The sequence below is a fragment of the Pollachius pollachius genome (assembly GCF_949987615.1).
Source record: "Pollachius pollachius genome assembly, chromosome: 3".
Classification (NCBI taxonomy): domain Eukaryota; kingdom Metazoa; phylum Chordata; class Actinopteri; order Gadiformes; family Gadidae; genus Pollachius; species Pollachius pollachius.
In genome coordinates, this window is record NC_136936.1 from 18221051 (window position 1) to 18293139 (window position 72089).

The window sequence follows — 72089 nt, forward strand, 5'->3', positions numbered from 1 at the left end:
TGAAAGTTCTTCCGGGTCGATTTGTTCAGTGGGTTCCCTCCGTCAGGTTCTGTTACGCCACTGCCTACCTGCTGTCAGTTTGTTGTGGTTGAGGTAATAATGAGTCAGAGGCAGTCGTTTGAAGGTCGTCCACCATTAGGTGTTAAAGCAATACACCCGGCTTTCAGATATAATCATAGGGGCTGCTGGAAGAGCTAATGTGTTTTCAAGAATCAATCATGTGGAGGCTTGCAGCTGCAGATACATCGAGGTTTGGTCTTGAATGAATAAAAACCATAGTGTTTAAAGATAATTTATATTATTTATAAGTTGACGAATATATTACTCGTAATATCTTCGACGCATTCATATTATATTGGAACCAATGTTATGACGAGCTACCCTGATTGTATGAAGTCAGTTTACAGAAAGCGCAAAGGCATAGAGCAAATATATTAGTCGCGTATATCTTCATACATCTAAAAATATTAACTAGTATTTTGACCATTTATCCGATTCTTTCCTCCAAAGCGAATCCACTTTTATCCAAAGGTTCTACCAAATGATAAACAATAAAATTATGCATTTAATGTGCAATGAGAAAGATTCATCATCATTACCGCGGGGGCCGCCTAGCGGGCGTGATGTTCTGCAGCGCCAGGGTTTTTTAAACCCCTTTCTTTACATGGGCATATATATATATAAATACCTTTTATCTATAATTAAATGGTCATGATTATGCACAGTGATACGAAGGAATAATTACAAATTAACGTTAGAAAGAGAAAGCATAATGTGGCAAATGAATGCAGAGTGGGAAGACAGCGTTATCTCGAAGAAGGCGGTGTGGCGGTAAATGAGGAACACGAATTGGAATAGGATTCCAAGTCTGGAGCCCCGTCCCTCAGGCGGTCTCCTGTACTCATCTCCGAGCCCCACAGCTGCACTCCAAGATGCTGCTGCAACACACTGCTTTGCATTATGGGCGATGGTGACTCAGAGACGTGGGTTTCTACGTGCATCTGCTAGTGAACAGTGTATAGCGTGCCAGGAACAAGGCCTTTCTCTTTCTGTCTTTGCCAATCATCACTTATATCAAACTATCATTTCTCCATCCATCATCTTCTCCAACCTCCCCCACCTCCTCCCTCCCCTCTCCCTACTCCTCCCTCGCTCTTCCTCTAGAAAGGAAGTGCTTTCAATCCAGCTGCCGAGAGATTTTAAACAAGGAGCATGCGAGGGATGCTATAGCATAGGACTGAATGAAGGGTAGTTTTGTATTGTTATTATTATTGCGGAAAAAAACATGACACAATGACGAGGGAATATTGACAATGAATCTTCAATATGTCGCTCCATAAATAATGAAAGTCACATTTATGGAGACTAATTTCAGCCGGGTACCCACTGTAGAGCGATGCTGTGTGTGTGTGTGTGTGTGTGTGTGTGTGTGTGTGTGTGTGTGTGTGTGTGTGTGTGTGTGTGTGTGTGTGTGTGTGTGTGTGTGTGTGTGTGTGTGTGTGTGTGTGTGTGTACGAGGGACAAGAGGGGGGTTTGTGATGATCTGAAAGAAGATGGAGCCAGCGAATTAGTTGGAAACGCTAGATGGCAGTACAAAGGGCTTTCTGACCGTTTTTCGCTCTCGAAACATGGGGGAAAGATGCCCTTAAAAAAATTCTCTAATGACATTTGACATTGATATATGCATTTAATTTGGAGAGGGCCTATAGGATGAAACTAATTGGGAAAATCTCAAATTGTAAAGGGTATCTCACGATCATTAATAACGTTGATAATGCATATCACAATAACACGATTGGTTTTGTGTTAATACGATAACAAGGGAAAGACAATGGATTGAATTAGCCGCCTGGCCGGACACCTTCTTAATTCAAGCTAAAAGCCAGCACAGCCGTCTGATTCCCCTTGGGATATTAGGAAGCAGAGTTTGTCTGGCAAAAAAAATAAAAAGGCTTGCGACTGTAATCGGAAGCCAAACATCCTTGCCATCGTGCCCTCGAGCAAGGTGTATCCTAATGGCATTGGGGGATATCTAGCTGAGGGAATGGATCACCTCGTTCAGATTTTAAATTCAAACAGCAGCAGCGGTAGGTAAGGACATCTGTGTTAGTGCAACACGGGCGGCAACAGAGGTTCGCTAGGGGTGACCAGCCGCAGGCAGCTCAGATGATTAAAACACAAAACATATTAGCTTTTTGACATATTCTCCTGGAAACACATGCGTGTTTCTGTGGAACACTGACCCAGTTGAACTGAAAACTTGAGCTGCTTCGTTTAACGGTAGGAAACGTCAATATAAAACACTGCGGGTTTACTTCTGTTATCTATAATTAACTGTGGCAAGCTAATACGCCCATCTCTCCAGAAACGTATTTGATCTGGAGCATGGGTTAATGAAATGGCATGGCATTTATACATTACTTGAGAGATTGAAAAGACATGCACGTTAATATTTGTTGAAAGCCTGCAATTGTAATTTGCATTTCTGTGTTGTCCTATTTATATTGACTGTTAACTTCATTCATTAATTATAATTGTTTTATTCAAATGACTACAATAACATTAGTTTCTAGGTCAACTGTTAGATTGCTGCATGTCAACTTGACATATGTCCCCATTAGTTTTGTTATTTAATTTTGCTACCCTTGCAACAGCCAGGAACATGAATTGATGACACATTCATACATACATACACATACAAATATACATACATACAAATATACATACATGTATAAACATGTATATAAATATATATGTATAAATATAAAATAAAAAAGGAAAATAAATATTATGTAGCAAAAACAATGTTTTATTCAACATATGCAACGTCTACAACTGCATTTCTCCCCTTTGAGATTCTTTATAAAACCACACACACACACACACACACACACACACACACACACACACACACACCTATCCAAACGTAATGGCGTCTGCTAGATAGATAAGGTCAGGCTGACCCTTTTCAAGTATGCATAAAATATTATATAATATACAAATATTTCCTCCACACTGCCAGGTCATTATAGTTGGCTGGCTCTTCACATAAATTATTCCTTTTTTGTATTTATGTGAAAAGGTTCCAAGGGTGTGTCACTGTTGCCTAGGTGGCATTCTATAAATGGTACATTTATAAGTTGAATAAATGAATCAAGTTTATTTTAACAGTCTGTATAACAGGCTTTAATATTAATTGGGCGAGCCAGCAAGACATTTGGCAGTAGGCCTATGCTATGATACAATATGCCAGACACGGGTTGCAATTATTATAATTATTATTAATAAATGAACAAAACAGACCAAAGCGGCCACGTTAACTGTGACTAGCAGGCCGTTTCCTCATCAGATGAGGCAATGCTTCGGCAGCTGGAGGCATATCATCGCCACGTCGACAGCCCAGCAAAGCATAAATGCATTCTTGAATTAAAAAAACGCTGGCCAAGCAAAAATGTATGGGTATGTTATCTTCATTGATTCCAAGAGGAAGCCCTTAGTTGTTGTCATATGGGAATTTAATGAATATCTGGTACTTATGGGGGATGCTACAGTGATTTAAGTATATATTCGCATCTTAAACCCCATTGTACTACTACAGCCAGGTCTCTGTGTGAAGTAATGGTGTCGACAGAAATCGAGTTAAGCCATGGAAAATGAAATACCAAACATAACAGAAAAATAGGACCTGGGGTGGGTTGTACAACAGAAATATCTTAACAATGTCAAGGTGTTTCAGGCCATAATTGATCTTTAAATAAAGGCTTCGCTGTTTGTGCTTGAGCACTTGCTGCTTGTTAGTCGAGGCACATTGTGTGTGGAAATTAAATGGCATAAAGTTATAACCTCACGTTCAAATGAATGAACAGCCTTTAACTCCTATATTGTTGAATAGACCTATCTATTGACCTGGAAATCCTGGTTACACAAAGGAAGGAATTAACCCCCTCCAGTTTAGTGTGTTTTATGTAAATTACTAAGTTTGAACGTCTGACTTTTGGCAAATGTATCATTGTGACAGTGCATCGTTTTACAGCTTAGTGCAAAAAGGCTGACGAAAGATTAAGGCAACTTTAGTTTGAGTCTACTTCAGTGTTGTCATTTGTAATACTTAGTTACACACTACTGCACTCTACTGCAACACACACACACACACACACACAGGTTGGTCTTTTAATTTATGCAAGACAAGACACTGAGTTGTAAGACAATCAAGGAAATAACTAAATCAGAGATTGTTTTAGGAAATCAAGATCTGATGAGCAGAGAAGGCAAAGTGGATATACAACACGCCCAGTGTTCGTCACTTGTCTCCGTGTCCTGGTTAAATTGATTGGATGGGTTTTAGGGCTCCTTCAACAGCCTGACTCACTTAACGCCCAGGTCTTTTGCGTGCCCTGTGGTCGTGCATCTATATGGCCTCTTTGGTATTTTCCCCCTTTCGCGGTGAGTTCATTCTGCTGACCATACAGATGCGGGTATGAATATGACAGAACCTGCTTTTACAGCATCTTAAATGTTACAGTGTGATATATTGATGTCGGCTAGAGCTTGATTTGCGCTGGGCGTCCAGCCAACTTTGATGATGGATGTGCTAACCATAAAAAACTATACATCTAGTAGTTGACGTGATGAAGAATCACAGGCCCTGCAGAAGTCGCAGTAGTATAATAGCTGTAGAAGTAGTAGTCGTATTAGTAGTTGTAGTCGTAGTAGTATTAGCTGTAGCAGTAGCAGCAGAAGCAGTAACAGCAGCAGTAGTAGTAGTAGCATCAGCAGTAGCATTAGCAGTAGCAGTAGCAGTAGCAGTAGCAGCAGCAGTACTAGTAGCAGTAGTCTAGACTGTTGGAGTTCTATAATGCCTAAGCATAGGAGCAGAAGACCAGCTGTTTACAGCTAAGAGCCACAGCTGGTAGCAGCTGCAGGGATCCACGTCTCCATTGTCTAGTAGCAGTGAGTCACCTGCTCTAATAGAGACATGGCCGTTTAGCACAAGGGCCATCGCCAAGATGGACAAATTACTTCCTGGGGATTGTTGTTTGTGAATTGAAGAAAATAGGTTAACTTCCAAGCAAAGCAGAAGACATACTGGGAAAGCCAAGTATATCCAGAAGCACAGTTAATCATCCTAATGTATGATTATGCACAGACACACATTGTCCTTCTGCTGAGCCGTGCGCCCTGCTCCGCTTTATTTGTGTGCTGTTTTTGTGTCTTAATTAAAAAGCGCCCAAATCTCCCCACATATACTTTGATGAAACGATCAAAGGATATAATCTCATATCTTCTCCTCAATTACTGTATTTTTTTGTTGTTTTTGGCGGGAAGGGGATTTGCTGTGGCCACCAGTCCCACTAGTGTTTTTGGCGAGCTCTGCAATTTTTTTCAGCTTGAAATTAAAACAACCTTAAAATCCAGCAGAGCAAGGACCTGTAAAAGTGGTCACACGCTTTTCAGTCGTGTGCACAAGAAAAAGCCTCAAACCCCGAGGCACGATACCCTTACAAGACAAGGGCCTCCGGGCCATAACCCTAATGGGAATCAAATCACTGAAATCGTTCCGAGTTTCCCATAAAGATATCTTGTAAAAAAAAAAACGTAAGTGTGTCTGCCTGTAAATACTATCGAATCCCAAAGTCGAGCAACCGTAAAACACTGTAAAGCTGTTACTTTCCGCATGGTGTGTGTTTTCCCTGAAGTCCATTTAAATGGGTCTCAATAAACAGTATCTGCTGACATGTTTATCCCTGGGTTCGGGTGCAAGGTCATATTTCCAAAACAACTTCATTTTGGGCACTTCCTCACAGCTATGCCCTAATCCTCACCATAAGTGTCTTTTGCAGATGGCGAAACAAGAAATACACAATTGGCATCTTCCATCCGTGGCCCCGTTGTTCTGCACGCAAATTTTGGATGCACACAGACAATAATACTCTGGACAGCTGCACACTTTACAGTTTAAATTCGCCCATTATCTTTTCAGTGAGCATGGGTTAATCGATTAGGAAACCATGATAAATAATATTTCACGATGCATTAAAATGCGCCTCGCCCTTAACTGGAATGAAGCCATCCTTATCGTAGATCATCCGGTGATATAACCCCAGCCATACCTTGCCTACCTTCTGTTTTACATAATACCCGGCTACTTCAGTACGCCTCTTTCGGAACATCAGGAAGAATCTAGACGCCTCACAGGACCACAGGCGTGTTTGTTTTTGCGCAGGTAAAGTGCAGGTGATACGGAGGAAAGGTAAATATTATGTTTGTTATCTGACTAACACACACCCTCCAAACATCCATTTATATGCACCGCATGTCATGGCTGTACCCTACGGGTACAGTCTTTGATCCTGTGTCCCTTCTGGGTTAGAATAACATGATGAGTATTTGCTCTCCTTCTCCATCTCTCATCATTCCCTTATTTTCCCCCGATGCATCCCTCTATCCTAACAACATACCGTACCAAACATGCCCTCAGTAATCTATTAATAATCTAATTCGAAAGCGCTGCCTACTCAACCTGTCAATTATTTTTCCCTCTGCTTACATTCTCCTCACCAGCGCTATCTTACCCACTTTATCCTCTCTCTCTCCCTCCATCATCTAGGCTCTCTAGAAGTGCTCTGAAGGCTCTGAGAGATCCACAGCCTCCCTGTGCTCTGAGACCGGCCTTAAACTCTGTCCCACTCGAGAAACGACTCCTGTTAGTGGGGGTTGAAACTCTGTAGGTACACGTTTCTGTGTGTGTGTGTGTTTTTTTTGTGGGGGGGGGGAGGAATCTTTGACCACTATAGGTTATCAGTGTGCTGTTAGCACATTCTTTTTAATTGCATTTTTATAATGCCTGTCAGAAGATCATAAGGCATTCTAGGTATCTAATGTTAATTGCATACAATCAATTTGTATCTATTTTTAAGCAGGTAGTGCAATACAAAAGATTAAAAGGACCTCGATAAGAGGCCTTAAATCGCATGTCATTCGTAGTCATATGTGCTTTGTGATGTTACAACTGAACCAGGTTAGATGCACTCTGCAGGTAGCACTCATTGGAAGACAGGTTAACATAATTTATTCCACAACTCCTGCTCTCCATAACAGGGAAATTCAGCTGACCAATGACAATTTTATAGTCTCCTATTTTTCCAGCCATTAGGGTTATTGTTGGTGCATTGTCAGTTGTAGCTGCTGAACCCTGAGGTTGTAAAGTTCCTCATTGCAGAATGAAGTAACACAAAAGAGAGGGAACCGACAAATGAGCTCTTAACTTAATGTCTCGTTCATTATACCGTTTTTTAACCATATCAATTGCGCTTTTTTCCAGTGTGGCTAATGGTGTTGGAGTACGTGTGCTTTGATTGTGTGTATTTTTGTGCACGCGTGCGTCTGTGTGTGAATGTGTGAGTGTGGTCTGTGTTTGACTATGTGGGTGTGAGAGTGTCTTTGAACAAAATAAAGAGAAAGAAAGAAAGAGAGATGGAGAGAGCGAGAGAGTGTGTGTGTGTGTGCACGTGCGAGGGCATGTGTGTGTGCATATGTTTCGCCTGTCTTATCCCTCCAGCTGTCGATCTTCCTTCCACTTGACATGTAAGTGTTATGTTTATCTCCATGCAAAAGAAAAGCTCCCTTTCAGCTATTTACCCTGCGATGTCCATCTCAGATGGCCCTCCGCGGCTAGGATGAGCTTCAAACCGCTTTCTACCTACTTGTGGACCACCGGGACGCTGCTTCCCCCCCCCCCACAGCCTCAGCAGGAGACTGTCTCTTTCTTCAAGCCTCCAGATCTGTATGTCGGCCTTGCTGACGGCTCGCACGGCCTCCCGCCCAGAGCCTACGAAGGTCATCGGATTCTTGGTTGAAAATTATATAAAAGAAAATCCCCTCCCCTTAGAAACCGAGAGCGGGACTTTGAAGTCGCTCTCCAGTTCATTTAGCCGGCAATCCCAGAGCCTGCTCCTTGCCTCAGCACCGGCAGCCAAGGCGCAGGAAGATCTTGGGAGAGTGTTTTGGGTTGAGATTTATTTATTGCTATTCCAATTTATCTCCCGCAGGATCGCAAACGTGGTCCCATCGGTCATTCGCGGGGCTGTCAAGATCAGATCCCCGGCTGGAATTGATTGAGCGCTTGCGTTGCCACCCGGCTCTGCTCTCGATTTCCAGCGGGGGCATCTCCTTCAGGCTACAGCTGGCTCCGTCGGCGGTTCACCCCTAAGCGTCCGCCACTTGCCTCAAAACATCCCCCATCCTGAGGTTTCGCTGTTGACAATATAGAAATAAGACTCTGGCTGGTTGTCTCGTGGTCCGGGTTGGATTCCCATTCTCTATACCTCTGCTGAACAGGTGATTTCTTTTTGGTTTTCTTCTTTTACCCGGGATGAGAATCGCTCTCCCTGACGGAGGAGGCTGCTGGTTAAGGGTGAAAGATCGACTGCAGATATCATCTCTCTCTATCAGGGAAGCCTGGATCAAGAGCCCCCATGTTGATGAAGGGGCCTTCGCCTGTTGCTTTTTTCCCACTGCTGGGAGAGCGATATATATACACACACCTCTATATATATATATATATATGTTTTCTTTTTTTTATTATTATTATTATTATTTTTTTTTTTTAAATATCATGGTTGGCTTAAAAAGGTAATCCTACTGTATGCAGCCACTGCCTTGAATTTGATCCTTTGGGCTGGTATTTGCATTTGGGAGAATGTGACTGTCTATGCTGTTAAGACAGTTGATTTATGTGTTTTGGTGCTGGGTTAGACCACATGAGTGAGACACACACACACACTTATGAGAGGCCTGGCTCTGGCTCCAGCACTCTCTCCCTCACCCTTCAGTGCAGTCTTTTCATTTCCAGCTTCTCTTGTCGAGGCATAACAGTTCTGCAAGAGATGAGATCCTGGATGCTTGGCGACCTGAGGCCTCGCTGTGCAGGCCATCACGCTCAGCTGGCGTTTTCTTGTTTCTCCTTCAGTCTTTTCCCTCTCCTGGATGTCATCATCCAGCAGCTAACTTTACCCCTGCAGTTGTCCCTCATTAGCTGCACGCAATCCTTCCCCCGATCCACCTTGGCCTGTCAGAGTCAGATGTGTGCTTATCCCCCTCCTCCACGTTCATATAATTGCCGTTCCTTATCAGGCTGTCTATTTGAGTTCATATTCCCTTTCAAGTGGGGGCTTTTTCCTGTTCCTCTTCAAACACGCCCCTCCGCGTGCGGCTCAGTGTGATGAAGCGCTTGCCTTCTTAGGCGTGTCAAATTCCCTCTGATCCTCAGCCATCATGTTCAGCTTTTCTAGCCGGCTTTTCCTTTTTTCTGGCTGTTTCTCTTCTCAGCGCTGCGCTCCATAAACACTTCCCAGGAGCCAGACGGGGGGAACAACTCCCAGGTGAATTCAACGTCTGCCAAAAAGACTTGTGTGGTTGAGAAGATCTCAGTTTCACTTTTTCATGGAGTATGCCCTTTTGTCTTAAGGGGGCCTATGTGTGTTCCTTTACCATCGGGTAATCATCAGATGTCCTTGTGTATTCAGTCTGCCATATCATCAGAGGGATAATCACATCTGTTCATATTTGAATAATGGGAAGAAAGGGTGTTCAAGCAAAAACAAAATCACATCATGCATTGGTCTGAATTGAGCGGGGGGGGGGGGGGGGTTTGTGTGCACGAGTGCCTTAGAGTACATCGGAAAAACTGCTTAGGAAATATCCACAGGCACATGCCATGCAAAACTGTATTTGGTAATTTAACTAATCAGCGAAAACATTGGCAGAGAGATGACTAACACATGCATGAAACAAAACGCTCTCCCCAGACTCTTGAGGTACTAGAAACGGATTCACCAAGAGCCAAATAACACGTCATCAATTTTCAGCTGCCACATGTAAAACAAGGACTATGTCTATATTTCTCCCCCAAAAACCTACTAGAATCATTCAATTAGTACTGAGGGAGTTCATTAATTCACTATAGGAAGGTTTCATAGCACTTTAGAGGAAAACACAGGGCTTATGGGTAATTAATCTCTCCCCTCACTTTATAGCTTTTCGCTGTTTCCCTTTTTATGTCTCTCCCTCTTACCATTGAAGTAAGAAGCAGAGAAGCCACTAATTAAAATTACAAAGTGTAATTTCTCCTAAGTAAATCAATAGAGCCTCCAGAGAAGGATGCTCTGGCACCCTCACACACATCCTCCACCCCCTACCACACACACACACACACACACACACACACACACACACACACACACACACACACACACACACACACACGCCGAGCTTTCTGCACTTCCCAGAAAGCTAGCAGGTCGCATAAATTAAGAGGCTGGCCAAATAGGCCAGCACAGGAAGACATTTGAAAAGTTGTTCTTTGATTGGCTTGCGTATTATCTCTGTTCATTGTCTGGAAAAAAAATACTAAAACAAAATAAATATTTGGCTGTACTGGCACACTGACCTAACACGTGGTTGGATAAATGTTGCCCATTGGAAATAAAGACAAAGCCAAGAAAGGGCAATAATAACCTTGATGACGGCCGCAAAACTAAAAATTAAATTTTCACACATGCGGTTCAACGCAAGCGATATAGAGCTTTTCCCAGTCCCAGTGTGGAAGCTGCTTTCCTTATGATGTATTCTCTCCTCATTGTCAGATTAAAACCCACATCTCCAACTGCAACAACAACAGAACAAAGCCAGCCATAATGTTCACACTCCCAAGTACACAAACGGCACTCTTGTGTATATGAGGCTTATGCACGATGTGTGCTGAAAAGAGTCGCTACTCTCAAAAAGAAAAGATTATCATAAAAAGAATAATAATCACTGACGACAAAAGGCATGGGTGGGATTGGGTGGATGCTCTTTTAATCGACAGAGAGAGAGAGAGAGAGAAAGAGAGACGGAGACAGGGACAGAGAGACCGATAGAGAGAGTGAGAGAGTCCTAAGTCAATTGAAAGGCTTTCTGCAATGGGGTGCGTCTATCCAGGGTTGTCATGTCATGTTTACACAGAGGCTGACAGGCAGTGCAGACACTGCACTGCGAGAGACGGCCGACTGACCCGTGTCAGTTATAACACTACTCCGGGTCTACTGTGGGGAACATCTCTAAAGAGAATTGTATCTTCCTATTGTGAGAAGGAAATTGTGATTTTTTCGGCTTCCTCCCTCCTGTCTCTTAATCCCATGCTGACAACCACAGCGCAGTGGGATGAGTTCTGATAGCAGGAGAACCCTCTATTATTTGTGGCGGATCAATGTTCCATGGTGTGAGCTTCCAAACACACCTTTTTTTTGTGTCTGTTTTTCTAAGGCCGCTGAGGTGTCCGCTCCGCGTGATATCTTAATATTCTCAAAGACTCTCCTATCCGCTTCACCGATGCAGCAACTTTGACAGCTGAAAGATGTCGCACTCATCCAAGCATAGCTTTTACAGCACTCGGGTTGTTAGGAGACACACACACACACACACTGCAACAACATGGACACTTTTACCCTTCACACCGGGAGCATGTAAGACTATATCACAGAGAATGTATATCAATTACCTTTTGTCCTTAAATGACCTTAAGTATCGGGGGGAAAAAAACTGACCTTTGAACAGGACTGTACGGGGCAGATTAATGGCGCTCTCTGGAAGCGGCTAAGTGTTCTCCTGGCCTTTAATAGGCCAATTGAATGTAACAGATCAGATGATAGGAACAACTCAGGATTACATATGTTTTTCAGAGTTTTTTTATTCCTCTGAATGTTCTATTTTTTCAGTTAAGAATACATTACATAAAAGAAAAATGGATGTACCGTAGATCGCAAGCACATCCGATTTGTATTTAGTGAACTCAGATTTTAAGAGACAAACAGACATTTACCATAGGCTCGCTCAATGGAACGGATGACCAACCGACTAACTTCCACGTAATGACGACTTTATGTTCTCGTCTCATTATCCCCGGCGCATCTTCTCCTCACTTGCTTCTTTGATATGGCGAGATAAATCAACTGGTCTAATCTATTGGGCCACCGGCATTTCTATATTGTTGAGCCCAGCCTCTGAATTTAAAACTACTTTAATGCTCTTAGGGTATGATGTGTGTGCGTATATTCTTGAAACAGTCCTGCCTGCCTGTCTGGAATATGAAATATGCAAGAGGGCGAGTGCAACAGTGATGCGTTGGAGAGAAAGGGGGTCCATCTGACTGGGTTATTCCTAAAACAGTTGGCAAGAACAGACTGGCGTGCATCTCTCTTGCCAATTCCAGACATTACCATCTACCGGTTAACAGTGGAAGGAGGAGAGCAGAGGAGGATGGAGGTTTAACCATGTTCGAATTAGCGTTAGAGAGCCATACTACAACTTGTGGTTTTGAATCATCATTCAAAAAGTGTCTCAATGTCAGTCGTTACTTTTTTGGGGTTCCTAGTTATTCAGAGTCTTATTCCGAACCCTGGAGCATGTTCCCAAAATGAAAACACATCTGTTTGGCTATGTTTGGCGCATTGTCTTCACAGTTAAAACCATACCGAGGTGAAGTGTGTTGTGTTGGTGATGACAGCTGGAGAACAATAACTAGGCTGTCTCCTAGCGATTCCGTCTGAGGCTCCTCTGGCCAGGTAGCATGTATCGATCCGAGTGCTCACCCGAGCGGGCCCTCTCCCAAGGAGACGTCAGGAGGTGTCAGAGAGCATAACATCTGCATCCAAGTTCACGCAAGCAGAAGCTGTCCAAGCTCCGTTGTCTCGGATGCAGCCGCAAAATCATAAACGGACCAATCGGGGAACTGTTTACTTCCACGTGGTGGTTGTTTGTTTAGGGATTAGAAACACTGCTTTGTCTCTAGGGGACACCACATCCGGGTATGGGTACAATATTGTATTGACTGAGGCCCACAGTCATGAAAAAAGCAAACAGGCTGTATGTTTGAAAAGTAGCGCATGAGTGAATTATAATTATATGTAATTATAAAATTGTTCCGTCTTATTTTGAGGGTCTATTCATATTGTATGTTGCAGAACTGCCAGAAACACTTTTTGAGCCGTTCTATAGTGAAATCATGAAACATGAAACTTTCCTTTCCGACCATAGATTACATACACCTGACAGCCTATCCGTTTGACTTGATAATATACCATTACGTGAATAATTGAGACATTTAGTAATATGTTCTCAAGTACATTTAGATTGTATTTACATCTTTAATTTCCCTATGCGTCCTTGAAATCCCCTGGCGGAGCAGGCGTGTGATTCAGATGTTCACAGAGCGTGGAGCAGATCAGAGTCTGCTCTGTGGCCTCCACAAAGCACTGAGGCTCACTGTCTCTCCTTTAAGGAGGCTGCCATTACCCAACGGAGTAACCAAGGCGGGCAGACTGTTTAAATAACCCTCCTCGTGCAGTTCGATGCAGTAGCATCCATCGCAGAGTAGCAGATGCTCCTCTGCTTGCTTTGACTGTGTGTGCTTTCAAAGTGTGATTTGCCTTTGGACCCTTTGGAAATCCTCCCCACGCAGCTCATGGCTTGGCGCCACAAATCTTTGTCAATTTTCCAGTCACTGCAACCCTCGGCCATTTCTAAGCAGCAGCACGTTGCTTAGTCCATCTATTTTTTATTTTCTTATTTTTTTGATAGATGGACCTAGAAACCTGATGTAAACAGAAGACTTTTTTGCACTTTGCCAATACAGTGCCAGAGATTTTTGCGAAAACTTGCTTTGCGGGGAGTCAGTAAGTAGAGCAACTCATACTGTCCTGCTACCGACCCCCGTCCTCCCCCCCCAGTTCTAAACACACGCTGCCTTTCTTTGATGTGGCATTTGAAATGTTTCCACGCAAAGTAATTCTCCCTTTGGCTTGGAAATGTCAACTATTATGCAGAGGATTGCCTCTTGTCTGGGAGAAGCCGTGCCATACCCAAAGCCTCTTGGATTCAAGCTGGAGATTGGTGTGTGCTGGTGTTTCTTCCCATGGCTTATTCATACACCCAAACCAATTATTTAAAAAAGCTAATTCTCAGAACACTCTGACGTTGAAATAACTCTTTAGTATTCCCACACCGACGACCACGCATCTGTTTATGCAATCTATAGGCATCGTATGGTTGTCTACCGTCAATAGTGTTGTCCACTCCAGAATAGAGTTGGAGAGTGGCTTCAGGAGAGAAGATTGTCTCGCTGTGTGCTCACCCTTGACAGCTCTGACATAAATCATGACTGCAAGGAAGGACCGTAAAAAAAAAACCCACAAAAAACCAACACTGAGGTGGGCCATACAGCGCACATCTAGGCCTAGGTAATTCCTGGCCACAGTGTGTGCTCCAAGTACGTTCCCCTATCCCTGGGTCATTTCCATGACACGATGGATGACATGTTTCTGATACATTCAGCAGCAAGGTGGAAACTAGCTTAGAATTTTAGAAAGAACTTCCACTGTGATTTATTTTTTGCTGTGGTTGCAATCCATATGACCTTATAATAAGAAGAATAATAACAATAATAATAGTGTAGAGACCAAAGTAATTGATTCATAATTGGAATTTTATCGAGTCTTCTCTCTCTACGTGATAATGATTCTGTTGCCGGTCCCGACTTTGACGTCGGCACCGGCACGGGAATCCTCATGTTAGGGTCAGATTTAGATTTAAATCAGATCATTTTAATTGAATCGCCCTCTCTTCCTTCTTGAACCTCAATTTCTAACCAAGACAACATTCAACTCAAACAATGTGCTTGTTAACTTTTCAACACAGCACCTAGCAACCACAGTAAGACAGTAATTAGGCTTGGTCACTGCATCAAGGAGCTTTTATTTAGGAAGGAATTATACATACTGATATTCCGATAAAGCCAATCACATATGCGTGCATGTAGACCATATTGGATTAAGGGATAAAAGATGGTATCAATTCACATGGATTAAAAAATAAAGAAATACATAGATACAGACATACATACATCTATATGAATATATATACAAATATATCCCCATATTGACCATTATCTAGGATTTCCACATATATATACACACACACACACACACACACACACACACACACACACACACACACACACACACACACACACACACACACACATATCCCTAAACTGACCATTATCCAGAATTTTCTCAGTTTGGACACATTTCAACCAAAATATCACTTTCAATTCACTCATCATCTAAAACCCTGACCAACATGTCACAACTGGCAGCATTTTCAGCGGAAAATAAGTAGGCTCCGTATAGTTAACTGCACCGCATACACGAATGCGTAGCGGTGCCAGTCCTGCAGAGACCCAAGACAGCGTGGAAAGGGCCAAGGAGATCCGTCCCCCGGGCCACCAATTACAGACCTTTGAACCTCTCGGCTTATTGAAAGCTTGAAAAAAGTGATAAAGACGAAACATCTGGCTGACGAGATAGCGTAGTCATTTAGAAAAACGTCATGAAGTAGGATATTTATTTTTTATTTTTTCGTTGGAATATATTAGAGGTGGAAGACAAAAACACATTAATTTAAAAGTAACAAGGTTTTGGGATTTAGTTTGGTTCACGTGAAGCCCTGATAAAGGCGCTCTTTCAATAGCGCTGGTGATAAATGACCAGGCTGCCTTGTTAGAGGGAGACAAAGTAGGAGGAACAGTTAAATACCTTTGTGAGAGGTTGCTTTTCCAGCAGATGAAAGCGGGTGGGCAAGCTGGCTTCTCCCCGCCATAAAAGGTAACCAGACGTGTCATCATTAGTTAAAAAGGGGGCGGACTTGCATTGCGTTTGATCTAACTTATAGCAATACATTTGAATTGCTTCACATTTCAAAAGGGACTACGTGTTGGCTTTTATATGTTCATAAATAACTTAAATGACCAATATATGTACAGGTAAGGTTGTAATAGGTAGGTTGTAATTTAACTTACCCAACTTAACTTGCCCAACTCTCCCCGTTGTTTAGGACAGCGTGTGGGCTGAGTTCTGTGAGATTTAAAGCTGATTTTTCTGGGGGAAAGGAAGGGAGTCCACGCGCGCTCCGGATTGCCCTTGTATATAAAGCGGTGCTTACTTCCGCCAGGTTGTGTAGTTTGCTTACGCGAAATGATTCCGTTAACAATCGAGCGAGCGGCTCCGACCCCAACCGCGTCAAGTAGTCCAGCCGCAGAGAGCTGCAGGTCACTTCGGCCAAAGGGGTCATGAGAAGCACCTTCAGATCTTAAATACACTCTTAAACAGAGTAGTCCTATCTTTAAGCAAACATTTGCGTATAGTGGCGAAGTCACGCCCCTTCCGGTAGAGCCCATGGGACCTATGAGATCGAAAAATATGAATGGGTTTCAATGGAGAGAAAGTAATTATTTTCTGGTCCCAGTCTTTATATGGCCTGGATTACACATATGTTGTTTGTGGATTTAAATTATAATTTCTCATGCAAAAAAAACTAAACATTTTCGTGAAGAAGTTTGATAATGTTAGGTTTTGTATGAGGCCGCTTTGTGAACTGCAGCTCTTCGCTGCTCTCGACGCGAATGACATACGTCACCACCCGCACTTGGAACTCCGGTACAGACATGGCGATCTCTCTGCTCCACTTCACCGCTTTTTTTCCAAAGGGAGGATAAAAGCATCGAAAGAGGTGAAAACGATTATAAGTCGGGGCATGTGGAGAGTTTCAGTTATGCCGATGGGGAGATTGTCGATCTTGTCCACACCAGTCGCGGGGAGCGTGACGTCACATACGAGATACGTAGTCTTTCTCATTGTGTTTTCTCTACAGCCTTTAACTGAACAATTGCACAATAAACGGTCAAACTCTTGACATGAAAAATTATCATTTAAATCCACAAACAACATATGTGTAATCCAGGGCATATAAAGACTGGGACCAGAAAATAATTACTTTCTCTCCATTGAAACCCATTCATATTTTTCGACCTCATAGGTCCCATGAGCTCTACCGGAAGGGGCGTTACTTCGCCACTCTTGCAGATGACCTGTACACGTAAAAATGTACTTAATTGATTCATTCTGTTTCGCGTGTTGTCTGTGTTAATGAGTCAACACATCGGATGTGTACTATTGTGGAGGGAGATCACGCCATATTACATCACATGACTCGATTTTCAGTACTTTATTGAGATATTTGGTTCCGCACATGTCCTAATCCTGACTCATGCTCAATGCATCAAACACAAAGTACATAATCATTTTATCAGTTTAGATGGATTAGACAACATTACATCAAATTAGACCAGATGATTTATATTATATCAGATGATAGACATTAGAATATATTACATTAGATTGGATAAGAAGTCCATCTTTCCATTGACTTTGAACCTGTATTTTAGCTGTTCCCCTCACACGTTCTTTGTGCTCTTGGCTCTGATCGTTGGAACATTGGAGCGTAACCAAATGCCCATACCTGCTGGCAGAGGTGGGCCGGGGCAGAAAGACAGGAGGGGAACCACTCCTTGGTCGCTTTATTAAAACCCCTGACAGCTAAATCAAGCTTAAGGCTATACCCCGCTCCACCAGTACCGTCTTGTGGCTTAATTTACTGTGTTGGGTCTTGCATGGACTCGCTGTCCTCTCCAGTTACATAAATCACCCCTGAATCACTGCACACTCTGAATTCTGACACTTATATAACAATAATATATTTTGATGATAAGTTGCTTGTATGCAGTTGGAAGAACCAGAACTTGTTGATGTGAATTTAGACTTTCCCTCATCAGAAGTCCCTGGAGTGACAGATGGCGCCGTTGGCTTTTCTTAGCTTATAAGAAATACCGAAACTTTGAATGTCTCTCTTGAGAGAGAGTGCTAGCGGGAGAGAGAGAAGGACAGTGAAAGAAAAAGAGAAACCACAGTCAGTATTGACCTTGCCCATTTTTAACTTTAAATCGTCACATTATCTGGAAGTCACTTCCCTGTGTTTTTTTGTCTGCTCAGAAAAGTTACGAAGGTTAAATATTGAAAGCACCTACAAAGGCAAGCGACGGAGCGGACACAGTGATACAAAGACGGAGCCGATAAAGACAAGGGATATGCTATAATAGGCCAGAGAAAAATAGTTTTTTAACTATGAAGGGCTGAGCGGAAGAGAGCGCTTTGTGAGTCAAGCCAGGTTTTGTATTGATGTACCGTATTGAACGGCCCTGGTCAAAAAAATAAATATATATTAGGTCTTGGGTCGATGCAGGCTTGCTGACCCTGGAGCAACTATGGATTCAAAAAAATCTAGAGTATTCTAAGTGTATGCAAAACAGCAGCACACAGTGTATTTAAGAATGGATTCTCATACAATATGCAGCCCCCACAAATGCGGTCACACAGGTCCACAAAATACCCATGTTGTAGAAACTACACACACACAAATGGAAAAACACACATACACACATTTATGCACACAGAAACACACATGCATACACACACATACACAAACACAGACACATGGCTTTAGCTTAGCACGTAGATACACGGTGCAGCACTCTGCCAAATCTTTTGTGTTAATCAAATGAACCTGAAGTAAATCCGTCTATCAGTGTGTGTGTGTGTGTGTGTGTGTGTGAGATAGTGTGAGTCGTTGAGTGTGTGTGGGACTAAGGGTCTCTTTATATACAAATGTGCATGTGTGTGTATTTGTATATGCATGTGTATGTATGTGTGTGTTTTGTTGGGTCTCTGTGTGTGTTTGTGTGTATATCTTTGTATCTGTGTGCCTTTGTCTCTCTGTACGAATGTGTGTGTGTGTGTGTGTGTGTGTGTGCATGTGTTTGTATGTCTTTGGGTCTTTGTGTGTGGTGGGGGGGTCATTTATTCATGTGTGTTTTTGTGTATATATATTACTGGGTTTCTCTGTAAGTGTAAATGTATGCGTGTGTGTTTTTGAATATATGTTTGTCTGTGTGTGTGTGTGTGTGTGTGTGTGTGTGTGTGTGTGCGTGTGTGTGTCTGATATATATAGAGAGAGAGGATAGAGTACCTGTGAATCCCATTCCCACCTGTAACACTAATTCCGTAAGACGAGCTCATAACCCAGTTAGGGATCATGGAGTACAACATGGTGACACTGCATCACAGTCAACCGAACGTGTTGTGCCTGTGTCGCTATTTTTCACCTAAAAAGCTATTTCCTCATTAGCTTTTATTGAGCCTTCAATCAATCAATGCATTTGCTTTCACACTGTTCCATTAAAAATCGCGCACTCTCTCACACACAAACACACACACAAACGTCATGCACATTCATTCAATGAGAGCTTGGTAGGGCGATTGGATTTATTTTCTATTGGTTGTTAGACGTGGGATGAAGTGCTCCCTTTTCAATTTGTTTTTTTTTAATTCAAAAGGGTGAAAAAAGCTCCACAAGTAAAAGGCCATTTCAAGTTGATTCAAACTTTTGTGTATACATCCTCTAATGTGATATCTCATCAAGAACCCCGCATGAGGTCCCATCACTGTGAACGGCTATCCCCTTGCCTGTCAGCTGAAGCCATCATCCTCCCCCCAGCACTGCCACACAGGGCAGGGCAGCAGACCGACCACACAGCGACGCTCCACAAACAGAAAAAGTCAGACAAGAATACAACTCTTACTTCAGGAAATCCATGGATCTTATATTGAAGTTGAATCCCCCCTAACTAGGCTAAAGTCTGTTACTCCTCAGACAGACATTTCTAATAATCTCGGTTGGGTTATAATATCATGCAGGTAATAGATAAAAGAAGGTATATATATATATATATATATATATATATATATATATATATATATAATCAGCATCTCTCCATTGCACTGGATACATGGGGTTCTCACTCCAACTCTTTATTACGCCTACACGCACACATACACACACACACACACACGCAGGCACACACACGCGCGCGCGCAAACACGCACACAAATACAAACACACACACACACACACACATTAGTGCGCAGGTAGCCTATCACGTCCCTCCAGGACGTGGACCAGTGTCCAGTACTTGGCAGATCTCATTTTCCATCTAATTACAACAACAACAACACCAACAACAACAACATATACAACCGCAAACAGCCAGTCAGATAAAGATATGGCTTGCGGTAGGTGACAGTGTGCAGAATGACAATCATCCCAAGAGATGTGCAGATGTGTTCAAACTATAGCAGTTGGGGGACAATATAACAACTTACCTTGAAATCCAAAGAGGAAAGCAAAGCCGGGGATCCAAATCGTGTGTATCCAGAAGTGATGCATGACGCCCGTTTATCAAGTCCAAAATCGCCTTCTGGGTAACGACAGCAGCTGTCTTCCAAACGAGTCGATGGTCCAAATCTTGATCACGCAGAAAAAAAGGTTGTAGGCTACTCTGGAGCTGAAGCGCTGAGGCGGAATAGTTCAGAGCTTACAACCGATGTTGGTGCGCACCACACAAGTACCGGGCTACCCAACACGGATTGAGCTCTGTGTGTGTGTCTCTCTCTCTCTCTCTCTCTCTCTCTCTCTCTCTCTCTCTCTCTCTCTCTCTCTCTCTCTCTCTCTCTCTCTAACTCACACGTACACACTTCTCTCTCTCTCTCTCTCTCTCTCTCTCTCTCTCTCTCTCTCTCTCTCTCTCTCTCTCTCTCTCTCTCTCTCTCTCTCTCTTTCTGTCTAACTCACACGTACACACTTCTCAATCTCTCTCTCTCTCTCTCTCTCTCTCTCTCTCTTTCTCGCTTTCCTCCTCCTCGCTTTCTGCCTTTCTCTATCCCTCTCATCTTGTATCGGGAACCCTCTTCCTGGCCGATTAGTTTTAGCTTGGACAACAGTGCCCCCTAGAGCGTCAACTTAAAATGCATCGTCTACATCTTTTCTAGCAGAGTCCAGGTCGGATTTCTGTTTCCTACCTGTCTCCTCAACGGATCATCTTGTCCGATGAGTATGTTGGGAGTCCACGTCATGGTTCGATTCGGCATTTCTTCATTGCGTTTTTCATACTTGCTGCATTTGATTCGATACGTACGCACATTTAAGTCTGAATGCAGGAGCGGATTAGGAACATCCATCCCTATGCCAGCCACTCTGTAGATCTTTCCTGTGGATCTGGACACCACTGTTGTCTGTCTCTATGTCTCTTTTACAATTTGCACACTGATATAAATCTAAACCAGGCTCTCTATCATAAAAACAAGTGAATTAAGCCTGTGAGGCAACTTTTATCGCATAACCTAAAAAACAATTGAACCTTAAGCTGTACATTTATGGGCCTATATATATTTTCATTGAAGGGAATATCCTAAATTATTTTTATTTCATTTTATTTTTAAAAGACATTGGCCTTTTGTGCCCCTCTTAATTCAAATTTGTGTCTGACGGCGTTTTGGCAAGCGTAGTAAAAGTCAGCCACATCAGCAGATAATGTCTCCTGCTATGTCTTGACTTTCCCACTGCGTTGTTTCCAAAACAACGTAATGGACCGGAATCCTCTTCTGAAAGCTACAGATCCCTGCGGCTATGTGAGCGAATCAGACTGTTTTGCAGCTAGACACTGCCACTTTCTTCCTCTCTACCTCTGTTTTCCTGTCTTGTTCTCCATTATTTCCTAATCTCTCTCTCTCTCTCTCTCTCTCTCTCTCTCTCTGATCATCTCCCTCCCCCTCCAACTCTCCTGAGCTCTGTTTGGGAGATAAAGTATTGTCATTTTAGTATCACAGACTCCAATGCATTTTAAGGCCTTGAACTCACCTTAAACAGAGTTCAGTAGACAGGCTTACCAGAGGATAACAATGACTGATGACTCCCGGTAGGACCGAAGCCCATAGCGTCATCAATGAGGTTTGGAACATCATTGGTCAGGGACTGCATTCTCTCCTTAAACTGGACAGCAATCAGATATTAATGTGTGTTTTTTGTTAGTGCAGTCTACTTCAGTACAGGCATCTTCCCACGTTTCTGTATCTTGCAAATCTATCTCAAGAAATTCTAATTGACTAATATTAAGCATCACAAATAAAGGCAAAATCTCACCCTTTCCTAACACTTGTTTCCCGGAACCCAAAATGTTGTGAGATGTGCATTTTCATTATCATAAATAGAATCCCAGCTTAAAGTATTCATAAGATTTGCAATGCTCAATTATTCAACAAGTTCATGAATAAATCTTGTGCTAAAGATACGCTAAAAGGTGCTGAAATTGAGATGGCAAATGCAGTTCTGAACGCTGGATGCTTTCGAGGCATCACTTTAGGAGATGCATACAATATTTCCAACCAAAGATGAGTATGGCTACTTCCTGCCCCAGTAGTGTACATATTAGTACATATTACTCTCTGCCGCATACTGCCCAGTACTTAATGGGCAGAAGAGTGGGGGTGGGGGGATAGGGGGTGGTTCATCCAGCTAGCTTGATAAATAGCTTATCTGAAAAATTCACCTTTGCGAGTATTACCTTGAGATATATTTTACACATTTCGGTTGACGAATTCTTCCCCCCACCCGACCCATGATGTGATAAAGTTATGCAGTGTTATGGATCACTGAATCATGTTCCCTTCTGTTTCCCACACATGCACAACAAAGGACTCGGTTGGGAGCCCGGATCAGAAGCGGCAGCAGTGTGTTCTGACTTCCTCCGCAGACAGATGGGAGTTCTTTTGAAAATACTCACATGCAAGTCATAACAACGTGGCCTTGGTGGTATCAATAACGCACGGTCTTCCCATGCTCTCAGAATTGATCGAAAATGTTGTGCATTCTGCAAATCTGTCCTTGGGTGACCGTATCGCAGTCCCACGAATTGAACGGCGAGGTTCATGACAGGTTGAGGGCCAAGTCGTTTTAGATGCAATGGAACATTATAGAGGCAGTGGAACCCCTGAGCATCGTTATTTGAGATCATGATTCTGTAAAGTTTGTGGTTTCAGTCGACCTGGCAGAACAATGTCTGCGGAAAGCTCTCTGGAGTGATTGTGTGCATGGGACTTCTGTGAGGGCTTGCATGATGTGCATGCGTGCATTTGGTGTGTGCGCATGGGTATAGTGTCCGTGTGTGTGCGGGTCCACAGATACATCCATATACAATGGACCTGCCTTGGATCTATATGCATACAAACAGATAGTCTCGCTCAAATCTGTAGTCTTAGGAATATTTGCATGGGTGAATTGTCGTCATTTTTCACAAATGTATTTTGTTCCTAGGGTTCCTTCCGGTATTCTTAAGCAAGAGTTTAAGAATACCAGAGTAAGAGAGTGTCTGCATGGCTTGGAAAGGACATCATGTTTTAGAGAAATATACCTGACAAATGAAGTGAATTATTTAAACATGTAGAAATAGTGCTGTCGGGAAGATGGGAAATACTATAACATTTATTATTTAAACCAGTATGAATATTCCTACCGTACGTAGGCCTATACACATTACCAGGCTATCGAATAACGCCTACACACACACACACACACACACACACACACACACACACGGTGGTAATCGGGAGAGTCGTGAGAATTCCCGCTGGGCCGTTAATGTTTCGGAGCTGTCGGGCTGATTACTGTGGGATAACAATATTACGTTTATAAAAGTTCCTTGCAGCGCCATCCGGCAGCCTGAGCTGTGCGCCCGCAACCTCTCACTCACTCAACAAACTGTCAACGTCACAACCAAGTCGATTTTGTCTAGAGGGGAGTAACTGAGCGGCCCCTCCCAAAGTGGTACAGCCCAGGTGTGCTTTGAACTGCGATTGGTCAGAAAGACGTAACAGCTAATGACAACATTGAACTCTCGTGCAGCAGGCTCGAACAGAGTGACACACAAACACACACACACACTTTTAAGGAGCTTTTCACCCGCTCCGTATCCTTGCTTGCCCCAACAAGTTTGTGCGGCGTGCTTCTTGTTTTATAGCTAGCTAGATCCGGTATGGTGCTGTAGTTTTTCTAACGTGACTAGTTGTTGTTAGACAGCAGGTGAAAAAGCTACAACGTTTGTCAAGACAAAAGAGCGTTAATCGCGCGTTAAAAAAATCAACGCCGTTAAAATTGGTTTGCGTTAACGCCGTTAATAACGCGTTAAACTGACAGCACTAGTAGAAAGTTAAAAAAGTCGCCTGGGGGCTGGCTTGGTGTACAGTTAAGAACTACAAGTATCCTTTTCCGTTTCCTTATTTTTATTTAATCCGCACTGAGTTTTAAAAATGCAATTGCGGCTGTAGTAAATTGTTGTACGGAGATGAAACACATGTAAGGAGAATTCCAGTTCCCTGGATGAAAACATTACACAGGGGCCAGGAAGGAACATGATGGAGTGTTCCCTCCGACTCCATTACCCATAAGCTGATGGTATTTATAATCAAGTCTTCTCCTTGTTGCTTTTTTATAGAAGCTCAGACGTGCAATGTAGACATCTCACAAGTTAGGAAAGGTTGAGTATTATAAAGAATGTGTGGCTAGGCAAAATCAACCCATTTTCGAGGGAAAGGCTGAGATTTCAAACTGATACTAAAGATATACATACAGATATAAAGGCATTTCCAATTGTTAGTTCAAAATCTAAATTTCCTAATTTATTGATACTTTCAAATATGTACTTATTTTTGGTTATTTAGTTATCCTATTAACTTAATGCAGTGACCAATTGTTAATTGTACATGCCAACACAATTCATAATTCAAGCCATTTATCCAGGTCTAAGATCATAATGTGTGGAAGGTGGACAAACTCCATTATGGCAGCTCCTTCCAGATGCTCTTTCTCTGTGCTCTTTGTACCTGTGTCTTCCACTTCATTGTTGTAGTCTCTCTCCCTCATTGTGTGGAGCTGCCGGGTATACAGTAGCAGCATATGGCAGAAGGAGACGGTTTAAAGTCCATTTTTGCCGGCCACCTGTTCCATGCACACACATCTAATTGTTGACATAGATGGGTGAATTTCACACACAAACACAGTATTAATTAAAAATATGTACAATTTAAACATGAAGATGGAAAGTTTAGATTGAACTAAATGAACACATATGCCATACAGTCAGAGGACAGATTTTTGTATTTTTCATTTTTCTGAGACAAGACAGGTTTCATGTTAAAATCAAACCTGAGAAGACCACTGGTCAGGAGAATAAAAATGTAGATGATTTCTGTGTGGGCAAACACAGTCTATGCTTTCATACATTATTCAATGCTACCTCTTCACAATCGCTACTTTGTGTGTGTGTGTGTGTGTGTGTGTGTGTGTGTGTGTGTGTGTGTGTGTGTGTGTGTGTGAGTGTGTGTGTGTGTGTGTGTGTGTGTGTGTGTGTGTGTGTGTGTGTGAGTGTGTGTGTGTGTGTGTGTGTGTGTGTGTGTGAACACAGGAAAGCATATTGACAAACCTAAACTAAAAGCCAACAAACCCAAGGCGAATGCCGCAGTTTTCCATTAAAATCATTACAGACAGATTGCATTTTAAGACCGCTTTAATTTCAAATCACAAGTCACATGAGTGATTTACCAGTCCGATGCAAAGAATGATAACAAATGATTGCGAATTAGATGGGTTTCAGCGCATCACATTGAACACGAGTGCTTCACTCACAGAGAAACACAATCCTCACGAGCCACTGCATTTAACATCAGCGCACAACCACACTTGCCTGCCAGGTGTGTTGTTTTAATGCAGCGAGTTTGCCTTGATTTAATGGCATACCAATCAGCATGCTATAAAAAAACACAGGAGTCGTTATGCAGGAGCCAAACAGAAGAAATGTACAACATTGGCATACGTATGACCATATTCCACATCTCTCTTGTTCTGACCTCGGTGGCAGCTAAACATCTAACACGATGGCAGACATTATGCAAAGACACGCACACGCAGTCACGGCGATAACAACCCAAAGACACGCAAAACACGATTCCCCTTCCAGACGGGGGAAAAACGAGGCGGAGATCATCAGAGACAAAAAAAGAATTAAGGCCTTAAAGAATGACGACATGGGGAAAGAATTAGTGGAGGAATCTAGGCCAGCTACACATAACGACCTCCCATGACTCGGCATCAGTCACATGACTCCTCGGAGAGCCCCAGCTCTGGATCTGTCCTCCCTGCGCTGACTTGATGGACTTTCATGAAAGGAGGAAGTGGCTGCGGGCGTCTCATCTCGCCCACTGCCCCACTGGGCCACGGCAGCTTTCTAGATGTACTTCTGCACAAGTTAGCAATCAACTTCCAACAAGTTTCTTTTGATCGTTTTCCATGTAAGCATGAATCGTACAAAAATAGTATCTGAAGTTATTCTGTTTCTTTTTGGTTTTCGTTTGACAGTGAGGGTGGGTTTTTACAAAGGAAGAAAAGGATATTCTTTGGTGTGGATTGTGTTTGGAATATCTACTCTGATTTCGTCCTTCTAAGCCACTTCAGAGGCTCGTTTTGAACTAAGACAGCGGTGAAATGTAAAGTGACTTCAGCGTTACGACTCACGTAGCTTCCCAAACAGACACAGGCAACATTATATCTGTACAGTATCTCTAGATCCACAGTCAGGCACATGGACAGCGACAGCACATGACATTGATGTGTAGAGAGGACTTGTGCAGCAATATCCTCTCATGACATATATTAAGCACTTTGGACATTGCAGCACGAAGGAGGGTATGGAGACTCTAACACTTTAGTCAGCCCCATGGACAGAGACATAACATAAGAGTGAACAGGGACGCTAGCACTTTAGTTAGCCCCATGGACAGAGACATAACATAGGAGTGAACAGGGACTCTAGCACTTTAGTCAGCCCCATTGACAGAGACATCACATAGGAATGTATAGAGACGATGGCGCTACCGTCAGCACCACGGACAGAGACATCACATTGAGGTGTATAGGGATTCTAGCTCTGTAGTCAGCACCATGGACAGAGACATAGGATAGCCGTGTATAGAGGCTTTAGCTCTATAGTCAGCACCATGGACAGAAACATAGCATAGCCGTGTATAGAGGCTTTTGCTCTATAGTCAGCACCATGGACAGAGACATAGCATAGCCGTGTATAGAGGCTTTAGCTCCATAGTCAGCACCATGGACAGAGAGATAACATAGGAGTGTACCGAGACTCTAGCGCTATAGTCAGCACCATGGACAGAGACACGACGTACCATGGGATCATCACGGCGCTTCAGCCAGCAGCTCCCGGTGTCGGCACCATGGTCGGAGACAGAGGCTGCTGCAGAGCTTAACACTCGTCGCGCTACAATGCAGATGCAGCCCTGAAATGCATACTGATTTAGTCCTACTCACCGCAGTGTGCTACCAAGCAATCTCAATTCGAATTTACTGTCCCACACTAGTCGGAAGTCTTGCCGCCTGCCCGTGGATACTATAGATCACAGTATAGGCAGGTGTTATTTTGGCTGAAAATGTGCTTTGTACATGTAATAGGATTTATTTATTGTTTTTAAAAAATGGGAAGATCGTCCGATGGATATAATACGGATTAGAATATCGTCTTCAGCAAGGCAACAGAGAAAAAGCATTACTTATATCTTATATTATATCTTGCCAGTCAATAACCACAAAGAATGCTTCTCAATTCCACCACTCATTGATTCTCTTTCTGAGCCTTTATAACCATAACAGACCATAACAGTGTGGAGGGGCGACTCCTATACAACTAAATTAACAAGATAATTGCAACATTCCCGTCCAAACTCTTGCATGAAGGTCACTGAGAGGAGCCAGGCAGCCATCTTCATCTCAGTACTCATATAACACAAACCTAGGAAGCTGACATGGCCACGCTGGCACTCTGTTCTCTGTTCATCCACAACCCTCACGCAGCCCGGATGAACCTTGTTGAGTGTGTGCCAGTGAGAGAATCGCTCAAAAGCTCCAGTGCTAACTAGTGGCTTCACAAAGCTGAGTTGGACGTTAGGGAGCATCTGTGGTGCAGCAGTAACCATTACGCCACTGTATCACTTCCCCCAGTGTGCTAGGCAGCACACAGATGATGCCGCTGTCTGAGCTCCAGGAGAGCTCATGTTTGGCCCGTTGCTTTGGATGATTTTGTCTCTAATGTATATTTATAATGCTGGGGGGACTTTCATTTTTTTAACCTTGCAAGTTCCTGCACCTCTGTCCTTTTCTGCTTTGTACTCATCATTATTAGCACTCAAAAACAGCAGAAAGTCAGGCTTATTCAGTAATAATCAGAACTTTATTTTGGTCATTCTGCAGTTTAAAAACGTGATTCACACTCATAAAATGTATTGGCTTATATATTTAAAACCTGGGGGAAGTTGGTTTTGCCTCATAGAGGTTACCAAGAGTTCATGTCAGTCCTCTTTGCATAGTGCAGTGCAGATATTATACTCAGAGGGTGGGAGATTGTATTTGTGTTCAGGGATGCTGAAGCCATCATGGAAACGGTTCTTATTCGGTAATACTTAACTCTAAGCCCAGTGGATTGGCTTTTAAATAATCCACAAGCAAGTATATGCATAACAAAACACGCATACACTCACTTACAAAGTGGACAGCTAACGGGACTCAGACATTAACAGGAAATTCACCGGTACATGGTTGTTCTTCTTCCAACATGCTTGGCTTTTAGGCAGATAGGCTGAATGACAAATCTCTCTCTCTCTCACTCCACCCTCTCTCTCTCTCTCTCTCTCTCTCTCTCTCTCTCTCCTTCTTTCTCTCCGGCCCCCCCTCTCTCTCTCTCTGTCTCTTTCTCTCTCACTTTCTCTCCTTCTCTCTCATACCTAATAGGACAAGGACAGTTTGAGGAAAGTATTTCATCTCGCACCCTGACAAGTTGACTTTGACTAAATACGAGGCTAATGAATAAAACAAGCACACGCGCTGGTGAGGGATGATCGCCTGAGGCAGGAGGACAAGACGCCACGAGACAGGTATCGAAGCGGCCTGATCATACTGGTAAGTATCATCTAGCAGGTGATGGGGATTGTGTGTGTGTGGGGGTGTGTGAAGTTGAGAGTGTGTGTGGTGTGTGTGTGTGTGTGTGTCTGTGTGTGTGTCAAGGTGAAGAGTGTCTCTGTGGGGAAGTGTGTGTGTGTGTGTTGGGGGATATGGGGGTAGTGTGTGTGTTTGTGTGTGTGTGTGCAAGGGGATGGGGTGTGTGTTTGTGTGTGTGTGTGTGTGTGTGTGTGTGTGTGTGTGTGTGTGTTAGGGGGGGTTGCTATGGAGGTATTGTGATTAATGACCCATAAGAGCTGTTAGGATAATGAGAGGAACCAGCCACTGGATCCTTGTCACCCTGACATACACACACACACACACACACACACAAACACACACACACACACACACACACACACACACACAAACACACACACACACACACACCCACACACCCATACACACACACACACACACTCACCCTCTCTCTGGCACACGTTTTGCTTTCAGAGCGGGCGCGTGCTAGTGCGTGGACTGTTAATTGGACTTTGTTTCTTCCAGAGCTGAAACTCAATGCTACAAAACAAAACAGTCACTGGTTAATGGGACTATAGCGAGGGGTCAGCTGGACACGCAACACACACATCAGGCCAGAGATGAGGGATGTGGAGGACTGCAGGGATAGTGGATTGTCTTGCACATGAATCGTAATTTGGACCCTTCTCACTAAACACTGTGTCATCGGCAATCTGTTTGAGGCTGTTCCATTTTGCTGAATTATTCCTCATCCTCTGTTGGCCAGATCTGCTCCGCCCCATTGTTCAGCATACTTTATTCTTCATTACCAATGTACTGATTTTTCAACTGCAGCAAGCAGGTACTAGGAATGTTTACCTTTACTTAGTTTAGGCACAACAGGATAAAAAAGGCTCTGTTTTTTCAACAAGATTCCCATGGGGTGGTCAGCAAAACAGAAACGACCCTTTAAACAACGAGACTGTTCTGAATCGATTCGTTTTTTTGTGTTAGGATAGACATAACAGCCTATTTTCAAAAAGCTATTTATATGACACCTTGTCGAGACACATAGCCTTGCAAAAAGCACATCGCCCTGTCTAGTCTATTCTTTCAAGACGCCGTGTTTCAAAACCCTTTTCAGATGCCTCTGTCCGCCTGTGTCTACAGTCACATTTGTATGCGACGTGAGACTGAATTAAAAGTGTCCATGTGGCCGGAGCCACAAATCTACGCAATCAAAGCTGTCAGATAAAGGATAAGTTGATTTGACATGCCGCTCCACCGAGAACATCTTTTCTTAGAGCTGAAATTGCTTCTCTCTAAGTTATTCTCTTCCTCCAAGGAGCTTTTGTCTCGTCTCAGTCGAAATCTCTTCCCATCACTCTCTCAGTCTCTTTTCACATCTTTCCTCTCAGCTCTTTCCCTTCCTCCTCTTTCTCCCCTTGATGGACTGAGCTGACGGACTGAGCTGACCCCTGGCATGCGGGGTTAACAACTTCCAGAAGTCTCTCAGTTGACATGGTGATATCCCAATAGTACAGCCTTCATGCCCGGATACCTTTCATCGGTTTGGTTCCATCTTCTGTGCTGGTTGCTGGTCTTTCTATTGCTGTGAAATGAATACACTGCGCTGATTTGTTCAGGATGGGCACTTGACGATTTTTCATATTCAGAAGAAAGCATTTGCATTCCAGGTCGTAGCCAATGTGGACTTGGATTAACAGTATGAATAAAGCAGCAATCCTCTCAATCACAAATGATAAAGAACATATTGGATTAACATTTTGCCTACACTGTGGAACAACTGCCCTTTGTGTTTTGCATAGTTCCTACACGCATGACAGGATTTGATGACTTTCACTATGAAAATCAGACAGCCACTGTCTTTGACTAGCATATGTAGGGCTTCAATTATCATAATATCTCAATGCGAAGAATGGATGTTGGAGATTTAAATCTCATGAACCAAAGGGAAAGTTGTGTTATTTTTAGGTTATACTGGAGCTCCAAAGAGCATTTCCTAGAGGCAATCCCACTTTAACGTGACCCCTTGGCCTCAATCTTTTCCTGGCCATTGGCATATCTGTTGTGGTTTACGTCTGACAGTCCCTGTCAGAGTTTCCTATAAGGCTTTCAGCTCTCCTATATCCCTGCTTTCAATTCTCTCACTCCTACGCTCTGTTTCCCATCTCACATTGTCACTTTCTTCTCAGAATTTCGACTTGTTTTTTCATTTGAAATGCCATTTGAAATCGTAATATACATACATAAAAGGGCGTTAAACAAACCCTGAATGATTTATGTTAAGACTTATAAGAAAGACTTGAGAGTATACTTTATTTATCTGGTTAACAATGTGTTCACGGCCATTTTGAGCTGAAGGATAAAGTCGTTTCTCCATATTTCAGGAAATATGTCCGAATAGATTCACGTGGATCCATCAGTGTAATATAATCCCACAGTGTGGTCTCCCTACTGCGCTGCGGAGGGCGAAACGGCGTCGTGTCCAGGACAGTCTCAGAGACTCTGCGGCCGTCCTACTGTGCTGCTAATGACTCTTGGAGCTCCAGTTTCCCCTGCTGTTGCTCCATGTCCTGAATACAGCCGGCTTTGTCTATTTCTAGTGACGCCGCCCCAACGGCTTCCATCACACCCACCCAGGTTGATTACCTGAGACTCTGCCGAGGCCCTTTTGATTAATGAGAGTTTTGGTCTTGGCACACTTGTGGCGCTGCGCTCCGCCCCGTCGGCGCCATCTCGCCGGCGGTGCAAGCGAAGCAGGCGGCAGCAGCCCCAGAGTTCCTCAGCTCAAGCGCTCTGTTTCTATCTTATTCCCTCACCTCGGTTTCTGACTTCTTTTAATAAATTGCATGTTTACTGTGTCCTTTATCTACGCCTACCTCCCGGATTGGCTAATTCAGGTAGACAAAGGGGGGCAGGACATGCAAAGAGAGGGGAGACTTGGCTATTTGTAGAAGAAATCCCAAAATGACAGAATGAGTTTAAGTTAAATGAGGATGGAGTGTCTCAGAAGGCGTCTTCTCACCCTTTAACTTAATTCCAGAAGCCATCAAGCATCAAGAGTCAATAATGCATATTAACAATTCATTAGTGGTATATACTATGTTTTGTAATTGGCTGGATATAGGTGGAACACATTGAGGAAAGTTGTCAGTCAGGAGCAATAAGGCAGCGGACTATTACAACATGCAGCAGAATAGAGCATTACACAAAACATAAGAGAGAAGGTAGGAGGCACACGGGGGGGGCGAGAGAGAGAGAGAGAGAGAGAGAGAGAGAGAGAGAGAGAGAGAGAGAGAGAGAGAGAGAAAGACAGACAGACAGACAGACAGACCAAGAGAGGGTAATTACAGCATTACACAAAACATAAGAGAGAAGGTAGGAGGCACACGGGGGAGATGAGAGAGAGACAGAGAGAGAGAGAGAGAGAGAGAGAGAGAGAGACATAAAGACAGAAAGACAGAGAGAGGGAGAGACAGAGAGAGGGAGAGAGAGAGAGAGAGAGGGAGAGAGAGTAAATGACAAAATCTAAAAAGGAATGACTAAAACGAAAAAGTCAATAAAAACTAAACACTAAAATAAATTACATAAGAAAGAAGAAAAGAAAGAAAGCGAGGAAGATCGAAAGAAAGATGGCAAGAAGGCTGACATGATTCGGTTTGATTTAAGAAGGCTGTTTCAGTCTGGGATGCCTGCAACTGCTCACATCCAGTGCTGAATAACAAAATGGTCGGGAGAAGAAAGAGATGGAGATAAATAGATAGAGAGATAGCTGGATGAAGAGAGGGAGACAAACAGACAAAGGGATGGAGGGAGCGTGAGAGAGTAATGCAGGGTGCACTAGGGAACGTGGAGAGAGAGACAGAGTGGAGTTCGGGAGGTGGGCAGACACAGCTACAGCACATGTCTGTTATTGGCTGCTCTGTATACAACACTAGACAACCCAAATCAATTTTGCTCCGGCCAGGTAATGGATGTCCAAAGTGCTTTCTCAGAAAGAACATTATGCATTCATCTTGGACACCAGAGAGGTCTAATTGGCTGCTCTTGGGTCCCAGGCTGACCAACTCACCGCCCTCCCAGCAAATGGATTCCTGCCTTCTTCTTTTTTCGACCCTCCCTCTCCTTTTCAATTGTGTTCCTTCTCCAAAGGTTAGCGTATTGAACATCCCCGGCCGGCGTGCGCACAGGTGCAGGTCTCCCACGCGTTATTGCACACGCATGAACGCCCGTGTCCAATGGGTAGGACGCAAATGCAATGCACGCTGGGTGACCTCTAGATTCCAGATCAAACGGGTCAGGGGTACAACATGCGAACATGAATCAAGGCACGCTGATGGGGCCAGCGGTGTTTCAGACAGCCACAACCGGGGCAGCTTTTAAGACTCAATATAAGCACACCCCTAATGGAGTGCGATGCCAGCTGGCCGGGGCCCAGGCTGGGCACGGGGCAGCCAGGAAGTAGATGAGGGCCGGCGGTGGCTGGGCTGAGGGGAACGGCAGCCGACGTTGAATGAATTCCCCCTGTAAAGCTCAGGAAGGATGTTTCAACATAATGATTTTATTAGATTAAGCCTTCTCTGACCATCAAGGCCAAGTGACTGTGATTTCCCTTGCTGCTCTGACGCATCCCATGAATCTTGGCCACTACATCGCTGTCCTCCCCTGTGTTCATGCCAAGCCCTTTGTTACATGCATTGAGTGGTGCTGTAGAATAATAATAATCATAATTATTATTTGTATTATTATGATTACTATTATTACAATTGGTGCAAGCACAATATGAGCGTTATTATAATGTATTTTTATTGCTATTGTTTTGGGGGGTATTTTTATTGAGATCAATTGTATAATATTGATTATATTATTAGCATTAGCATTATCTCTTTTAGCATTAGCATAGCCTCTAACACGTAGCACAGGAGCTATAACATACTAAGCCCATTGAATCATGACCTTCAGCGCCCGGCACCCTTCCAATAGAGCAGTCAATCATGCCCAGAGACAGGGAAGGATGGGTTGGAAAGAGATGCGATCGCTCCTTTAGTGCGGGGAACTTCCTAACGTCAAGGTCCCATCTCACCACCCCCGCTGCTACCAAAGAAACCACAATGTGAATGCAAAGATGTCTAATGATCAAGTCCAAAGCAATCAATGAGCCACTGTAGACAAATAGTCACTTTTTAAGCTCATCAGGCCTGTTAAATACCAGGCCCGGGAAAGAACACCTAACCAAGGGTGTCGCCGCCTTGAAAGGTGATGGGGACATACGGGCTCAGAGGAAAACTCTTCTTTCAAGGGTCTTCATGCAATTTAAGGCAATGCAGTGGGGGATTGCTATGGGGTCGGAGTTACATGGCTTTCGTCCCCAGCGTCTCCAGTGTAAATTACACCTATGCATCAAATATATATATCAACTTGAGATGATGTGCCAGAGAGTGCACCAGTGCCTTTGCGGCTACACAAGTCCAGTCCGGTCTTTTTGAGGGTCTTCACGACTATCGTGAAGCCCCTCAGTCCAGTCCAGTCTTTCTGAGGGACTTCAGGGCTACAGTGAAGTTCCTCAGTCCAGTCCGGTCTTTCTGAGAAACTTCAGGGCTACAGTGAAGTCCCTCAGTCTTTCAGATCCTATTCCATCGTCTATTGCTTAGTATTATAACGGAAAATATTGGCAATTGACACACTAATGCCGAGTATATTACTGTGGATTTCAAACTGTCTGGACACATATGCACTATCACACGCGATCACGCGCAGGCACACACACAGACTCGGCAACCGCATGTGTGCGAGTGCACGCACGTAAGTGCACGCAATGTCACAGTGACTTTGAAAGCCATCTTTCAAACATTAGTGATCCACCAGAAGACTATTTGGCTGTGAGGATGTTTCTGCCTGCCCTCTGTTGAGCTATCATCCAGGCCAGTTGAAAGCACACAGAGGAAGGAAATGTCTGGGTATGACATGAGCCTGTGGCTGATTGTACTTAATATCATCAATTAGATTTAAAAGCAGCGCACAGGGGAGCTGGAGACAGTGTGTGTGTGAGTGTGAGTGTGAGTGTGTGTGTGTGAGAAAGAGAGAGAGAGAGAGAGAGAGAGAGAGAGAGAGAGCGACAGAGATAATAGAGAGAGAGAGATGATAGAGAATGAGATCAACTGTGATAAATGAGACAAAAGAGGAAAAGAGTGAGGGATGGAAAAGCACCGACAGAGGGGAAATGAAAGAAGTTGAAAAAGGAGGGGTTGAAAGCCGGGTTAGTAACCCGTGCCGATCTCAAACGGGGCTCCGATTACTAGACTCCTATGTGAAAAAAGAAAAAAAATCACGGCATAAAACACCACAGTGTCTGGACAGTTTAATAAAGTTAAAAGGTTTGTGCCGTGTTCAGCCCCGACCTAGCGGGCTGAAATATAAATACTCACGGCTGGCATGGCAGCCTTTGCGGACATTTATTAGGGCCATACAAGACAGCAGTGTGGGGGGGGGGGTTGACCGAGGGCGAAGCACGGAGAAGGATGATGTCCAGCGGTAGAAAATAAAAAATAAACGAGGCTAAGACATCAGGGAGCCAAATGCTGTGAGGGAGCCAAAGACGTCCCCGGTTGATTCAAATTAAAAAAAGACACTGCGACGGGATTCATCACCACCTCGTTATTAGCTTTATGGATTATTATAACTGCTTCGATCACACGTATTCCGTCGAGACTGCAGTATTTGGTTGACATGGCTTGTTTGTGTTGTTCAGCGAACCACGGCCACAACACTGTTCCTAACATTCTGAAGGTTATTGATGGCTCTCCAGCAATTATAGAATTGACATGCAACACACGCCTCGACTTGTTCATAAATCAGCCCTCGACAGCATTGCTGGTTTATGATCAAATGAAAGATTATGGCCACATTATAATGGGTTTGTTTAATAGGTTCCTTCTTATACAAGCTAAAGATCTTACCGTGCTTAAACAAAGCTTGCGCACCAGATTATGGATGAAATACATTAGAAAAATTAATTAAACAATGTTTAAAGACTTTGAACCTTTGCGATTACATAGTAAACATTTGGTTCCCCTACTGCATCAACCAAACATGCAAGGCATTCCAAGTCCATTAACTTTGAGGCATTTCTTAATAGCTAATTTACAAAAGCCTATTTCCCCATTGGCTTTGCCTAAGCAGACCCATTTGAAACGTTAAGAGGTTTAGCATGGGTGTCTCAGTCTGAAAGCTTTCCAACAATTATACTAGTGTCTTTCCTCATTCAATATAATGCAGTGGAGGCATTGTACATCTCCTTTGAGTCAGAACATGGCTAATATGATTCCATTATGCAGTAATACAATGCAGATCATAATTAAATGAACTAGTGAGCTATAATTATGGCAAGCATCCATTGGTTTAAAAAATAGTGGCATCATCAGTAATCATCCTTTCAACACATCCAGAAATGGCTACGCAATCCGGAAGGCATGCAGTGTGTCATGCATAAATGCAGACAGAAGGCACACAGCAAAACAGAAACATGACATGATCCCGGTTAGAATGTATTAACATGATTTATTCACTACAACCTCCACCAACACTCGTTTTCCGACTTCCAATCCATCCAAACACTAAGCACAAGGTTGTATTCTGAATATTTACACAATGGGTTCTTTGCTCTGTGGTATTTCGCACCCCTTTGCCGTGTATTTATGTTCAACACCATACTAGCATTCAACCAAATTACATCGTACCACTTGTGGTTTAAATGACCTGGGCTTTGACAGAGGGTCAGAACAAAAGCTCAATAATCCATGACTCGCCTTGTGATTCAGAGCAACCAAACCAACCAAAACAAAGAATGAAAAATAATGAAAAAGTCCCAGTAAGGAGGTTTGTTTTTGAGATATATATATATTGTTGTTTTGACACGAAAGGAACATGGCAGGGACCTCCAAACTTTGTCAACCTTTGGAAACCATTGGAGGAGAAGAAGCAGACTCCCCTCCTCACCTTCTCAGACCAATGACCAAGGTGGGTTAGGCCACGAGAGAGGGTCAGGGGGAGGAAGAGAGGGAAAGGGAAAGGGATGGAAGTGGGCAGAAGATAGATGAAGATGTTGGGGAGAGATTGTGAGAGAGAGAGAGGGATGATGGGGGATTGGGGGGGGGGGGGGAGGTTGTGTGAGGTGTGAGAGAGAGTGGGGGCCTGTAGGCACATGCTCTCTCATTATATTTTCCTAAAGCCAGGTCTTCTGGCACGGCTGCCCGGCTACTGCTACTAGTGCGGCTGTTTTGATTCTTTCTACAAAGGGTTGGGTGTGATGTTCTGAGGTGAGAACATCTTTGATCATCTGAGTGAAGCCAGCTCCCCTAATGTCCTCGACCACACTGTGCTGTGTGTGTGTGTGTGTGTGTGTTTGTGAGCATGTGTGTGTGCATGTTTATTCAGTTGTGTTAATGAGTGCATGTGGATGGTTGTTGAGGTTGGTGTGTTTTTGTGTGTATGTGTGTTTAAAACATGGATGTGTCTGCAGAGCAGACTTTTGGGGCACTGTGCAGGAACAATAAAAGGAGCTGAATACTTATTAGGGGAATGTGAAAAAATCTATATTGCTCGACAATGAAATTTTTTATAATGACCATGGTGAATAACAGAGCAAAGTTTTTGAATGAAAACTTGAAACTTTAAGAACTTTGCCTTCCCTTTGGTTTAGAAATACTCAATAGTCAGAAAATTGTCAATCTATTATTATCATAATTATTCTTATTTATGATTGATAGACTTTAGTCTATAATACTCAATGTGATAAATACAAACCACACCAAGCAGCCTGACTGGTGGATATCTGACCCAGGTCTCAATATATTATTATATTATTGACACATTATAAAACAAAAACATGAATACAATAAAAATATGGAAAACAACTGCATATGCAACGACTGGGGTGATGGCTGAAACGCAGCGGATCTCATTAATTTTCTACGGCTGTCTCAGAGGTGGACGGCATCATCTGTAATTTGAAACACATGGCTGCCTGGCTTGGCTTGCTGCTCTCATCATCTGAATATTTATTGGGTTTATAGAGTTATTTAATTGCTATTCATACTTTTTCCCTTCATCAGTCTGCAGCAGTGCCAAACCCCTGCTCTCATATTCTCCTCTCAGCGAATTTCTGCACACAGAACACATTTAGAAAAAAAACACAATATTGCATCGGGTGGATCTATCTCTCAGTGGCCCCAGGGAAGAGTGAGAGCAATGTGTGTTTCCTGGAATAGAATTCCCATCTCTCCATCGCCTCTTGTCACAGAAGGTGGGTGGCCGGCCTACACTGACACCACGGCCCTGTGCACATTTGTTTTGCAGGGGAAGTCATGCAGGGTGCGATGAGTGGAAAGAACCCCAAAAGCAAAGGACTTGGTGATTTTTAATAACAATAAGATGTGGCGGCAGAATCCAAAGCCGTGACAACAGGGACTTTGATTTGTTTTTTTTTGGCCTTGTTTGCTAATGAAGTTTGTTCCTGATTAAAGGGTTGGCACACTGCTCCAGCATACATCTAGATTGGGCCATTCCTGTTGGTGGTGGTGGGCTGGTGAGGTTTCTTGACGTGGCGGTGCTGAATTGCTGTGGGCCAATTTCGGCTGACATTTATCAGTCAAGTGTTTGTCGGGGCAGTGTGCCAGCACCTCAGGACAATAAAACAAAACGAGAGACAACTTCAACTTGAACAGAGAATAGCTTTTAACATGGAGTTGCATCATTGCTGGAAGGTTATCATTATTAATGTTCTGTAACAAGATTATAGAAGGATTGGCAGACTTTGGGACAATTACATATTTCCACACGTATACATTTATTCATTTTCTCGAATGGATTTAATGTATTTATATAGTATTGTTTATCTAGTAACTGTTGGTTAAAAAATTATTATAAATACTGTTGTATCTAAACATATGGCGAAACATATGGTATTTCAGCGTGTTTCAAATTAACTCGAAACCCGTAATTAAAATAGGGTCAATAGGTCATAAGAAGATTGATGAAAAAAAATTGATCTGCTTATCTAAAAATAGTCTATAGAATTAAAATAGTGTTAACTGTAAAAAATGACTGTAAACCCAAAGAATTCGTACATTTAAGACACAGTATTTGATGTAATTGAATCATCCATTGTACATTTAAGAATTAGATCATCAATAGTTTTACTCCCTTAGCATAGCCTATCAGTATTAGATACAATATATACAGTAAAAAACTGTTTGTTTGCGTCTTCCATTATATATATATGTGTATATATACATACATATATATACATATATATATATATATATTAGTTCTCTCCCTCCTATTTTCTCTTACTTCATTTATGAAAGTAGACATCCTCATATTTTGTAAGCAGCAATGATAGGAGATAAACTGAATTGATGGCTCTGTGGACTTGAGCCATACCTCAAAATATATAATTTACCGGTCTGATCTATATGGAAATTGTTGTGCAATTATCCAGGAACATACAGCGCTTGTTGAATCTACCAGTGGCCATTGCTATCCGTAATGTCATTGTATACCTTGTAACAATTCTTCAACAATAGGATGTACAAAACAATATTTTTTCCACCATTGATAAAGCATTGCAATTGAAAGAGACAGGTATGGTTATAAGAGAGCAAGTGAAATTGAAAATTGCTTAAAAAAGTGCAAAAACCTAAAAGAAAATGTTTAATAATGTAAAATAAGAGGCAAAATATTAAAAAACTATTTTGACAACCAAGCCCCAACCCTTGAAATTGCCATTATTTATCTCCTAATAAACCTTCCGTGCATATTTCATCCAACAAGTATATGTTAATTTCTTCATTCAGATAGCATCAGGTAACACATTCTAACAACAACAATTCATTTCTCATCACCATTATCATCTGCATCACTGTTTTAGTTCAAATCCAAAATAAAAACGTGAGAAGAAAGCATTGCAAATAATCTCTAATTGATTTTTCAAACAAAGCACACATGCATTAATCATTAGTTATTCTTCTTTAATGTTCGTGAGTTCCAAGCTTGTTTCAGTTTGATCATGCATTGATGGACACACACACACACACACACACACACACACACACACACACACACACACACACACACAAACACACACACAGAAACACACACACACACGCACACACACACGGAGATGAAGATCCTGTTTGTTGCTGCTGAGTCGTTGACATGATTCAGTCACAATGGCTTCCTCTTCTGTAAGAGATCCGTGAATCACTCTGGGCCACTCACTGGGATACGGTCTTTCTTTGATTCCTACCACCATCATTAAGGGGGCGTCCTGGCCACCGGGAGTGACAACTGGGGCCCATGAATCAGCCCCGCCCCGGTGGCTGTGGACACGACCTACAAGCACTCTCTGAACACGAAGTGAGATAAAAATAAAAAGGTAGAGCGAGATCGACAGATAGGTGGAAAAGAGAGAACAAAAAAAAAAAACAGAAAGAGTGGTTTGGTTAAAGGGAAAAGGCTGTCCTGGCCTGTACAGGTCTCACGGAACGATCCAGAGTGAGTTCTCCATTGATGTCGCGGCGGGAAGGAAGGTGAGGGCGTGCGTCCGTCTCCACTTTTGATTTGGAAAGGTTCTGAGTGGGGTTAAAAAGGGGGCTTTCAGAGGCCAGCGTTTATCTCCCTCCCCCCCCCCCACCCCCACTGCATACCATACCTCATACCAGCGAGCCGGCTCTGCTCTGGGCGGGCACCATGACGGGCACCGCCCCCATGCGCTCCAGCGTGGCCTGGCTCACGGCGTACGAGTGTGTGTGCTGGCCGCGCGCGGACGCCGGCGCCGCCTTGTGGCCCGCCGCCCCGTTGCTCCGCGTCTTCACGGCGGGGGAGGGGGCCGAGTTTGTGGTGACCACCAGGGTCTTGGGCGGCGGCAGCGTGTGGCTTCCGCCGTTGGCCAAGGAGGAAGTCAGCGTCGCCGTGGTGCCCTGGAGCTGGGGCGGGGCGTGGCGGGGCAGCGGGGCCGAGCCCGGCGCCGACGCCGGTGGGGGCGGCGCCGGCGCCGGCCCGTGGCCGTGGCCGTGGCCGTGCCCTTGTCCGTGCGCGTGCGCGTGGCCGTGGGGGTGGGCGTGGCCGGGGTGTTGCCCGTGCACGTGCTGCGGGTGTGTGCCGTGCGTGGCGGCGGTGGAGAAGGTGTGGCGCGTGTCGCCGTTGTAGCGCGTGTAGGAGTTGGTGTCGTAGTTGGGCTTGGGGTTGTGCCAGTAGCGGCTGTTGTAGGTGTTGGTGGAGGTCAGCGTGTCGTTCTCCGAGGAGGACGCGTCGGCGTGGAACGCCTTCCCCGACGACGAGCGCTTGGGCGGAAGGTCGTCTTCCCTGCGGAGGAGAGGGTTCAGCGATGGCGCGGTCAGAGATGGAATGAGCGGCCCCCCCCCACCCCCTGACGACTCCCCATCTGGAGTCATGGTTCCTGTGTACGGTCTGAGCGGTCCTGATGGGAGAGTCAGTGGGGGAGCTCACTCCCCCACTGACTCCATCAGGACCGCACATACCGTACACATCCCCCGCGCCGGACTGAAAACCTCATCTGTTCAGACTGCTTCTTGGCCCCGTGAAAAAGACTAATTTCTTGTTCCTAAAACGTTAGCACTTGAGGCTCGTAGCCTATTTCCTGATTTGTATGTGCTCTCATGGTTTGCGGCGTTTATGGGGTGTATCTTCGCGGTTGAACGCACTTATTGTTAGTCACTTTGCATAAAAGCGCCAGCTAAATAAATAAATGTGATGTCAATGTAGAGAGTGGCATGGAGTCCTCCTGCTGGCTTGATCCCCATGTGGGAAAAATGTTTTCCTTTCCGATAACAGAGATATAAATCTGCATGTTGTTGTTGTTGTTGTTGTTGTTGTTGTTGTTGTTGTTGTTGTTGTTGTTGTTATTTAATGGCTACAACTGAACAAGGAAATTAATAGCTTTGCTTTAAACTACAACATAAAAGAGGACAATCATTCAGGTTCTGAAGCATTTCAATTTTAGCATCAGTGCTGCCGGTTACTGCCAATAAACTCGATGCAATGGGTTTTTAAGTGCGGTGGATAGAAAAAACCATGACCAAGCCAAATCCCTCTTCAAACCTTATCTGATCCAACCATGCAAATGGTTAGACTGAAAACATAGAAACATTGCTGATTAAAAATGCAAAGAAGTCAACGAGGTCACCTGCCAATCCTCCATCATGGAACATAACATCCTGCGTCTTAGCCGCACCGGGTAACCTTAAGGCTCTCCTTCAGCACTGACACATCTGAGCAATCGCCGTTCTCCCGTCATTTATTCCTGCCTGAAACAGATGGCCGTTCCCCATCGTCTTTCACCACCACTCCTACATTTGATTAAAACATTTACCGATTTCTAAATGGGCATTTGGGGAATGCACATCTGCGATAATGAAATTCAAGCACTGTTTACGCGATCGGGTATCTTTTTAAAAAGGGTCCTCTGCCCCACAGAGGGTTTTCTTCTAAGTAATGTAGCAGTCGCAGCGCCTGGCACCTAATGTATTTGTCCGAGGGAAAATCTCCATTGTGATTTGCTGCGTAAGTGGAAAGCATTAGCGGCCTGAGGCAGGAAGATGTGCTGAAGACATTGTGAATGCAGGGTAGGCAGTCAGGCCCAAAATGAAGCAGATGTTATCCTACCAGCCAACCCGTGCTTGAAATATTGCAACAATGACTTATCTACAAATTGATTAATGAAGTAATTTTGAGGAGAAGTTGCAGCCAATTTGAACAACTCAAAGAGCTTCAGCAGAATGTTTCAAAAGACAAATTAGGTTGCGACGATAAAAGAAAGTGTGTACGGGAAAAGAAAAAATAAACCTGAATAAAGTCTTTCAATCCAAATTCAATCTTGAATCTGTTTTGTTTTCATTGTGCAATGGCAGGGAATTCTACCGAAGAGAACCTAAAATGTCTTTCTTGTATTGTGCATCTCATTGCCGCTGTAAATTCTTAATGCTGCACTTTGGCAATACTGCAACAAGCCCTGAAGGCATACAGCTTACGCCTGCACTAACCAACAGATTGATGGTTTCAATATGCATTACTATGCACCACAGGCTTCAGTGGGTTTAGGGCGTAACTTGCCAGTTCAGTTATTGCAAAAGGGGAAAGGTGGGAGGCGAGAAATTTCACTTTTCATTTTTCATGACCATGTACTTTTATTTACCAATCCTGCCCCCCACAGGCTATCATTATAACTGTAAATGCAACGGTGCTTAGCCGTTGCAAAAACATCTGCTTCAGGGAGTCCTGTGTGTGTGTGTGTGCACCTGAAAGAGAAGGAGATAGATCATATACAGAGAGAGAGAGAGGGAGGGAAGGAGAGACAAAGAAAGAGAGAGTGAGAGAAAAGGAGGCAGAGGGAGAGAGAGAGAAAAGGGGAGGACGAGAGAGACCTGATCTCGTCGGGAGTGTGTGAGAAAGAAAAAGAGGGACAAAGACAGAGTGAGAGTAAGAGGAGAGAGAGTCCCAGAGAGAGTGACAGATGAGAGAGAGCGCGAGAGAGAGAGAGAGCGAGAGAGAGAGACTTACTAAGAGAGGCAGAGAAAGAGAGAGAGAAAAGGAGAGGACGAGAGAGACCTGATCTCGTTGGGGATCTCCTCCTCGTCGTACTTGTTCTTGTTCTTCCAGTAGAAGAGTGAAACCACCACCAGCAGGGAGCATATGATGAGTGCCAGCACCCCCGTGGCGATGGTCCCCGCTATCAGACCCACGCTCTGGGGCTGGGCTGAGACACACAGATGGGGGTGGGGACACAAGAAAGGACCATAAAAAAACAGACATGCATATATTCATAGCTTGGCTCGACCTTCTCCTGCCACGTTTACTTCCTCCTCTCGCTCTGAAACTATGCTCTATTATACAACTGCCCCTGTTACTCAAGCCTAAATGCTACGCAATGATAGGCTACCTTTTTATCTGAACATGACCGTGTATATAGGCAGGGATGTGTCTACTGTTCATATTGGGATGTGTGTTTGGCTCTAGGACTGGGAATGAGAAGCAGAAACACATAGTTTTACAGACACAGTATACCGAGCAGATGAATAAGCTGAGCTGGATAATGTGATAACTTGTGTCATTGGAATCATTTTTCAAAAACGGGTAATTTTTCACAGATGGCTGCTTGGCATTTCAAATATTGCCGTTACTTTCAGTTCCAATCCTGCTGTTTAGTATGCTAAGCACCGTCAGCTACTTTAAATGATGGCAAAAGTATTCCGCTCTACCCACCAGAAGCATTACGCAAACGCATTAGCATGCACTTAAACAAATGTTTCAACAAATAGTGCTCGCAAACCGAAAAAAAAAAAAAAAACATCTCATGGCGAAGCCGATTGGATCAGTCACGCATTCATGTCATGCATTACTGCCGGTCCCACCTGGGAAATAACACATTACACATCTTTCCCCTTCTCTTCTTCTAACGGCTTGGAAAAAGTCAGTGGAGAATTAAGCCTAATACCTGATGATCTAACGGCTGCCCATTACCCTAGTGTGGCTGAGACGCTCCACATTGTTCAAAAAGAAGCCACTGTGTAGAATACACCATGAATAACACATTGATGCTAATGATCTGGCCGTTAGCCTAATGGTCAGTAGCTACGCCATCTAAATCTGCCCAAAACTATAGGCCTACCGGCGCTACGAAAGTAAAGAGCATCAGAGAAAACGAGAGATGAAGGCGTAGAGAAAGAGGGTGGGGGCGGCTGTAGACACAGGGGTTGAAGGAGACAAAAAAAGAGGTGACAGCAAAGAAAGAGAAATAACAATGAGGCCAAAGAGAATCCGGAGAGAATGGGAGAGTGCAAGGGAACCAGTGAAGGAGCGGCAAAAAGTTGCTCCCATGACAACGTCCTTCCTGTTTTTAATGAGACCGCTATGCTTTGAGCGGTCAACCTTGCCGCCTCAAAACCAACACTCCTAAAACATTCGCCAGTGGCAGCCTTTTTTTTTTATTTATTACAAACTTGTTTTTTTCAACCCTTCCTTGCATGGCACAATTTCTGCCATCAGGCATGGGGATGCAGAACAGCTTCATGTTTGTCACCCCTAGAAATATCTGCCTCTCCACAGCTTGAGGAAAGGCAGTACATGCTGCAGGACAGCAGTGACAGCACACAAACATATGGGGCGATGGATGGAGCGATATTAAACGGGAATAACCCTTTTCTATTTTATTTTGTTCTTAAATATCTCTGAGCACCTATGTGCATCACTGTTATTCCTCTGTCCTTTGGTTTCTTGTTGTTCTTCAGAGTGTGAGCGCCACTCTGATTATCTGATCACAACGAATGGCCTCACTGTTAAGTTAAACAAGGAGGGCTTTGGGCTGCTCAATTAGGTAGGAAACTTTACTGACTTCCCTCGCTGTTCACAGCCCTGTTTAATTAGAGCCACAGGACTATCGGCCCGCTACATACTGGACCCTTTATGGGGAGATTTGCCGGCGTTATACAAGTTTGGTAGTTCACTTTCTTCCCTCCGTCTCTGCCTATGCTATGTTTCCTAATTAAACAGTGTCCCTAGAAGAAAGAGCTCAATGCGGATCTTCTCCGTATGTGTGTGTGGGGTGTGTGTGTGTGTGTGTTTGTGTTTGTGTACGTGTGTGTGTGTGTGTGTGTGTGTGTGTGTGTGTGTCTCCCCCCTTGTCTGGCGGCATGGTAAAGAGCTGCAGCCTCGCCAGTCTATAAAAGACCCGTGTGTGTTTGTGTGTGTGTGTGTGTGTGTGTGTGTGTGTGTGTGTGTGTGTGTGTGTGTGATCTAATCCTCATTAAGGAAGCCATCTGTCATCGTGTCTGGACGCAGATGATAACAATGTCAAGGTGTGCCGTGGTAATGAGTTAGCATGAGTGATTATGAAACACCTGTCATTCACTCTGACTTCTGGCTGCACTGCAGCCGCCTGTCGCAAGCACGCTAACACGGCGGCACACTGCGTGGAATTATTTATTGTGTTGGTGTTAGAGAGAGAGACAAAGAGAGACAAAGGAAGTGATTGAGAGAAAAGGAGACAGAGGGAGAGAGAGATAGAGTGAGTGAGAGGGGGGGGGCGAGAGGGAGAGATGGAGAGGGTGGGGCGAAAGAGAGAGAGGGGGGGGGCGAGAGAAAGGCTTGTGTGTGGGTTTTAAGAAGAGGATTGTTGCAAGAGGGAGAGCGAGATAGAGCGAGGGAGAGCGAGAGAGAGCAAGCGAGGGAAAATAAAACAATACCAAAAAGTTTCTGTGGTGTCTCTCTGGTGTTTGTTTGTTGTTTGTCTTTGTCCATGTGTGGGAGCGATATTGTGCGTGTGTGTGTGTGGGCGTGTGTGTACTTACGGGAGACCACCTGCAGGTTGAGCAAACAGGTGCTCTTGCCTACAGCGTTGCTGGAGGAGCACTGGTAGAGACCAGAGGTGCTACTGCTGATGTTCCTCAGTGTCACCGTGCCCTGCATCTGGTCTGGAGGACACACACAAGGGCCACAGCAGGGTGAGACACACGCACACACACACACTCACACACACACACAAGGGCCACAGCAGGGTGAGACACACGTACACACACACACACACACACACAAGGGCCACAGCAGGGTGAGACACACGTACACACACACACACACACACAAGGGCCACAGCAGGGTGAGAAACACACACACACGCACACACACACACACACACACACACACTCACACACACACACAAGGGCCACAGCAGGGTGAGAAACACGTACACACACAAGGACCACAGCAGGGTGAGAAACACGCACACACACACACAAGGACCACAACACGGTGAGAAACACGCACACACACACACACACACAAGGACCACAACACGGTGAGAAACACGCACACACACACACACACACACAAAAGGGCCACGGTATGGTGAGAAACACACACACACACACACACACACACACACACACACACAAGGGCCACGGCATTGTGAAAAACACACCCACACACACAAGGTTCGCCAAATGGTGAGAAACACACACACACACAGAAGATCCAGGGCATGGTGAGAAACACAAACACACACACAAGGGCCACAGCATGGTGAGAAACAAACACACACAAGGATTTGTAAAGACAAACAAACAAGTAGGCAAGCATACACACACCCACGCATCCAGGTGCACGTACACACATACACAGACACACACAAATGAAAGTAAACCACACAAGAAGATCACAACACAACGGACACCGAGTTAAAAAAAAAATACTACATCTGGATATTGAACTGCAAGGCAGATCTATTATTACATTGGTGAACTAAACAATGGATAAGTTAAATAAATAATTGGATTCAGATGTGATTAAATCACATTAGGATTAACAGTTACAAGTGTTTTAACAGTGATGACTTTTTCTACCACTGGAGGGCGTCATAGACCACAACAATCATCAAGAACAGCCTTATTTCAATAGCGATTTCACACAATGATACTAAAAAGGACTTGTTTTGTTAAAAGATGTTAGTTTGATAATGGCTCGATGAGGTTAGAGTATTTGACAATACACAACTGGATTCCACCAGAAAAGGCTACTTGTCTTTTATGAGTTGCTTTAGAGGCATACACACAGGCGCACACATGCACAATAAACTCTACAGTTTATAATAATAAGCTGCAGCTGGATCAGACTCCATAGCTCAAACCCACGTAGCAACATAGCTTTGATGTACCCCTTAGGTGGACCGGTAGTGTAAAAGGAGTAGCTTTCCAGTAACAAGGGACATTTTAATGAGAGGAGAAGATTACGACAGGGCATAGACCAGCGACTGTATTACAGGCACTGTGGGCCAACTGCACAGCCGATACAACCAGTTCTGACAGCCTCCAGTTGGGAGGGGAGCGGAGGTTCAGGTGATTACTGGGAGTGATCTTGGGGTTCTATGAGGACGCACTACCCATAAGTCTTGTACTTCTAACAAGGCCTGGGTGTAAACACAGTGCAGAGTTGGCCACAGCACGGCACAAGCCCCACAAACAGCACCGATCCATCAACACATTATGAATACACACAAACCCCCACGCACATACACACATACAAACACGTACACGCACACACAAACACATGAACAGAAAAAGCACAAATATATCCTATCCACACATACACAGCTGTATGAAAAGTCTACACACCCATGTACTCTCATACACAAAGACGCACCATACACACACATTTACACTCACACAAACGTCCAAACGTATCCAACAAAAACGCACACACAGACACACACACACACAAACAGAGTGTCCACTTCAACACCCGCCAGCAGGATCACCAAGGAAAGGGGGGGGGGGGGGGGGGTCAGGCTCGGGAGCATGGCGATGGCGCTGGTTTGTTTTGTCGTTTGTTGCCATGACACTGTTGTACGTGTGCGTGTGTGTGTGTGTGTCACATTTACCGGCAAAGGTGGGGCAAAAGGGCAGTCCGGCGGCGGCGGCCAGGATGTGTTTAGCAGTACCTTGCATGGCGGTTTGGGGCAGCCGGGGCAGCGCGTCCAGCTTCTCCCAGGAGTACGAGGGCGTGGGCGTGCCCTCCTCCGAGCTGCACAGCAGCAGCACATCGCTGCCCACGTCCAGGGAGCCCTGCACCCGGCACGTAGGCACAGAGGGGGGCACTGGGGGGGTGGGAGGGGAGAGAGGGAGCAGGGGGCGATGGCGGTGAGGGTGGAGGTGGGGGTGAGAGGAGAGAGGGAGCAGGGGGCGACGGTGGTGAGGGTGGAGGTGGGGATGAGAGGAGAGAGGGAGCAGGGGGCGATGGTGGTGAGGGTGGAGGTGGGGATGAGAGGAGAGAGGGAGCAGGGGGCGAGAGGAGAGAGGGAGCAGGGGGCGATGGCAGTGAGGGTGGAGGTGGGGATGAGAGGAGAGAGGGAGCAGGGGGCGATGGCGGTGAGGGTGGAGGTGGGGATGAGAGGAGAGAGGGAGCAGGGGGCGACGGTGGTGAGGGTGGAGGTGGGGATGAGAGGAGAGAGGGAGCAGGGGGCGATGGCAGTGAGGATGGAGGTGGGGATGAGAGGAGAGAGGGAGCAGGGGGCGATGGTGGTGAGGGTGGAGGTGGGGATGAGAGGAGAGAGGGAGCAGGGGGCGATGGCAGTGAGGGTGGAGGTGGGGATGAGAGGAGAGAGGGAGTAGGGGGCGATGGCAGTGAGGATGGAGGTGGGGATGAGAGGAGAGAGGGAGCAGGGGGCGACGGTAGTGAGGGTGGTGGTGTTGGTGGTGGTGGAGGGCGTGTGGAGAGAGAGTAGGGGGTGATGGTGGTTAGGGTGGTGGTGGTGGTGGTGGTGGTGGGGGAGGGCGTGTAGAGAGAGAGTAGGGGGTTGATGAGAGGGTGGTGGTGGTGATGGGGATATGATATGGAGACGAATGATGACATGAATGAACAAACACTATTAGAGAAATGAAGTTTCCGGATCAGCAGTGGTAAATTGGTTTTTTTCTGGGGTTTTGCGGACCCGCTGTACCACCAAGTTCTGTTCTGCTGGCGGGGATGTTTCTCCCCTGTTTTATTTTATTTCACACAATGAATCATGGATATTCTCACAGAACATCCCACAGTCATCCCATTTTTGGGAGTTTAACTCAAAAAGTTTTTTGAGCGAATTCCGCGTGTGTTTGTTTACAATATGTTAAATATGTGTATGTGTCCTTGTTCTGTTTCGTCTCGTTTCATCCAGCATATCATTGCTCTTTCTGAAGTATTCAGTGTGGGTCTATGTACAACATGGGCAGGTTAACCCTAGTTCACGCCAAAACCATGGCATAAGAGGAGCATAAAGTGTTGCATCATTTCACGCGCATCCAATTCTACAGATTGACTGTACTGTCAATGGGGAAGCGCACCGTTCATTCCCCTGTTCAACCATGTGGTAACCATTTGTTTAGACAAAGCAGTTAGCGACTTTAGCATTCAATTAACTCTGCAGCACGATAAGACCATCAAATCAGCGACTTATGAATATGTGGTTGATGATGCATACAGAGCTCGGCGGAAATGACCGATCTCGCTCACGTGACGGTTTTGGTGTGAATGAAGGGGTGAGGGTGCATGTGACCCGCTCCTTTGGATTGCTGCTCACCCTCCAGCAATGCTTCGGGCTACAGCAACATCCCATTAACACCATGAGTCAAAGGAACCAATTAGCAGTAGTATGGGGCGGAGCTGCGCACCTTCACACAGAACATGATGTAGAACTGTTAGTGTTGTACGTGGATGTGCTCGGTTAAAGCATTTAGAGGTTTATATGGGGTGATACGTTTTCATATCAGCAAACAAGTACGCCGACACGATATATCTGTTGGGTTATAGTGTCATGGGACGTGTGGCTTGCTTGTACCCAGCACAGTGAGGCCGATGACGCCGATGTTGCGCCCTCCTCTGTCCGGGAGGTTGTTGACCAGGCACTGGTATGTGCCCGTGTCCGTCAGCTGGGTGTTGTTGATGAAGATGGAGGCACTTGTGCTGGGCATGGTGGCCACGAAGCCCACGCGTCCGTTCAGATGGTTGGCCAGGCTGAAGACCTGCCCTCCCTGGTAGATGATCACCTGAGATCAGGGAGAGGGAGGGAGGGAGGGAGTGAGGGAGGGAGAGAGAGAGAGAGAGAGAGAGAGAGAGAGAGAGAGAGAGAGAGAGAGAGAGAGAGAGAGAGAGAGAGAGAGAGAGAGAAAGACAGGGGGGTGGGTGGTAGAAGGATTTATGCAGTTGAGGAAAGGCCAGAAAAGGGGGTGATAAAAAGAAGACAAAGAAAGGAAGAGATGAATGAGAGTTAATCAAACAGTGGGTCAGGGGGGTAGGTGGTAATGTGGGGCTCCTAGGAGATGGCCTCCCGTTCCAGCTCCTCTCGGTAGCCATGGTGGTTTTATGTGTTTTGTCCTGAGGGGCCAGGCTTGAGGAGGGTGTTAAGTAAGCTAGGACACGGAGCAGGGCTCATGTAGGGTTCACTTGTTGTTTCTGTTGGATGGGGCAAACTTGTTTTTCGTTTGTGAAAGGTTGGTTACACATTTCTACCACTAGAGGGAGACAGAGCTCTATGAGACAAGCAATAGTCAACTATACAAATAGCTCAGAAGGACGGCATAAAGGGATAACTCAGACTAATCCTAATACTACTATATATATATAAATGGGTGCTCTCTCATAGTTTTATTAAGATACAAGCAAGCCAGGGATTACAGGTCTTCTTTCAAATATAGGAATTCAGTGAATGAATCAGCCACAGGAAACTACCCACCGTGTTTTTTTTGCCTTAGAAAAAAGTAAAAGCCGAAAGAAAAGCCAAACATCTAAAGAAAACACTCAGTGTTCCAATGAACCCAAGTGTTCCCGAGGAAGGTCCTCTTTGTTGGTATGTTCTCGTCCCCGGTCCAGAGCTCAGGCTGGGAACTGGGACTGACCTGCTGCTCTGTGAGATCCGCACAGAAACAGCCCAACCCCTCAGCTGAGCCACCAACAAAAGAGGAAGGGACACACTCACGCACACACACACACACACACACACACACACACGCACACACGCACACACACACACACACACACACACACACACGCACACACGCACACACACACGCACATAACGTGGAGGGGAATCAGAGGGGCTATTCAGTAGGTTGAAAAGAACCCTCATTGAACTGTTCAAAGACCAGCACCACTGATACAGTTTGTGTGTGTGTGTGTGTGTGTGTATGTGTGTGTGCGTGTGTGTGTGTGTGCAATTGTCAATTGCGCTGCTGCAATTTCCTGAACGCTGCGCGCTCGCTTTGTCCTCTTATGTGCAGATGAATAGGCAGCTCCTCAGCTGTGAGGCGCCTGCAACCCCAGCTCGCGCCCATGTGTGTGTGTGCGTGTGTGTGCGTGCGTGTGTGCGTGTGCGTGTGTGTGCGTGTGTGTGCGTGCGTGCTCTAGCACAGTAACTTTTATTCCCGTCTCCCTGACCGGCCTTCCCCTGTTACACTCTCTCACTTCCTTTCTTTCATCCTCGCTCTCCTGCTCTCTCTCAGGGTCACTCGCCCACCCTCCTCTCTTTCATACTTCATGGCTGATAATCTGCTTTCTGATTCGGCTTTCACTCTGCGTGTCCGACGGCTTGTTGGAACCACACCTTTTTCTCCCTGACATACGGGGTTGTGTGTGTGTGTTTATGTCTGGCAGATCCGTGTCATGTGTGCGTGTGCTAGACATGTGCTTATGGCATGACCCAATCATAAGTATGCACGCGAGGAGAACGACAATCCAATCAATCACACCCGGTGTTTGTGTGTGTGTGTGTGTGTGTGCGTGCGTGCGTGAAGGAGTTGGGGGAATCCAGCAACATTCAGCGAGACTACGACTACGCAGCCGGATCTTATGCTTAACACTTACCATACATCCCACATTGACGTTGACATGCTAAGCACACACATGACTTATCCGGATGCTACTTGCCTCCACGGTCTCAGAGAGACAGAGTGCGTCAGAGAACAATGTAAAGCGCGTGTGATGAGACGACATTGCATGGAGCGTCCACGCGTCGCCGTTACGTGAGCGGCATCACGGGGATGTCTGACGTACTCACAGACGGGCGCCCCAGCCCCTTTAAGAATCCCTGCTCTGGAACCACTGGAGACGCCGATGAGTAGTGCAGGACAACTACCCCCGGTGACCATACAACCTGCCACTACACCCGCCGTCATGACCACTACACCCGCCGTCACAACCACTACAGAAACCATCATGACCACTACGCCCACCACACCGACTAAATACAGCCAGCTGCAAATGCGACCACACCTCAGCATGTAACTTTGACACGGATCATTGTACAGGAGTCTGTGACACTGCTTGCACATGCACGCGCGCACACACACCCACACACACACATTTGATTCATTTATTTTGGAATGACCAATACTACAACATCATAGCATCCAGATATTAATAAAGAGGGTATTTACAACCATGTGAATCAGTAGATCACATAGTCATGTCAAGGGTTGAGATGATAGCGCCTTCTCCATATGCAGACTGCCTATGGTTGCTGACACAGAGCAGTGTTTGGCTATTTGCCACACACACACACACACACGCACACGCACACACACACACAATCGATTTCTCAGATTCTAGGTCGATTTCCATAGAAGGAATATATACTTTTTGGGCATATTCTTGCTGAACTCATATTTCAGTGATGGCTTCCTAAAGGCCTAGGTTGATTGTGTCATTCAGATCATACAGTTATCATGAAGTACTCCCACATAGCTGCTGGCATATGCAAATGAACCTGGCAGCTTCACATAACAGAATATATTTTTCATCATATTTAAGGAAGTCAATTTGTTGCTTGAAATTGCCTGCTGTGCGTACAATAATGTAATGGAAATGCTGCACAGAAGCTATCGGTCTGTCCGTATGCTGTGTGATTTGACAAATAGGGAACTCTGAATGCTCCGAAATATCGCCCTTGCACACAGAGGTGTCCTATAATTGCATTGATTTGTGATTTCAAATCACAACATCTCTGAGCACTCGGGAGCAGAAAAAAATCCTCCATCCGAACAACCCCCCTCCCTCAGTCATACCCGACACAGCCCGCTCCTTGGCCCTCATAAGACACCAGGGGGTGGACTGAGGCACCAGGGGGGCTGTCCTCCTGAACCAATGGAGCAGAGCACCGGGCCGCCTGGCTGGGCCTGTTAGCCTGGCTACCCTCTCCCTCCTCTGGGACGTGATGCCAGGCTCAGGGTCCGGGTGATGTTCCACAAGGAGAGATATAACCTGGGATTCAGAACCATGGTAGTTTGTGCTCTCACGATTTACCAGGGGACTGTGAAATAATTTAATATGACATTTAAACAGTTCATAATGCAAGCAACCAGAGATCATCAAATTATAATTATCTATCAAACGATCACACATATTTCTAATTGGCACGCAACCAAGTCCTATTTTGTCATCTCATTTAATTTAGATGACATGATGTACGACTCTTCCTCTTGATGACACGGCCACACCGATCCAACACTGATCTATCGCTTTAACAACACCGTCAACCTGCGGTGCAGAGCCGAGTCGAACAGGTGCAATCACGACGTGCGGCATATGCGGCCGCAGCAAAACCCCAACAGATGTGTTTCTACGACCCTGCACGGTGGTATGATACAGATGGTAGTGTGGTGTGACCTGCAACGGTACACAGCGGCATCTCTCTGCAGGAAACCCTGCAGACGAACAGAGAGGTATAGGAGGAGGAGGAGGCAGGGCAACGAGGAGCCAACGGGGCGGGGAGGAAAGGAAAGAGGAGTAAGGGGGAAAGGAACCAGCATATAGGTCATCAGAGTGAGAGCGAAGCCGGAGTTTGATCCATCCTTACCCAGCAGGCAGCGGGGGGGGGGGGGGCGGTCAGCCAGGGATCAGGACCTGATCATCTACAACACAACGACAGATGTTGCCCATTACAGCTTAACAGCGGGCCTCTACAGCAACTCCACCGCCTTCGCCTGCCCGCCAACGTGCCCTGCCGGGGCTCGGCCTCAGACTAAAGGGCCCCTCTCCTCAAACTCCCAACCAGAGCTGGTCGCTATGGACTCTCTCCTGCCACCGCTACGCTCTCTCTGTGAGTTACAATCGAGCGTCGAGTTACGTCTCCCCGTGCTGGATCCAGCAGGCCTCCATTAAGCGTTGATGTATTGCTTTCATGTCACAGAGTACTACCCCTTTAAGGGCCGTAAATACCCCTTTATAGACCGGGAGGAAGAGACAGCTTTATGCACCTGTTTGAGTCTCGCAGAACGGACGTAGCTCGCAGTCGATGGCATGCATTGCAATGGTAGCTGGATCAACAACGATTTAGCCCTATGGATCTTTGATCTATCCAGAGGGGGTGTGGGCTGCGTGAGCCGTGTGTGTGTGTGATTGTGTGGATTATTTAATACCTTATGGCTCAGACAGGACACAGGTCAAGCTATCTGATCTTGCCACGACCAACAGATATTGTCAAGTGACGATACACACACACGCACACACTTGTGCCATAGAAAATCCGTCTTTGTAAAAAAGGTGCTTTTACGTGCACATTCACTGATAGTCCTCTGCTTAATGAAACTGAACTGAAGAGGTGCTTACATGGGGGAGGGCAGCATCCCTGCCCAACAATGAACGCTACTACAAACTACTAACTGCCCTTCAAAACATGGGGGAATTAAAGTATAACGACTTTTGAGCAGCGACATCACTTTTTTAGAGTTACATGCAGGAGGCAGAGCTAGGGAGCCACCGACCCCGTGCGGAGCGCACTGCTTCAGAGTGGGGACTTGTGTTCAGTCATTCTTCATGGCTTTTAGCATCAACACTAATCACCGGTGACAGCAGCTCCCTCCAAAATGACCTTGTACAGTCGCTCCAGACTTCAGCCGCGTGATATGTGGCAGCGTTGACTTGTCCTCTGACATCTCCACTTCAAACACACACACACACACACACACACACACACACACACACACACACACACACACACACTCAAAGACAGGGTCCAGAGTCTACCTTTGAGGTTTGTCTTTATAACGGCCGGATTAAAAAATATACAGGCCAGGCAATTGATAAGGAATCCTGGATGTGTTCATCTGCCAAATGTTCAAATCCAACTGCCACTGGTTGTTGGCAAGTGATCTTTTTTCAACCCTTCAAACACAAACACACACAAACACACACAAACACACACACACACACACACACACACACACACACACACACACACACACACACACACACACACACACAGGTTCACTAAACCAACTAAAAGAATGTTCCTTCCATTTTTCGCGAGTTCTTCATCATGACGCCGTCCCGTCCCTATGCAGAGCATTGATGGGCACACTGCATACCATGCATGTGATTTGGTTCTTTTCGACAACAGCAACCGGTGCTCTGTCATGCATTCATGCGGGCGTTGAGACCGCTCTGGTCGTCTCTGTTGAAAGGTAAAGCAGCACACCTAAGGACGGGGATGTATGTCTGCGTAAGTGCGGCCAGGCCTGTGCAGGGCATTGTACTGTGAAGGCATGGTATGCCACATGTGACCGGCGGTACGATGGATATGCACCACTCCGAAAATACCCGGCTAGCATTTCACAGTCGTGTGCGTCCGTCGCGGGCTAAGTGTACGATCTGCTCATGCAGCTCGCTCTCATCTTCACAGAGCTTATGTTTTTGACTCTATGTGTGTGTGTGTGTGTGTGCATGTGTGTGTGTGTGTGTGTGTGTGTGTGTGTGTGTGTGTGTGTGTGTCTGTACGCTTGCATGCGTACACGTACAGGTGTGTTCATCCATTATTGGACTCGTTTCCTTCATCTTTCCACATCACTATGTAATGAGAGAGTGTGAAGTTTGTGGACGTGTGAATGTGCTCATGCATTTTGTTTTCACAACCATCCCATGTACTGAAATCCAGCTCAACGCGCCTGCGTGCAAAGCCTAGCATATATCTAACTCTACGCCATACACAGGTCGCACTGTATGTTAAAGCCCTGAATAAATTGCTTCACTATAATAAGGGTTATATTCGCCATTTGCTGCTAATTTGTGTGTGTGTGTGTGTGCGTTTACGTGTGTGTGTGTGTATGTGTGTGTGTGTGTGTGTGTGTGCATGCATGTACGTGTGTGTGTGCGTGTGCTGATAACAGCTGCGCCAAAGCGCCCGTCGTGGGTGGGGGGTAATTAGTGCAGAAGATGATTGTATTATGTGGACGGCCGACCGGCGTCGGGGTTCAAAGTGATGGGAGGCAGGTGAGCTTGTAGGGCCTGCAGCTGCATGTTAAAACGACTCAACGCATTGACTCACACACACATACACACACAGAATAAAGGACAGAGAGACAGACAGTCAGACAGACAGCAACGTGGAAGTCAAAAACCTGACAACTCGACACATGAATACAGAAACGAACAAAAGCTAACAAAAAGTTGGTCTGTGTGTGTGGGTGTGTGCTTGTGTGTGTGAGTGTGCCATCAAGTGCGGTTGAGGAGTAGCAGATGGCATTGCTAAAAGCGGTCCTCAATTGTTTTAGTAAAAATGGGAATATCTGAATCCAGCGACGGTAACGCGAGATTCAGGCGGCACAGGTACAGCTGTGTATCGACCTTTCACCTCCCCTGTTTCACCGCAGACAAACAATTCAAATCAGTTCACATCGTATTAGAAGGATATTCTCTCCAGTAATTCATTTAAAAAATGTTGCTTTGAGGGACGAATTTACCCAGCAGCCAGCAACAATACCAAAACACACACACACCACAGCGGGTTCGCTGATAGAAAAATGCTTTCTACATTCAGAGCACACACAGCCTACTCCACTACTCTAGACAACTCTAAATACACTACGCAGGAAAGGGTTTCTCACAAATACTAAACCAGGTGTACCTGTTTACGCTGTGATGTTGATGTGGGACAGCAGTATGACCATCCGGTATGTATTTGTATACATGAAGCGTTGGTTCGGATAAACAAGGAACAAGTGGTGACTCAGTACTGGTCTAAACAGTGTGGAGACAGCTCTCGCTGCGGGGGGGCCAAAACATGGACACAAATGAGGTCGGGCTGTGCAATTTTGGGTAAAACGATCTCCAAACTAAGATATTCGGGTTGAAACTTTTTATACCCTATTTTTTATTATCATAAATGTTTAATAGTAATACAGAACAGCTGGATACATATTTGTACGTTATTTTCGATTTGAACATTTAGATTGGAAAAATTGTTTTTTTTAGAAGTATTTGTCCTCAGTTACAAAGATTTTTCTTTTGAGAGAAATGCAGAATAAATGCATCATGTCTTCAAACTCAAGAATAATGGTTTGAATAATCGTGATTTCAATATTGAACAAAATAATCGTGAAAATGATTTTTTTCATATTCGAGCAGCCCTAATATGAGGGACTTCCTTGTGGGACATTGGCTGGTAGGTTTTAATAAATCACCAGTTTAACACTTCATTCAATTTATATCTTAACAATGAGGTGGCTGTTAACTGACATTTACATGGCAGGTGATAGATCTGAGTGGCCATAAGCAATGTTGACTATGGGCTGAATGTTGAAGGTTAAGTGCCATTCCGTCTCGAACTCTGTTTCTAATGTATCACCCTGACTGTTAATTAATTCTGCATCGCTAAACGTAACCAATCAGCGGCTACAGCCAGCCTACCCTTTCGCTGTCTGTTGACTTTGTGAGATTAAAAACTTACCCTGTCCATCAATATTAATGACATTAAGTGGACATTTCACGTTTTTCTTTAACGAGATCTCTCAACACACCCCTATTGTTTAAAATCCACCAACAACACACTTTGTTATTTTTCGCTCAGGTTATTCACAGCCCAATCAAACACTAGGGCTGAACGTCTTGGGGAAATCATTTAATTGCGATTATTTCGACCAATATTGCGATTGCGATTGCGATTTAGGATGTGCTTCTTCTTTTTAAAGTTCCATAAGTTCTGAATTATTCACTTAACAAGCAATACATCATTCTATAGTATGACCAACACAACATTGGAAGCAGTCAACATACAAAATGCTATTTCCTTTAGGCCAGGCCTATGTGTTGAGATGAATTAATGCATGAATTGATATAACATCTTTATTTAACTATTGAATTGTAAAAGAAAAATACAAATCTTTCTGATCTCCAATAAGTAACACTAACAATTCCCCCAAAAATGTGCGCAAATTGCAAATCACGTTCTATTGAATCGCAACATCCATGAGAATTCTACTAATCGCTCAGCCCTATCAAACGGCCATTGATGACACATTGGGCCTGGCGTTTCCTGGCAGCTTGGTTAGCGGTACAGTGTGTACAGCACTGTGGTTTAGCGTGCTGCGGCGGCGTACCTGCTCGGGTTGGTTGGCGTTGGACAGCGGGATGACCATCCAGATGATGTTGAGGTTGTTGAGGGCGGCGCTGGTGGTGAAGGAGCAGGGCAGCACGGCCGCCTGGCCCCGCGCCACCTGGACGCTGCTCTGGGACACGGTGACGTCCAGCGCCCGCACACACACTGCAGGAGACAGAGGCAGAGGGAGGGTCAGGGAGGGGGACCAGGGCCGAGAGACAGAGACCGACACAGAGGCAGAGGGAGAGAGAGAGAGGGGGACCAGGGCCGAGAGACAGAGACCGACACAGAGGCAGAGGGAGAGAGAGAGAGGGGGACCAGGGCCGAGAGACAGAGACCGACACAGAGGCAGAGGGAGAGAGAGAGAGGGGGACCAGGGCCGAGAGACAGAGACCGACACAGAGGCAGAGGGAGAGAGAGAGAGGGGGACCAGGGCCGAGAGACAGAGACCGACACAGAGGCAGAGGGAGAGAGAGAGAGGGGGACCAGGGCCGAGAGACAGAGACCGACACAGAGGCAGAGGGAGAGAGAGAGAGGGGGACCAGGGCCGAGAGACAGAGACCGACACAGAGGCAGAGGGAGAGAGAGAGAGAGACAGAATGACAGAGACAGACACAGAATCAGAGAGATAGACAGAGTGAGAGACAGAGACAGACACAGAGGCAGAGGGAGAGAGAGAGAGACAGAATGACAGAGACAGACACAGAATCAGAGAGATAGACAGAGAGAGAGAGAGAGAGAGAGAGAGAGAGAGAGAAACATTCACAGAAACAGTGAGAGAGACAGAGAGAGATAGGAAGAGAGAGAGAGAGAGAGAGAAAGAAAAATGAGAGACAGAAACCAGAGAGGCGGCGAGAGAGATACATTGTTGTTGAGGCAATCACTGTCACTTATTTATCGCTGTTAATTATTGATATGGTCGGGATTCTACACAGAAACACACGCACATGTAGCGGCCTGTGACGGCGTATTGTGTGAGTGTGACATACGTTTGAGTGAAGACAACCCCGCACTCAAACAGGGAAAGGATGGGAGATGAAGAGATGCGTGAAAGACACGAGTAGAGACAGCAGAATGTCACTCCCACGGGACTACGACTTGCAAGTGCTTGCAAGTGACAAGGGGAAAAACTATTTGTGTTTTCCACCGTTTTTCCTTGCACCAAACATGATGAAGAGTATTTAGCATGTGTGTATACCCCACATCCTACACTCTTTGTACAATCACAAAGCCTTTGTTGACACGGCGCAAGGAGGCAAGCAGACACAAGAAAAGAGACATATCGCTGTCTTTGAAATCCACAAAGCCTTGCACATCGCACAGCCCCCCCCCCCAAACGAGACAAACATCCGAACTCCAAACTCTCAATGAGCTGACAAAAAAAACAAAAGGTTGTCTGGTATCGTCAATCACGCATAATGACAAACATCAAACTATATCTGGCGATCGCTAAAGACATTACAAATCCATAAATCCAAGCCCAAATCCAGTTAAATCTCCCTCCTTAACCCCCCACCTCACCCCACTCCCGTAAACATTCACTCAGGTTTTACCCCCCCCACCCCCTCCCCCTGATAGGAAGCCATCGTATCTAAGCCTGGCTCGTGATTCAATTGCGTGTGTAATTGATGGCGTCCTGTGAATACTCCTTGTTACGCTAATCTGACATGATGACCGTCCCTGACATGAGCCCACGGTATGAGCGAGGTCCATGTGGACAGCTTGGCTTCATTGACAGATATCCCATCCCCATCATATCGTCAATCACCGCTGCTGCCCCTGAACCCATTCATCAAACATTTATTTCCTATTACTACCCAAAAAAATGTGTCCGACAGTGTATTTTGCATGATCGATGATACCTCCCTTGTTTCGTTGGAGGTGCACTTCTGATTCAACCTGTGTGTGTGTGTGTGTGTGTGTGTGTGTGTGTGTGTGTGTGTGTGTGTGTGTGTGTGTGTGTGTGTGTGTGTGTGCGCGCACGCATGCGTGCGTGCGTGTGTGTGTCGCGTTGGCCTTTGAATCTGCAACGCTAACCCATCATATTGCAGCTGACAGGAGGCCTTCTGCTTCCCCCCGGTCTGTCAGTAGCCGGCTGGCCTCCTGACGCCTAGCGTCTGCTGGCAGACTACACACGTGGGCACTTGCGCACACACACACTCCACGACCATGTCTCTCTCTGCTCGATGACTGACTTACTCTGCTGCTCAGACACACACTAGCTGACCAAAGACGGTCAGTGACACAGCTCTGTTCATGGTCGTTATTATTATAAGCAGCGATGTAATAATGACATAATCGTAAAACGTTACTACACACTTTGCATTAGCAAGTGGCGTGAACAGATCTGTCTGTGTCTACAGAGATGATAGATGTCTCTCTTTTAGTTACTGATATTATTATTATCGTGTGCTTCATCAAACGCCTGTACTTCACTGCACGGCACAAAGGAGACGACGCTCATTTGTTGCGATAGCGGGTTGTGATGCACAAACACAAAGAACATCATTGTACATCCCTTAAGTAAATTAGGTTGAACACAGACCCACATGCTTAAACAAGGGGCTCCACAGGAAACCACAGTGTTGCCTTATACCTCTAACTGCCCATCTCCCCATTGTGCATCAGCCCTGAACACACACACACACACATACATACACAGCAACCATTGTATTGGCTCCCACTTCTGCTTAAAGACATACCATTTGAGTTCGCCAACGAAAACAAACAAACGGTTAGATCAGCACGTTAATCTGCAATACAAATTTGTTTCTCGTCATTCCAGCGTGTTCCCTTGCACAACATCAATCTGTGTCCCCATTGGAGGATTACAGCACTATCGGGAGGAAGTTGTTAATACCGGGTTAGGACCCTGAGCAAGACCTGGGACTGTAAGAGCAGCCTGCGATTACCACTGCTATGTATTGTTAAATCCATACGGACCGCCAGCACGGTGGATTACAACATATAGACGGGAGGGGGTAGAGAAAGTGAAAAAGAGGATGGGAGGAAGCTACACACAGGAATCAAAGATGATGAGAGCAAGGACGAGGGGGGGGGGGGGGGGAAACCAAAAAAGAAAGTAAGATCGAAAAAGAGGAGGAAAAGGGTGAAAAGTGTCTTAGTGGGAGGTGGATGGGAGAAACATCTTATCATCTGTAAGCCTCCTTGAGGCACTGGTCTCCGTAGCCCACAACAGCTGGGGGGCTCATTTCTGAACACTGGATTAGAGGCCCACAGCACACACAGCCTAAGCTGCCATGACCACAGAAAAAACACACACACTTTTGCACATCACACACGTTTGCACGTACACACACACACACACACACACACACACACACACACACAAGTTTGCACACACACACACACACACACTTTTTTTTAATGCACACAAGAACATCCGCCCACAAGCACAAGACTGACCCCCTATACATCACCATGCAAATTAATTGCATGTGTGTGTCAACATTGGCTTGTACAGCAAGTCTTTAGGGACACATCGAGGAGGCAGAAGACAAAAAGACAAATCTGTTCATAAACAGAACTACTCTTTGATTGGTTGCCATTGCCTCATCTTCGGACTCAGATATCCTGCCAAGACGCATCGCCGCCTCTACTAAACTGTGTTTCTACAGTAGAGCAATCTCCTGGTTGACATGATCATCCGACCAGCAGGTTAAGTGGTGACAAATACAATCGGATCTACTGCCACTGAACCACCTTGATCACAAGTATCACATGCTGTTGGCTGTGAATATTGCTGATCGTTGTGACGACCCAACAACAATGGGCTTGTCATTGCATCGTGTGTGGTTAGTTCAGGATACTTTAGCACTGAGAAGGTTTCCTCGAGATTAAGTAACAAGAGTTGTCCCTTCTTTTGGTTTGTTGTTGGCGTGTTTGTTTTGATATGCATGCACTTCACTTCTCCCATGCAGAGCTCTGTCCCTATACTGAAGAGTTTACAAGGGGACTTTTTTCTGACTCTCATTTATGCCATATATATCCCCCCACCCCCAGCTGCCCCGAGGCCAACCTCAAAGCGACCGGCGATTGGCTGACTGGCAGCCTTAGCTAACTCCCTGCTGGCATGCTAACAAGCTACTGCCTGCAGTTACATCCATTTTGCAAGACGCCTGCGAGCGCAGCGTAGGAGTCTGGGCTCCCACGTGTGCGGGAGTGGTTCCACTGCTGCGACCGTGTGAAGACCTCTGTCTTACCACCATCTCCTAAACCTCTTGCCTCGGGATGTAAACACAGCGCTCTCCGAATCCAGTATGAGAGATGTGTGAGGAGCTCACACATGTCCCCTGGGCGGTTCAGGTAGATACACAGCAGGTGAATGCCTCATAGTCTTGTATGTCTCCACTCCAAGGACATGAAGACCGTAGAGGCAGCAAACACATTATTTTAATTTGTTTTGTTACAAAAACAAAAGGCTATGTTTTCCCTGTTTATAACTCTTTTCTGTGAAGAGGACGGATACTTTTTTGCATAACAAGTGATAACAGTTTATTACCATCTACTATCTACCTCTTTTCTATTAAACTATGTAATTAGCATGGGACAAGACGTAGCAGTAACATGTGATTTGATTCTGCAGGGTTTAATTGGATGATGGAAGTGAAGAGACATGCCAGCCAGCGAGTCTGATGCCGTTCTATGAGGGGAAACATGTTATGATATTACTGGTGGAAATGTTAAGCCTGCCAGCAAGCATGGTCGGGTTAACGTCTTTACAACATTAATTCAGAAGCAGGGGAAGTTACCTTGATTCGATTTCAGCTGTAGGATAACCAATAGATTTATGTATATTAGGTGGGTGAAAAATATGCAGCAGGGGAATAATTTAACAATATTGTAGGTGAGTCATTTGCAATGTTGAAATGATTGTACAAGGTGAGGAATAACATTACAGTTCTTCAAAGTGACATTCAATTAGATTGGTGTGTCAGGAAGACAATACAGTATAAACATGGTGAAAAGATGCACGATTAAGAAGGATTCTGCTAACCAACGCAACAGAACAGCTTTCAGTGAGAGCTTGGACACACTTGCAGACAACCGTGGTAGACTATGGCACAGATGGTCAGTAATATATCTGCTGTCCGTTCCAATATCGGGGACGTTCTACTTTCAAGAAAACCGTTGAAAGGTTTCGCGGCTGGCTTTCCTTTCCTTGATGTAATGGGAGAGGGAGGATTCCTGCTGGGTACATTGGGAAACAGGAGGAGGAATGTGGAGCAGAGGAGCATCTGTAGTCAGGACAGAAGCAATAGAAGACAACATGAAGATCAATAAAATGTTAAAAGACAGGACGAGCGAGGTGTGAGGAATGGAAAAGACAACCGTCAGAAGGTAGACAGAGAAATCGATGGGAAGAAATGAGAGGTTAAAAACCCATGGAAGACAGGTTGACACAAAAGAATGCAAGGAGCATTTAGGAGAATACTGAAAGGTAGAGAGACAACGGGAGAGAGAGAGAGAGAGAGAGAGAGAGAGAGAGAGAGAGAGAGAGAGAGAGAGAGAGAGAGAGAGAGAGAGAGAGAGAAACAGAACAGAGAGAAACAGAACAGAGAGGGGTGGAAGGTAATGGAGAAGGAGGGAAAAAAACAAGCGCGGAAGCTGTGGATGTTTAATTGTGTGCGTGCGTTTGTGTGTGTGCGCGTGTGTGTGTGTCAAGTCCTAATTGATAAAGTCACCCTGGGCAGTGCTCGCGGTGCTAGTGGGCGGTCGATCAAGCAGGCAGGTTCACTTGAAACGGAGGCGCTACCTCCTCCTTCTCGGAGCAAACGGTCGTTGATTAATGCATGAGAAAACCAACACCTCCGGGAGCCCAGACATCTAGAGATGTGGGAATATGTGTGTGAGGGTGAATGTTTCCGATACTCTGTATGCGCATGTTAGCGTGTGAGTTCCCTGACTTTCTATTTGAGCTTCCTACCATCATGACATCTTGTGCTATGCATTGGGAACATGCACTGAACGCACACACACATACACACACGCGCACAAATTAGCATCACAGGCCTGTGTTTTTATTCATGCAGTTTCTCTTTTATTCATGTGCTTTTTTGCTAACTTTTATTTCAGTTTCAAACAGATGCCCGTGACGCTCTGGCGCAATGAGCCTCTGGCACAGCTTCACTTGGTGGGCTGGGACACACACACACACACACACACACACACACACGCACACACGCTGGCCACCCACACAAGCACAAACACACATTCTCATACACGCACGTGCGCAGATACACACAGACACACACGTGTTTGAGACTCATCACGCACCACCCTGTGATATGTATGTGAAGGGCAACACACTTGCTTTTTATCTGAAGCCACAGCCGTCACACACTCTGCCTTTCTCGCTTGTAATGCAGATGAAAGCAGCGCAGTCCTCCTGCCCATTAAGCCATGCAGCAGCTCCTGGAAACACACCAACCGGCCCCAGAGTCATGAACCGGTCAATGCTGCGGGTCGGCAATCAAGCAGAGTGTCAATATCAACGTTTTTTTCCACCCCTTCCGAACATTTCAAGGCGTTGGTGAACAGGTGCTCATTGTGAGGCCGCCGCTGTACAATATTCAACGTTCCCTGCTGTCCCATCCTCATTTCATTCGTGGCGCTGCTGTTTTTGCGTGACACGCGCCTACCTTTAGAGAGAGGGCGGATAACCTGCGAACGGGTCCCTCGTGCCCGCTGACCGGACCCGCCGCTGGGCGGCCATGCGTCGTCGCGTCTACCAGTTTCATGCCTCATACATTCCCAAACCCCGTCGACACTCGAGTGCTGGCTCCAACATGGCACCCCATCCCACAGCGGCCGCCACCTCCCCTCGGCCCCGCCAGGCCAGGCGGGGGTGACACCTCGTCCCCGCAGCGGCCCGCCTGAGTGTCAAGCACGACAGGGACACTCCATAACACACACTTGTTCACATTTCACCCCTCCTTCGAAACACACCCGCGCCCAGTAACCAGGGCTCAGCTGTCACACGGCTCCTAAACGACATGTTTAGAGAGAGGCGACGAGAATAGAACAGACACGCTCGCGATAAACAAGCACTAAAATGTCAATGGCTTAAATATGCTCAGCTGATAAAAGATGAGCGACATCGCCGAGACCGGCTCTTCAGTGCGCTCAAGCATGTCTGCTTGTGTGCGCTCGCGCAGGTGCGTGTGTGTGTGTAGGTGTGCGTGTAGGTGTGTGTAGGCATGTGTGCGTGCGTGTGTGCGTGCGTGGATGGATGTGAGTGCAAAGGCCACAATCCACACACAGCATGGACAACAGAGTAAGTGCGTTTGTCTGGCCTCTATTAACGCGCCCAGGAGGGGGTTCACAGTGGGCCTAGCCCAGGGAGATGAAGGACGTGGTGGGGCGGTTGAAGGTGCTGAGGAGAGGCTGACGACAGAGACAGATGGAGAGAGAGAGGGAGAGACGATGGAGGGAATGAGTGAGCAGGTGACCTTCCGTGTGAAACTCAGGTGGAGCCGTTGTGTTGTAGCCCAGATGCTCGCATTAACCTCATCAAGAGCAATGCCTCAGGGCACGACTGATGGGAGAAGCGACATAGAGACAAATCAAACACATTCTCGTTTGTTTCTGCATAAACACACACACACACACACACACACACACCCCATGTGTCACTTGTCTGAACATGCCACGAGGTTCGGTGGAGCAAACATTATTGTTTGTACTTCATTTTCCTCAGCATATCGAATCAAATCTAGAAACAAAGATAAAATAGAAAATGCCAATTGTTAATCGCCTTGTTTGTATGCAGGCTTTAGTCAGCACAGCAAACAGTATCCATGCATCTGTTACTGATTGCACATATATTTGGCAACACCGTTATTTATAAACACACCGGTAAGTATGTACCACTAGCTTTACTCTTGGTTTGAATGTGGCACGACTTGGCGGTGTTCTAAAATTTTACTGAAAATTGATATGTTATTTTTTAATAAACGTATTAGTCTTGGATGTAAGCATCAGGCAGTCTAGGAAACAAAGGAAACTAACAGGGCTTGGACAGGGCTGTGACAGGACCGGGGACAGGGCCGGGACAGACAGGGCCGGGACAGGGTCGGGATAGACGGGGACAGGGCCGGGATAGACGGGGTCAGGGCCGGGATAGACGGGGTCAGGGCCGGAACTGACGGGGTCAGGGCCGGGACTGACGGGGTCAGGGCCGGGATGGACGGGGTCAGGGCCGGGACGGACAGGGCTGGGACAGGGCCAGGCCAGTTTCTAACAGACATCAGCACATTAGAAAAGGTCTTCACTCATTTTTCAAAGCGATAGTCGTCCCGTCAGTGCGTGCGGGGCACTTCAATTCAGCATGTGACCAAACCTGGCCTCCTGAGACCTGGTAGGGGGCCAGTGGTTCCCCTGCAGTGTTAGCCTACTTGGTTCAAGCCGCCTGAAGGACCAGGATTTTGTCTTTTGCAATTACGCAATTGTGAATGCTTGCAATTTAGTTCTATAAAAATGTATAGAAGTGTAAATCAGAAGTTCATTACACCCCTTGTAAAATAAAATACAATTACCAACTTTTCCAACTCATTTTTGTTTTTGTTTTCTATACAGTAGATGCAACAGAAAAGTAAGTTCATTGATAATCTGTTCTAGAGTAGCGATGGTCCAATGGTACAATAACTGGTAAAAACAGTAAGACTACAGCCTCTAAGCACTGCATGAAATACAGAGAATCCCGCCTTATTGTAACAATTTAACAGAACGAGACATACCTGATTTAATTATCCCTGATAGCAACCTCTGCACATAAAGAAAATGAACAACAGAGGTATAAGTAGACATCCAAAAGGTGTACACTGCTGATCTTATTGGGTTATATCCCATTGGAGGAATATGAACCCAGGGCTGTGTCTATGGAACAATCGGTGCACCCACTACACATTAGAGAGGTGGAATTCAAAGGGCCTAGTGATTAGTGGCATTAGAAAAGCTTTGAACAGGACTTACCCCATCGCTTCAATTACTGCAGGGGTAAAACTCAAGGGTCTTACCCGTGTTTTTCAAAGGGTCCTCAGTGTGTCAAAGTAATGTCAGATAATGACTTTCTAAATTTGTGTCTGACCATGTCCACATAACTGTCCTTGTCCTGGTTTGCCGCCCCAACCCCTTTCCCCGGCCCCCCACCTCCTGCTGATTGATCAACGATGTGATCCTTATCATTCCCTTACTCAGTCTCGTCCAATGAGCTCCCAACCACCGGGATGACCCTTGCCAATCACTTGCATATCCCCTGGCCCTCCTACTCAGCTTGACCCCTGAGCCCCCCAATGCCCAATTCCATGGCCCCCAAGATCAACCTTACAGTCCTCCTACAAAACTCCTACAAAAACACTTAATAGCAGCATGCCATGTTAGTACTACCACCATAAAACCCACTCTGCCAACGCACCACAGCGGATGAGGTGATGATAACAGTGGGTCGTTGAACCGCTCAAAGCGGTCATTACCAACCTTCTGTGAGTCTCACACACATCTGCCCATCTTTCATACAAGTCACGTCCCGCTCTTTGTTATGTCCACGTCTCTAAGGAAAAGCACTAGTGATATAACAATCTGTAGAGAAGCTAAGGGTTAGCATACAAGATATCGTGCCGGGCTTCTCGTACTGAGTGACGGAGCAGAAAGTTAAAGTAGGCCACCGCCGGTCGTGCACACATAAGCCTGGAAGACCACTGCAAAAGCAGCAAACAGATGGCTGCATGCACGCACATACACATCAATGTGTGGGCAGTGCACCCACACACAACACACACACACACACACACACACACACACACACACACACACACACACACACACACACACACACACACACACATCCATGTGTGGGCAGTGCACCCAAACACACACACACACACACACACACACACACACACACACACACACACACACACACATCCAACTGCGGGTACCCACACACACACATACACACACACACACACGCACACACACACATCCATGTGTAGGCACCCACACACAAACACACACAAATCCATGCGTGGGCACCAACACACACACACACAAACATACACACAAACACACAACCATACACACACACACACACACACACATCAATGTGTTGGTACCTACAACGGGGGAACAAGGTACAACTGTAATCCAAAGCGCGACCGTCCATGTTAACAGCGAGACCCCTGCTGTTTGGACCACATCCCCCCTCGCGACCTCTCTGACGACAGCTGAACCGCCACCAGGGGCTTGAGTTTCTCCTAAAGACAGAAACAGCCAGGAGCCACCTAGATACAGGGGGTAACAGCAACGACACTCACTGTCTGGCCGTGTGTTATACTGCACATCACCACCTCCTCCACCCACCACCACCCGAGCACTCTGAGCCATAGCGGGTTTTGCGCATGCTAGGGTGACATCCTGCCGAGTTTGCTCATCTGCCAGTAAGAAGACATGATTGGCAGGAGGTTCTTTTTTTTTTGCGATTTGGCAGATGCTGTTTAGAACTCTCTTTTAAGTCCCTTTTTAACCGCGCTGTCTGTCTGATGGCTCTCACAGATTCAGACTGAAGTGGCATTTGACAGAATCTCTCCATCTGATGAGGTGCGTTGAGAGGGACAGGGCAGCGCATCAAAGACTATAGCCAGAGCCCTCTGAATGTGAACACGTGCTGGAGGTTCGTTTGTTGGCCTATATTTGAGGTGGCGACACAAGTAGAACGGTCAACAGTTCTACACATTTTGTATCCGTTTGTTTGACCAAATACTACTAGTTAAAAGCAAAGCAATCGGACACCAGAAATAATTGTTCTCAGTTTTTAATTTCATATGGACTCTTAATTCTTCTGTAATCACTAATCCCTCCGGATGGTGAGTTGGCGAAATCCAAGTATGGGGGGAATAAACAACACTGCGTTGCAATCCCAATTTTCTAGACACATAGCCAGAAAAATGCCCAGTTTCATTTCAGTCTTTTCCTGAGATTTCATGGAACACTCAATGATGTTTGAGGGTCGGAATGAGCCCTATTTTTAGACTCACTTTGCCAGCCTCCCTCTTACTTCACTGTCTTCATGTGAGTCTATTCTCAATCAGGGCACGGGTTAGCAACCCAGGGAGTCAAAGCTTCTGCAACCGCTCGCTAGCTCCAGCAGCTCACCTGCTTGGCCAGCAGATAATACAGCAGAGCAATCCTCAGAAGCAGTGTTTAGCCCTGCGTAACCCCATCCCAACTCACTTAGTAATTGGCCCAGGGGTAAGGATTGCCCTCAATTTGATTTGTTATTCAGCCCTTCCCCACTCTCATCTCTTTGTACTAGTTTATTTTCTCCTCACTCTTTCTCCTTCCGTCATTCTTTGGCTTCACACCCCTCTATACAGCAATCTATTCGCTCACTCTCTCTCCATTATTTTTTTTTGCCTTCATCCTTTTCTCTATCAACCATCTATTCTCTCTGTCCCACTGTCTCTCTACCTCGCATCCCGCCCCGTCCCAGGGAAAAGCAGTACAGTAGCAGCAGCAGCATCAGGCAGGTGAGTTGGTAGTACAGTGCCTGGTAATGATTCATTTCTCTACCCAACAGGCCCGCTGTGACCTAACCCCCAAATTATCTTCCACTTGTCTCACTACTAACAGCTGGGAAGACAAACTGGGAGAGAGAGAGAGAGAGAGAGAGAGAGAGAGAGAGAGAGAGAGAGAGAGAGAGAGAGAGAAGGAGAGAGATGAGAACGAGAAGGAGAGAGATAAAAACGAGAACGAGAACGAGAGAGAGAGAGAGAGGGAGAGAGCACTCTCTTGATCTAATTTCTTAATAATCCTTCGGAAAAATATTTTCAGAAGACAATTTCTCTAGCAGCAATGTGTTCATACCTGTTTCTAGTATAAAGGCCATGCAAGTGTATCACACAAAGGCAACTGTGGAAGAATAGCCAGAGAACTACAGCCAGAACAGGCGCTTAGACATGGCAAGAGGCAAAGTGGGAGAGACAGCAAGCAAGGTACCGAATTAACTGAGGTAAAAGAAAAACTGGGCCTATAAGATTGCAAAGGAGACGTGTGTAATAACTAGGGCGAGTGGTACACAAACTCCAAGTGTTTAGCCACCTCAGTGCTTTAATGTTTATGCCTTGCATTCAATCCCACACAAAAATTGGTGCGGTGAATCGGTGCGTGTCAAGCAACAGGGGTGCCTTGCTCATGGAGAGCCTGAGCCCCCCCCGCTTGCGCTGTGCCCCATGGGTCCTTATTTCGGAAAAATATGGAAGGTAGAAAAATCCTTTGTGGATACCGATTGAATGGCTCCATGAACAACACAAATTATGTTTGTCAATTTAAAAGCAAATTTTTGAAGATGCTTAACGACTTTAGCCTTAAGCTACTCTTTAATTGTAACCAAGGCAGCCCAGGCCTGGAACGACGTCAATGAACGGTTCCACGTACATCTACATCCTCGCTCGTTCCCGTTCCCTCGGCCTGGACTTCAAGTAGTTTAGTGAAATGCGACTCACCATCACATCGCATGCTTCCTGACATCAGAGAGAGCGGGGGAAGTCATTATAACTTCCTCAAATTCAATTCTGGAGAGCTGTTCGGCGATCACTCAGAAAAACGAGGGCGGAGCATTGCGGCGTCGGAAGGTTTGCTCTGATCCCTTTGATGTGCACGTTATCAATGGGTTGACTGGTATGCTGATGATGTTCAACTGCTCCTCAACCTCTGATCTGTGTGTGTGTGTGTGTGTGTGTGTGTGTGTGCGTGTGGATTGATGGCCAGGGGCGAGGGTGGGGTGCTAAAAATGCTAGCTCATCATCAACACTGGGAGCCGAGCAACATTCTTATTCTGCTCGACGGTCAGATTTACATCCCATTTCATACGGGAAACTTTACTGTTCTTAAATGCAGCCTGGCATGTGGACGTGCCCTGAATTCAGAAGTTATCACACACTCATACACACACGCACACTTCACATGGTACACGCACATGCACACTTCATATGGTACACACACACACACACACACACACAAACACACACACACACACACACACACACGAAGCACCGCCCTGTAGCTCTTCTAATATTCAGCAAAAAAGAAGGCCTGAAAAAAACTTCACCGCCAACGTGCTGAGTTAGCTCTCTGAAGACTATGGCGGCTGTTTCTGACAGGGCATTCAGGAACAAAACAAGAAACAAAAGCTGATCCAAGGTCAGGGAGGAGAAGAGCGACAGCGATACAAAGTGAGCATTTACCCCATTTAAGTTACATTAAAAAAAACAAAGAAAAGGCCTGCTCCAACATTGTGGCACACACA

The 72089-nt window shown here is 45.5% G+C and overlaps 1 protein-coding gene across 1 annotated transcript; it reads right to left on the reverse strand.

The window, feature by feature from the left end:
- Positions 1-40574: 40574 nt before the first annotated feature.
- LOC307073688 (immunoglobulin superfamily member 11-like) lies at positions 40575-58820 on the reverse strand (the record flags this gene model as incomplete). Its single annotated transcript, XM_079733609.1, has 7 exons — positions 58767-58820; positions 57296-57304; positions 50240-50447; positions 48368-48523; positions 46227-46349; positions 43489-43636; positions 40575-41226 (listed from the first exon to the last, which is right to left on the reverse strand). Exons 1-7 carry the CDS (start codon positions 58803-58805, stop codon positions 40575-40577), a joined length of 1335 nt encoding a protein of 444 aa, XP_079589735.1. The 5' UTR covers positions 58806-58820.
- Between the last annotated feature and the right edge of the window lie 13269 nt (positions 58821-72089).